The 72,089-nt window shown below is 40.9% G+C and overlaps 2 protein-coding genes across 2 annotated transcripts; one reads left to right on the top strand and one right to left on the bottom strand.

Annotated features, from left to right (window-relative positions):
• Positions 1–1,813: 1,813 nt before the first annotated feature.
• On the bottom strand, positions 1,814–17,141 carry DNASE2B (deoxyribonuclease 2 beta; the record flags this gene model as incomplete). Its single annotated transcript, XM_084242337.1, has 6 exons — positions 1,814–2,154; positions 4,793–4,990; positions 6,607–6,768; positions 9,068–9,149; positions 12,807–12,984; positions 16,918–17,141. The coding sequence occupies 6 exons, from the start codon at positions 17,139–17,141 to the stop codon at positions 1,814–1,816; spliced, it is 1,185 nt and encodes a 394-aa protein (XP_084098463.1).
• Positions 17,142–17,847: 706 nt separating this feature from the next.
• On the top strand, positions 17,848–48,355 carry LOC311177136 (uricase; the record flags this gene model as incomplete). Its single annotated transcript, XM_084242922.1, has 8 exons — positions 17,848–17,877; positions 28,543–28,761; positions 31,196–31,312; positions 31,411–31,489; positions 41,542–41,728; positions 43,923–44,046; positions 45,052–45,135; positions 48,281–48,355. The coding sequence occupies 8 exons, from the start codon at positions 17,848–17,850 to the stop codon at positions 48,353–48,355; spliced, it is 915 nt and encodes a 304-aa protein (XP_084099048.1).
• Between the last annotated feature and the right edge of the window lie 23,734 nt (positions 48,356–72,089).

Consider the following 72,089-nt stretch of genomic DNA (forward strand, 5'->3'; position numbering starts at 1 on the left):
GGATGCGAAGAAAACAAAATCTCTTTTGACTCTGACAAAAGAATGGTGGTTACCAGAGAGGACGAAGCAGGGAGGGGATTGGTAGAAGATGCCGATTGGTTGGTGGTGGGTGGTGAATGGATATTTGGTGGCAAAGATAGTAAGAAAATGTATTCTTGGAATCCATCCAAAGTTGTAAACAAATATTATTTCAATTAAAGAGAAAAGAAAATATCTAAGGCAGGTTGACACCTGAAATTAAGGCAGCAGTAAGGAAAGAACTAAGCAAATTTAAAAGCACAAAAATGGAAGTTCATGAAGATGGTTGAGAGTTTGCAGGTGTCATCATCCATAATGAGGTGGGAGATTCTTTGGAATAGAAGTTAAGAGCATACTCATAGAGGTTATATAAAACTCTGTGTTATTGGGAAAATTATGGGAAATCTGCTAGCTTCAGTTTCCTTATCAATAAAATGAGGACAGTAACAGTTGCTTCATAACAAAGACAACTCATTTTGTTATGAAGATTAAATACTACTGTGAAGATTAAAAAAGGAAATGTGGGGGCCTCCCTGGTGGCTTAGGGGTTAAGGACAGCGCTATCAAGCTATCGCCAGCCACAGCAGCATGAGTTCAATCCCTGGCCGGCCAGGGAGCAACCCACATGACATGGCAGACCTCTCTTGTCTCGCCCACTGCTCCCTTCAGCAGTGTATTTCAGTAGATGTGCCTGTTCTGCTCCCCACTCTGTTGGGTGAATCCTCTCACCACCCCCCACTCCACACCTCTGGCTTACACCCCAGTTCTTGTATGCATAAATAAATAAATCTTAAAAAAAAAAGGAAAATGCGTTGACTGTTTCCTGTGAAGTAAATACTCAATATAGGAGCTACTTCTAGTTACTGTCTGTTGTGATTACTTTTGTTAAATTGTAAACCTTTTGAAATTGGGAATCATACTTCAGACTTTGTTAAGCAATTAGTACTTAATACAGATTTGTTGTCATTCATTTGTATAATAGTTGTGCTTAGTGTTAGTGATAAGAACTCCAGAAAATGAAATAAACTGGAATTAATATGATTCAATTCAATTTGTTTTCTTTATATTGTACTTTTTTATTTCTTCCAAGTTAATGGACTAGTTTTTTTCCTTTCTCCTAAAATGACTCATATATATTTTTTAAAATATTACTTATTGGTAAACTTTCTTTTGTTTTATCACATGGGTAGAGGAATTCAGATTCAAATTCCACCAGTATTTTCATTGTTAATTCTGTGTCAGTTTCTGTTTCAGTACCTGCATTTCATAGGTTAAAAAACCAAGGCTCAGAGAGTTCAAGTGAATGGCCCAAGACAACACAATTTGTAAGTGGCAGCTGCATGAATACCAGGAGAAAAAACCAGTGGAAAAAACTTTAAGATGAAAATGATAAACTAGTATGAAGTAAAGGGACAGAGAACTGTTTTTTCTTTAAAAATATTATGTGGGGAGAAGAGTGAGGAAAGTCTTTATGAAGGAGATGAAATTGAATCTACAAGATGGTCAGTCAATCTATGAATAACAGAGAGTTGACTAATTTGGAACAAATATTTGTCCTTTTATTCCTTCGATTCTCATTTTAGTTATATGTAATAGTCAGTGTACATGACCTATAAATGCAAAGTAGACAAATTGCAAAAGTTGAAAGATGAAATAGTAAACATGGGAGAAAAGTGCTTTATCTGATATGTGGACTATAGGCAGTCACATTTTTTTAATATATAGAGAACAGATCTAATGGAAGAAGACCATTATCGGTGTTCAAAAGGACAGTGTGTATGTCCTTTCAATGACTTTAGTCACAGTTCTCATAATACAAAACTAATCCTTGAAATGCTTGGTAAATATGCTGATTCTGGGTACAGATGAACCCTCCACTTCTGAAGCCTTGGTATGGACTCCGATTTAGGTCTCCAATACATGTCCAGCGATTTTTGGCGCCCTTTTCGGAAACACACCATTTGGCATGATCCTGAGAAGACCTGAAATAAGATTGTCCTGATACCTTAATTGCTTTGACATTGTAGACATGGTAAGGAAGGGAGCAGTTTGAAGGAAGCTCTTGTCTCTTCCGCTGCCAGGTTTCTGTTAACAAGTGTGTCTTCAACCACTGAGCCATCCAGGCTGCAAAGATGTCTAGAGTTTATAAGAAGAAATATAGTAAGTTTAGTATTTATACTTAGATAAGTCTCTGAAAATATCCTCTGGAATGGAAATCATTAACTGCTGATATGTGAATGTCATGCACACATTAATAAGAACATAATTGAGATAGTGAATGGGAGAACATTTTGTAAACACTAAGGTGATATGCAAATAAAAGTTATTATCATCATTACTATGATGATATTAGTGTCTGAAATATCTTCTGTTCCACACAGACAATAAGAGCAAAAGACCTGAAAAGAACTTTGGAGAGAATTAAGTTTACAGATGTCATCAGGGGCTACCTCTTGGGGATCTTTGTAGACCATGCTAAATGTTTGGATTTTCCTAAAATCAAAGGGGATTTCTTTTTTTTAAAAGATTTTATTTATTTGTGTATACAAGAACTGGGGTACAGCTCAGCGGTGCGTGTGTGGGGAGAGGTTAGAGGATTCACCAGAGACAGAGTGGGGAGCAGAACATGCAGACTGACTGAAACACACTGCTGAGGAGAGCAGTGGGCAAGACAGGAGAGGTCTGCTGTGCCATATGGGTATCTCCCTGGCTGGCCGGGGATCGAACTCGTGCTGCAGAGTCTTTTGGACATCTTCACAGTGCTGTGCTTAACCCCCTGTGCCACCAAGGAAGCCCTCAGTGGGGAATTCTTTAAGGAGTTTTAGTGGGAAATTAATAGAAATTGGTTTGTAATCATACATATCAATTAAGAAGCACTGTGAAGGATGGATTTAAAAGGGTGTTGTAGTTAAGAGAGAGGGAAAACAGGTTTTTACAAAAACTAATGATAAACGCAGGTAAAAACTGGTGATGGCGAAAGTTTAGAGAAAATAAGACAAATGTGAGAGTTATTAAAGACCTAGGGCTGATTGAATGTGTTGATTTAATAGCGAGGTGAGAAAAAGGAGGGATGTAAAGTCTCTGGAGACTATGCAAAATATCAGAAAAAAGAGTACATTTGTGGGGGATTATGATGAGATGTGTTTGGCATGTTTGTTTTTTTGTTTTTTTTTTAAAGATTTATTTTTTTATTTTATACAAGAGCAGAGTACAGGCCAGATGCACAGGAGGGTGAGAGGATTCACCAGAGACAGCGGGGAACAGAACAGCAGACTGATAGACTGACGAAATACACTGCTGAGGGGACCAGTGGGTGAGACAGGAGAGGTCTGCTGCCCCATGTGGGACCCTCCCTGGCCGGCTGGGATCAAACTGGTGCTGCAGAGGCTGCGGACAGCTTCACAGCGCTGCGCTCAACTGCCTGCGCCACCAGGGGAGGCCCAATGTTTGGCATGTTGAATTTGGTGTGGCTGTACAACCTCCAACTAGAAATAGAGGACAGCACTGCAATTCAATTACCCAGGGAGTAGGCAGAGGAGGAGGATCTGGCAGAAGAGACTTAAAAGAGGTAGGAGGAAGACCAAGCTCTCTACATTCCCACAAAATAGTAACAGAGAATGTTTCAGGATGGAAAGTGTTTCAACAGTGCCAAATTCTGCAGATAATATTTCTGTCCTGTTAATTTCGGGATCCCTAGTGCCCTAACACAGGACATGGAAAGTTAGTAGGCAATCAGTACATTTTTTTCAGTCTATAAAGGATGGAAGGAAACAAGTAAGGAAGGAAGTCGTTGAGGTCAACTAAGACAGTCATTAGTAACTGGGGAGAGTTGACAGTGTCTGCAGACCGGTAAGACTACAGTGAGGAGCACAGAGCAAGTGGAATCCCTGAAGATTTTTTTTTAAAGATTTATTTATTTATGCATGCAAGAACTGGGGTACAGACCAGAGGTGTTGGAGGGGGGGTGAGAGGATTCGCCAGAGACAGAGTGGGAAACAGAACAGGCAGAGTGATTGAAATACACTGCTGAGGGGAGCAGCATGCTACGCCATGAAGATTATTTTAAAAGAAATTTAGAAGAAGGGAAAAACAAAGATATAGATGATTTGAGATTGAGGGAGGGCTCTTAGGCATGTGTAGTAAGGAGACAAAGCTTGTGGAGAGGGAGATGAAAGTAAGTAGAAGAGGGAGAACAGATCCATAAAGCAGATGACTCCAAGTATCCTGAGGGGTGAGATAAGCTTCAGGGCACAACCTATATCTAGAGGCAAGTCATTCTTCAGCTTCTGTTGGGAACTGAGGAAACTAGCAAAAAGGAATGGAAACAGTGAGATTGTTGCCAGAATGTGGTGCACTATCGAAGTGGCTTTTCCTTGGGGAATCACTGTTCTATCTATGAAGGAAAAAAGTGCAGTTGGCTCTGAGGAGGCAGGGTGATGCAAAGGACATGAGAGTAAGGAAGGCTTAAAGTAACTAATGGAATGGAAGAAAGGGAGACATCTGTGGCCCAAAGCCCAACAAAAGCTGAAGACTGATTTTACTAGGCCCTGGATGGATGGTTGTGAGAGGTCCTTGTTGGATTAGCACCTCTGTTCTTCATGTGGAGTAGGCAGATGTTTAGCTTCATCCCTGTCTTTCCTTCTCCTTTTCCTCCCCCTTTTCTCCCCCCTTTTTTATTCTTGCCTTGAATAATAAGAATATTTTCCCTAAGCAATCCAAAGTGAGTCAAACAGCAGAGTTATATAGCTTATTGTTTGGGGATGGTTTTGCATACCGTCACGATAAGAGGTAGGCTTTGCAAAATGGAGAAATTTTTGTCCCCTGGCTGACCAAAGTGTCACAAGGCTCCGGCCAGGGAAGGTTGGTGGGTGAGACCTGGCACACAGCTGGGGCATGTGGACAAGCTCCTGGTGGAAGGTGGCTGGGATGGAACAGCTATAAATACTTGGGTTGCAGACTAAGAGCTGTGAATCTGAATCAAGAGAATAAAAAGTTGGGAGTTAAGACAAAAATGGACATACTTATAAATGATACAGATATTGTAATTAATCAAAACAAACAAAATAAAAGCCAGTATTTTTTTTTTTAAGTCCATAGTCGACAAATAACTTTGTTTAAAACAGCTGACACCTATTGAGCACTTTCTGCTTCCCAGGCATTTTTCTGCAAGTTTATACTCACAATATAGTTTAATTTATAATAAGTTATAATTTAATTGCATAGCAACTATATAATTCTGTAAGTTCTTCTTTTATGAATTTCTTTACCTTACAGATGAATTAGTGGAGAATTTACATCACATGTCCAAGGTTGTAAAACTTGACATTCCAAATGACTTTGGAATGAGGTCATATTTTTTTTTCTCCCATACACACACATACAAAAGTAGAAAACTATCTGTGTCAATCATCCAGCTCCAAAAAATGATCAGCTCATCAGTTTGTCCATCAAATCTCTATGCTATTCATCCTTGTAATCACCACGTGAGCTCAGCTACTTAGACTATAGACTAGAGCTTATTTTTGGGCAGGAGGTTTGGTAATTCTTGACATAAGATGAAAGTTTGATGAAAACATTTTCTAAGCATCCTATATCTAGAGGCAAGTGATTCTTCACTTCTATTTAGCAGTCTCCTCAGTACAAAGTGATGGTAAAATAGTGTTGCTACCTCTCCTCCCTACTGTACTTTCCAAACCCGAGGGGATTTTTGGCCATTTGAGCTGAAGATTTTATTTTTTTTAAAGATTTATTTTTATTTATACATCCAAAAACTAGGATGTAGGCCAAAGGTGTGAGGGGTGAGAGGATTCACCAGAGACAGAGTGGGGAGCAGAACAGGCAGATCTACTGAAATACACTGCTGAGGGGAACAGCGGGCAAGGCAGGAGAGGTCTGCTGCTCCATGTGGGTCAGCTCCTTGGCCGGATAGAAGTCAGGCTGTGGAGGTGACAGCGCTGAGCCTAATCCCTGAGCCACCAGGGAGGTCCTTGAGTTGAAGATTTTAAAGGAAGATCACTTGGCTCAGAGGTGTCAGGTTGCGGCCTGCAGGCAACATGTGGTCTGCACAAATTTTTTTATAAATAGGATTAAGACCATATTTAAAAATCAGGATCTCTCTGTCTCCATCTGACTCTGTCTCTCTCTCACACACATACAACCCTACTAGGTTTCTGTTTTTTCTTAAACAATATGGAGATCTGTAATCTGCATTCCTGCAGAGCCACAGCATAATGGAGTTGAGGACTTTGAGGGAAGCAATGGTAGAGCCAGCACCCTACTTGTCACTCTTTCCACTGCCCACGACATGTCTGTCTAGCTGTGTCACTTATTTGTTACCGGCCTGGTCCCTGTAGACATTCAAAACTCCTGTCCCTAATTAAATTCAAGATTTCAGTGAAGGATCAGTAAATCAGGGTTTACTAAGTGGCCCAAGGTCTCACTATGGCACAGTCAGTATTATTTATCTAGGTATCAGAGGATCTAGGAACAGAAAAACAAACGAAATAAAGAATTTATTGATGTATTTCCAAATTCCTTTTTCAACATGGCTCTCTCTGTCTCTTTCTCTCTCATACATTTTAGTGTTACCTATTTTTTCATACTGATTGTACTTGAAAGTTACGCAGATGCCAGTTTGTCCATTTCGTCTCCCTGTGGGTGGATAATCATAGCCTTCTTCAAGAATTGGAGGAAACCCTGGAATAGAATGAATCAGCCAGAACCCCTGTACTCTGTTCCACAGCAGAAAACCTACAAAGATACAGTTAACATAGATAAATTAGAAAAACAAAGCTTTTTTTAAATACAAAACTTCTTGTATTTTTTTTAAATAAAAATACAAAGCTGCAACATTCAACCCATTTATACTTCAGGCTAATGTTTTATTAGGCTGGTAATCACAAGGGTCATGCTCACTCTTCAAAGATTTCAAAACCAAGTTGGGTACGCATCACAGTGCCCCATTACTGATAACAAGCCACCACAGAATGGGAGCCAGGGCAGCTACCCTGTGAAGAGTTAAAAGGAATTTCTTGTTGTAACTACATGGAAAATTTGTGTGGCAGATGCAAATTTGCTAAATTGGAATTTGACCTTGTTAAACTACATAGTTACCAGGCAAGCTTCAAATAATGTCTTCAGTGCTAAGCAGCTAAGCTATTTTCAAAAGCTGGCTGAAAAACAGAGTTGAAAGAGAAAATATCAAATGAAGACACATATTTGCAGTAAAGACTTGCAAAAAAAGACGCTCATTTATTTGTAGGAAAGTCACCCAATTCCACAAGTTCCTCAAAAAGAGGCAAAGAGAAAAAAAGGGAAGCCATTCTAAACCCCCCTGGTTGATTGTGTTCAGTAAAAATCTCTAGAATAAAATAACATGAAAGCCAGAAAGGAAGAAAACAGAAAGATTTTCATCATCTTTGACATGGCAAAAAGAACCCTAATACACATTTATGACTATTCCTATGTTTATAAATATATCAGGAGAGTTTTGGTATGTTAACTAGACTTTCCAGTTTGCTTTTGACTCTGCAAACATAAAACTCATCCATATTTGCCTTACTGATCAGGAGAAACCAAATGCCTGCCAGCTACTTCTCTTTCAAAGAACACACCTTAAGTAAGCACATGATTGTTCTCTCAATGGATATAGAATTAATGTCTGTAGGGGGAGGGAAAATGTTCAAAGTTCTATTGCCTAACAGAGATGAATGACCTTCAGGGCTCTCGTCTGCTCAGATGAATGTGCTATTTGTTTGAAATCTCAGCTTCCTGGTGTGAATGCCTTAGGATGTCAAGGGCACCGACTGGCAAAGAGAACTTCCCCACTAGACATCAAGTTCCACTCTTTCCAGTCTTTATTTCCCCTAAACCTTTGTAGCAACTAACAGGGTAGAGAGAGAGTGGTGGTGGAGGAGCTGGAGAATGTGCTGTTATAAAATATGTCAGATTCCATGTAAATAGGACCACCAAGCAGGCAACGGAGCTACATCAAAAGCTTTCAATGCTCATGACATTTGACAGTCATTACAAATAATTTTCTTAATCAGAGGTTGCAAACTGGCAATCCCAGGTCAAATCTAACCTGCAGAAACATATTACAAGGCTTGCATTTTTAAAGCTTTAAACTCACTGCCAACTTTCAAAAACTGGCAAGATTTCCCACAAATGCTCTTTTTCAACATCTGAAAAATCGCATCTGTATGAGGCAAGCTGAGTAGTAACTGCCCCTCCAGTAAGGCATGTGTTCTCCACCTCTCCAGGTAGCTGCTAATTCAGCCCATTTTGCCTGCTGGCATCACTTGCCTGGCCTTGAAAGTATTTTAATTTAGAAATTTCTGAAGAAAGTTGTTGCCATGGCCAGTCATAGTAGTCTTAAAAAAATGTTTTACAATATATAGTATAGGAAAGTAGAAAGGATTAAATGTGCCTATCTAATATGGATTGCAAATTTTTTTGCTTTCTGGCATTTTAAATTTTCCTATAACACATACACATTCATAGTTTACAAACAGAAAACTTAAAGTTACAGAACAAAAATCACTATAATATATAATAGCATTATATAACAAAATATGTAACTAAAATTTTATACCATACAAATATTTTAAAATACTTTTTCAAAAACATTTATTTCAGATGGAACTATATATGTAAATATATTTAAAAATATTTATATACATTTATATATATAAAGAGTGGATTTTTATATAAACTATACCTCAATAATTGTGACTAAAATATGTGTGTTTTCACACACACACAGATACACACAACTACACACTGGCTGATATTCCAGTAGTCAGTACATGGATTTTACTATAAAGCACGTACTAACCAATGTTAAGAAATAAAGTGGGATTTGTGAAAAGGAGATTGCCAGGTCAAATTGTATAATTATAATCTGAGGTAATAGAAATCATGCATTTTGATAACTAAAAATAAAGAGAAAAGCTATCTTTTTAGCATGAACTGTAAGAACATTTAGGATAGCATGTTTTAGAAAATGCTAATTTCCATAGGAAAGAGAAACGAAGAGCCTTTGTCATACCTTTGGTGTGTCCATATTTTGTACTGTAATTCACAGATTTAGGGACTCCATCATTGTATATTAGATAGGCAGTATTGTTATTCTGCAGGAACATATTAGGGTTATAAGGGCATAAATCATCTGCTCACAAATGCTCACAACATCTCTACCAGCTACCCAGTCCGCAATACAGAGCTTTCATTAACACACATGAGAAGCCATCCATTCCCCTAATAGTCAGCTTTCCCATCAATATGAATTCTGTGGCACGCAAGCCCTAGGACAGGAGGTCCAATCTCAATCATGCATGGTTTTGTCTTGTGTGACAGGAGCCCTGTGCATTATGATGTGTGTGTGAGGGGGATAAACTATCTCTCTTGGTTGTTTCATAGCCATGTTTCTGGCTTAGCGACCAGTGTATAATAAAGGAGTACTTAAATATTTGCTCAGGAAATGAAGGAACAGCCAGATACGACTGCACTTCCCCCCGCCCCCCACCATTGATAGTATAAGCACAGTGCAGACCCCGCTGTCAAACTGACTTCTCTGCCTACATGTGCTTCACAATGTGGTCAGAGAGCTGTGTTTAATCAGGATCCCTCATTTTCTGCTCCCCCTAGCTCCCTGATAGGGGAGGATTTTTCTTCAATCTATTTCTCCGTGTCACTTCACCTTTCTAACTTGATATTTTACTGCCTAGGACAAGTGGTGAAACCAAAGGTGTGATTTGGATTTCTTCTGCTGAGGCAAAATAGGAGTAAATTCTCCAAACAGTTGTTCAAATCTCTGAGTGAAAATGAAGTTCTTACAGTATCTCTGTGTCATGTTTTGGAAACTTGCTTATATTTGCTCTGTGTAATTTCATTTCCTTGGAGTCATGATACAGTGACTTTTATTGAATCCAGTAGTGTCGATACTTAGATCTCAGCGACATAATTAAAAGCAGGAAAGTTCCACCCATCTATTTTTAAAGGGTCCCTTTTTCTCAGAAAAAGAAGTCAATAACTGAGTTCTCTTACAGTACCTTAGTTATTTGAGCTAATATAAAAAAAAACTTTAAAAAGATGTACAACATAGTTTGTAAGGCATCTTTTACTACTATGCCTAGCAATATGCAAGAAAATAAGCTGTTTTCTTATTCTCATTTTCCATAATGGACCACAGCTACCATTGGCATTCATATCCTCTGGAGAACTCAGAAAGTTTTTCTATGAGCCTACCTTGAGGGTGGTAACGATGCCATTGTGTGCTTTTGGGGTGCATAGTGGAAGAACTCTGGGAAAATTCAGTAAGGAGCTTTATTCCTATAATTGATGACTAACCAGGGTTATAACAGCTAGCTAGAATTAAATAGGCTGCAACCTCAATGAAGTGAGGCTCTCTGATAAAAGGGAAAGATCACGGACTTAAAAATAGGTAAACCTATGTGCGTGCTCCTTGACAGCTCAATTCCCTTAACACATGTGTTTGGTATAGTTTGATTACTGCATATTGAACTAGAGAAGTCTTTACCTGGAGTCTAGCAGCAAAAATAGACAGACAAGGACAAATAACTGCAATATAATAGAAGTGCTAGTATGAAGGTAGAAGGAAGGTTCTTGTTTGCAAAGGCAAAGAAGGGAAATTACTCCAAATGTAACCCAGATAAATTGACCTAGGTCACCTTGACAATTGAGATTTAAAACCACTTGTTCTGATCTTGCATTTTATTCTGCGTTAGAAGTTCAACTCCAGGTCAGGAGATGGGGGAATTATGTTCTCACGGTCACTCCTGGCACCTAGTTCCAGCTTCCAAAGAACACTCAATCTCACCTGGATATCACCCACTATTGTTGCTCTTCTTTTTCTGGTTCCATGCCAATCAGACATGGAAACCAGCCCCTTTGCTGTTATTTTCTTCCCAGAATCCATCACTCAAGTCATTGTGTGTGAGCTGATTTTATGGAAGGTCTGAAACATTGACTGATTTTAAATCACCACACTGCCCTACCCCCAATCAACTTTCGTACACATTTTTATTCCTAGCTCCCAACTATCCCCTTTTATTTTGCAGAGCAGTTTACCTCTCCCTCTTTCCTAGGCTCCGGGGCTGATTTTGCAGTCATAAAGATCATTATTATATACTGCCAAACTAAACCATCTGCTCCAGCTGAGGTAAAGGACAGAGATTTTACAATACTGCTCTTTCCTTTTCCCTCCCCCACTTTCTCTGTGGTCCGGAAGGGAAAGATGTCAGTGTTTATTTTCCCACTGCTGGGTTTTTGCTCCTAGTCTCCCATCCCCAACTTTGGAAAGCAGAAGCAGCTGCAGGCACTTTCGATTTTACACAATAAATCTATTTATCCAAAACAGGGTGGTTACTGAGATTAAGTAATTTTTAAAAGCACCTGGAACAGTGCTTGGCCCATCACATGTACTCAGACAGCATACAAATAACTTTTGACTTTGTACATCAGCTCTGAAGTTTGGCTTTAATGGCTGGTGAATAAAGTGACTATTACCACACACAGTGACAACTTCCTACACATTTTGAGTAAATACTCAGATAAACATGTGCAGCAGAGCTAGAGCTTAATAAAGAATTGTTGTGGGCATGAGATTAGTTGACATATATAAAGGTCCAGTACAATGCAAGTGCTGAGTCCTTTTTATATATTTACTGTTCTGTAAGTTTATTGTTAGGAAATGCATACACGAGGATGTTAATTATTGTTCAATTTCACTTGTCTTCTTTGGTTGGAAAGCAGTAGTCACTGAACAGGTAGTGTTTGAAACACTGGAAGATAACCCACATTGCACCAGCAGGCATGTTTACCTGTGGCTCTTTGACTGGTTAGCTCACTGCCTGATGAAGTCCACGTAGCAGGTTACTCTCAGTCTAGGACCTTGAACTATACCCCTTAGCTCAGCCTACCATTCTGAAAGTGATTTATTGAGAGGAAGACTGGCTGGGATTCTTATTTATTTATTTATTTATTTATTTATTTATTTATTTATTTATTTAATGGAGGCATGTTTTTATTTATTTGTTTGTTTGTTTTGTTTATACATGCACTGGGTACTGTCAGAAGCGCGGGAGGGTGAGAGAATTCACCAGATCCAGAGATAGGAGCAGAGCAGGCAGAAGGACCGAAGTACACTGCTGAGGGGAGCAGCGGGCGGCAGGAGAGTTCTGCACGCCATGCGGGACCCTCCTCCGGTGGCCGGGGAGCAGCCAGGATCGAACTGGCGAACCGGCGCTGCAGAGGCCATGGGCAGCTTCGTAACCCAGCGCTCAACAGCTGCGCCACCTGGGAGGCCCTGGCTGGGATTCTTTTACTTGGGTCACCACTACTCATCATCACCATGGCACAAATAACACAGCTCCGGGCATAACAATTCTAGACCTATATTGCCTGTAACAGGAGAGGGGTCTTCTCCCCATTTCCATTAGAGGTATATGAAAGCAAGTACAAAATGATGGCAGAATTTGGCAGCTGGAAGACTTCAAGATATAATTAGTTCGTACTTGCTCAGAGATACCATTGGACACTCTGCCACAAGTACCAACAATTAGACATTGTTCCAGAATCTGATGACATTTTCCTTATGGTTTTGCTCACATTTATTCAGACTGTTGTTATGGGTTAATACGGAGCTAGTTTATTTCAAGTTGCTAGAACTGGAGGTTGGGTGAGTGAACATGTAAAATCCTTTTGCAAGTTTTTGATTCAGTTTCTTGCATATTACGTGATTAAATGAATGATTAAATATAACATACCTTGGAGGCATGTGCTTCATGCAGCTGTTGTAATGTCCTTCCCAAAACACTGCTGGAAGTATTGATTAGTTGCTTACTCTTCCTCCAACTTCTGGTTGTAGAATCTAGATAAAGGTACTCTAACCCAGTTTCTTTACTTTTCTTGTCTTGCCCTTTAGGTAACTTATAAAAGGCAAACCTAAAAAAGGAAATCATTATGAATTACTAAAATTTACTGCTTCCCTAGAGACAGCCACTGTGTTAAGCACTTTTACTATTCACTTACATTTCACAGAAGGCCTAAGGAAGGGGATTAGCTGAAACTCTCTATCTTCCCATTCTTACCTTTGCTCCTCCCAGAGAAGGAAATGTAAATCTCGCTGGACATGTGCCAAGACATTCTCTGGCTGGGGTGGGGTGCCTGCAGAGGGAGTCTAGGTACACTGAAAGTGGTTTCTCTGTGTTCCCACTGCCCATGTGGCTGCAGTGGGGAGAAGGCCAAGACCCAGGAAATGTACTTGGCTCATTTCTTTGCAGCTGGCTGGCTAGGTCTGAGATCTGGATTTGGGCTCCTGGGTAAGTGGAGGCTCCCTTGAGCCTCTGTCCTAAGCCACAATCTCCAGCTCAGTTTATCAAAATGTTCTACGTTGATGATGAAGGCCAAGAGCTGCTAATTAAATAGGCACTTTGCTTTCTTTCACCGCAGACTCCTGTTTGTTTATTTCTTTTGGGCATCTCACTGAGAAGACAGGCAGTTGGGCCCATGTAGCATTTGGGTGTTTTTGTATCATCTGTGCAACCCAGGGGTTCTCAATGTGCTCTATTCACATTTTGGAGCGCGTCATTATTTGTCGTGGGAGACTATTCTGTGCATAGCAGGATCCCTGGCCTCTACTTATTAGATACCAGCAGCATAGTAAGTTCTTAATGTCATCATTAATAAGGTTCTTGAAAACTGTGTCTTTTAAAAATGATATATAACAAAACTAATTTTACCATAGGCTAATTGATATAAACAAGATTTAAACTTTTATGCCATACATTCGCAGCAACATAGATGGAGCTGGTAGGGATTATGCTCGGTGAAATAACTCAGAGGGAAAAAGAAAAATATTGGATGGTTTCACTTATAGGAGCAATATAGGGAAACTGAACCAGGGGCCAGGAAAAAAAAAACTTGCAGGCAAATATAGAACTGAGACATATCACAAGGGAGGGGCAGGAAGAGGGGTCAAAAAAAAGGAGGGAAGAGCACAAGAGACTATGGTGAATGTTCACAGGTGATTTGGGGTGGGAATTTTATGGGGATTATACCTGAGGGGAGAAATCAAACATTATACAAAAATGAACAAAATGTAAAATAAAATTAAATATAAAAAATAAAATAAAAAAACTTTTATGGCATAGTGTTGGCCACAAAAATATGACCAAACTTTGTAATAAAGACCCAAAACACTTTTAATTAAATAGCACTAATATGATTAAACAATTTGTATTCATTCATTCGTTCATTCTCCAGTTCCAGATCGGGGTCTCAGGTTGATTAGAGCCTGTCTGGACAGCTCAGGGCACATGCAGACCCCACCATGGACAGGATACCCTTCTACTGCTGGGTGCGATCCCACCCACACGCACCCAGCCTGGGTCACTTCTCACATGCCAATGAACCTAACGTGCATATCCTTGGGATCTGGGAGGAAACCAGAGTCCCAGGAAAAATCCCACACAGACATAGAAGAACAGGCGGACTCTACACAGACCAAGGCTCTGGCTGGAAATGATTTTTTTTTTCTCATCAACATTATAACAGAACGATGTTATTCAAGGATCTGCTGTGTTCCCAAGTCATGATCATCCACATGTCTCCAAACATTATCAAAACCCTAGAAGGCAAAACTGGTCCAGCCAAATACTCTCCAGTAATGTGGGCCTCTCCAAATACCCACCATTAACACTTGAACTCTCACAGTGAACCAAATAACACACATTTACTATTAATACACGGTGGCGTCCCCGTAAAAGCACACTCTTCACCTGGTTCTTTTCTGTCTGATACTTCTACATACCTGCACTCTTTCCTGCCCCCTCCAAGCTTTCAGGGAGGGCAAGTTTCTCACATGTGGCAGGAAATGGGAAATTATTCTTCGGTGCTGATGATGGTCTTTGCCCTTTGACTCTCACTGTTACTCAGCTGCAGCAGCTTGAGACTGTGTCTTCCTATCTGCTCAACTCATCCTTCTGATTGACATTGCTAAGTCAGATGTCCATTTGGTTGTGCAAAAAAAAAAATAAATAATGTGTATCAACTGCAATCTGGCAGCCTTCCAAGGGTATGTGAACTCTCAGTATGCTGTGGCAGAAAGTAGAGTTTTTAAACATTTTTCCTGTATGATCATCTCCAATTATGTGCTGAATATCCACTTCTAGCCCAGACTGCTGAGCTAAGGTGAGGGAACCCCAAATGCAAAGATGTTCCAGAGACCTTCACCTTCCTATTTTTGAACCCAAGTTGATAATATTTTGCTCCAAATCTACTTGTTCCCTGCTATATAGGGCACACACCTACACAGTCAGAAAACCAACAACCCAAACGCCTCTGATTTCTTCCTCTCTCCTAGGTCCTCAGCCCATGCATTGTCAAGGCTGCTCGGAGGGTTCCTTCCTTTCTGCTTCTACTACCGCTGCTTTAACTCAGGCCCACACCTCTCCTTATCCGTGATGCTGCAAGCCTCTTAGTCTCAGGACTCTAGGCTCATCCCTCCACAGGGCTGCCAGAGGGTTAAATCAGCTCAGCGCACTAAGGCTTATGTGCCCTATGTCTCTACGTCTCTGCTCACCAACCTGCTACTTCCTCACATTTTCCTGAAACACCAGCAATACTGAACTGCTTCCAAACTCCCCCCATGGCTTTCTGCCTCTGGACCTCCTCATTGCTCCTTCACTGGCCTGAGAGGCCCTTTCATCTTCCTTCTTTATCTAATGCTTATAATTGTTCTTAAAACTTAATTCAAAGCTACTTCCTCAGAGAAACCGTTTGGGTTCTATGCTCTCCAATACCCCCTCTATGCTTTTAATACCTCCCTGCGAGCTTCGTGGCAAGAACTATCATTTGTTCATATTGTATTTTCAAAACTCTGCACAGGGCCTGTGGTCAGTAGCTGTTTGCTAAATGACTGATTGAGAGCATCTGTGGCCGCCAGACTGACGTTTACACTGAGCTTATGTCAACTCTAATGGCAAACCCAAACACCCTAATTAAAGCGTGAGAAAATGATCAAAGCTTTAGGAGCATCCAAGACTATTACGCAGCCCGGTATTTAGACTGACACTGCTTAGATGTTGGTTACCTACCACACACTCCAACAGCTGCCTGTGTTGCCTAATATATGGATTAATGAAACAGCGGTGTGTACCATCAAACGCTTTCTTGTTTTCTTAAGAAAGTGCAAGCTCCAGTGTCAAATGAAAAGAAATATTCCTTCTGCCCCTTGTCAATATCCATAGGAATATCGGAAGCATTCGTTAGAAAAGCCTCAACACAATGAAAGGAAACTGCCAAGTGAGAGAAGTTGCCAGCTCTACCCCACGTTGTGGCCCTGACCCTCCCCTACACCCTCACCAAAAAGCAGTGCATCAGGCCCAGGGATGGGGGGATAATGCTCAGCTCCTTCTCAGAGGGAAACCACCTCCCTCAGAAGTTTACCCCCATCTGGATATTCGGTCCATTCATGCACTAACTTCTTTCTCTTTAAAGGGGAGAGAAAGGGTCCCCCTGGGGGCGCAAGGGGTTAAGCACCATACTATGAAGCAATCCACAGCCTCTGCAGCACGAGTTCGATTCCCGGCCAGCCAGGGAGAAACCCACATGGCACAGCAGACCTCTCCTGTCTTACCCACTGCTCCCCTCAACAGTGTATTACAGTCAATCTGCCTGTTTTGTTTCCCACTCTGTCTCTGTCCTCTCTCACACACACACACCATCCCCAGCACCTCTGGGCCTGTACCCCAGCTCTTGCATGCATAAATAAATCTTTAAAAAAAATAAAGGGGAGAGGCAGTGGGGGATCCTTCTTAGGAACTTCACAGTGACTTTCTATTTGCATGCACCTACCCTTTCATTTCATTTACCTACCAATCCACAGCTTCACCGTCTTCATTTCTGCATGATATTGTTGTGGTCTCCAGGACCCCAAAGAAGCCAAGGAAGAGCAAAGCAAGGGTGTTTCTCAGAAGCCATGAGGGCGCTTTTTGTCGGTAGCCTCTCTCCCCTGCCACAGCAGAGAACTTCCCCATAGGTGAAGGAATCCGAGTTTCAGGTCTCTCTTGGGCCGTGTCGGCTCTGATTTCTGATTCCATTTACCTCTTCTGTTCACTATCTGGGCATTTTCAGAATGCGATGAGTCCCATGCAATTGTGTGATTCTGTCACAACATGCCAACGTGACTCCAGCTGCCTTTGTGCTGAATTGTTTTCTGGTTTGCAGAGTCATCTAAAAGTTCTGGGGAGAAAAAAAGGATATATATAGAGAGAGACTTCACTCTTTGGCATGAACGTCATATAGTAGGAAGTTCAGTGGACAGAGGAACTCGTGTTAATAAGTAGAGGTGCAATTAAATATACTTTGTAGTTTTTCACCCTCATGATTGTCTCTCTCTGAGGATGACAAATACTTGTGGGTCACACATTAAACAGAAATGACCCTTGTCTGTTAGTAATAATTAAAACCCTATCCATTAGTAATAATTAGAATCTATCACTTGTAATACTCTCAATACTAAGGAAATAGTTCCTGAAGGGTACTTCAAAAAGGTCAAAGAGCAAATTCAGTTGTATCTTACGAAAGATGTTTACATACCCTCTCCACCTCCTGGTTTTAGCCACTCAAGGTGGTGGTGCTTTACTTTTTAAAGAGACCTTGGTGTCCAATTGGCTGTAATGTAATCAGGTAAACATATTGATCACATGCTCTTCCGGTGAAATAAAAAATGTTACAATCATCTGTTTAGCCCAAACTATTCTTTCTCATTCTTAAAACTGAATCTGACATTGACGTTAAGAGAAAATGGCCTATTACTATAATGATTATAAAAAGGTGAGATCATTCTCTTTTGGAAGGTGGGGAGGGGTCAATAAGCATATGAAAAGAATGTCTATATGTGTGTGATGCTTTTGAATGCTGACATAGTTAATAGCAGTTTATCTGATGTCTGGTAAACATTATGACTGATCTGTTTTCTCATCAGGGATCCAGATCAGAGTCTCTTTGGGATCTAGACAAAATAGGGGGCAATTTGCAAAAGGGATCACTTCTTTGGCTGGGCTGGAACTATTCAGGATTCTCAAGGTTTATAGGAAAAGTGGGGCTTGGAACTTTGTTTCTCTTAAGAAACAAAGAAACATTTTCCTGTGGTGTCCATAAAAGTGACGGAATTCTTAGCCTCATGCAAACCTTCCAGTTGGGTTCATGAATCTCCATCTTTTACAAGCTTTTCTTGGTGATGCTCGTGCACCCTAAATATTGGGACTAATTGACCTGAGGCCAAGACTGTGTTGTATATGGTAGATTCACAGTCCATCAAATCGATAAATCAAGGAATATTTTTTCTGACATTCTGTGGGTAGCGTACTGTTTTATATATGTTTTCACTGCATTTGGAAAAAGGATTTCAACTGCAACCTTTTCATCAATATTTTAAAGGTTCCATGGCATGTTCACTTTCCTAAGTTAACATGAAATAAAATATTTTTATTTATTTTATAATACCTTTTGGTAGTAAATGGAAATAGCTGCATACACCAGGCTTTGGATTCACTGATGCCTTTCAGTTATGTAAGCTAAAGATCTTTTGTTGAATAGGATATAAAATAATTCCTGTTTTCTCCTCGTTATATGCTTACACAGTGCCAGGTAAAATAGCAAATGATCCACAAAATGTTAGCTAAGAATATTTTAACTACAATTGATCCCTTTCTGTGGTTGGACTAGCAGACATCTTCTGTATTAGGATGGTCCCTAAATCTAATTTTACTAAATCAATTTTATTTTAAGGTTTGCAAAAACACTGTTAGGCTGTTTGCTTTCAGATGCTGCATTCAATAGTGTTCTTATCTCCACTGTTGCTGCTGGTGGTGCTGATTGTGAGTTAATAAAGTCTCTTACGAAATCACTAGGTGTTGAACATTATACCAGAATTTTGAGGGACTCCAGGGATTTCAACATTACCGTCCAGCCTAGATTCCAGTGTGTCCCTATTTTTCTAAAAACAACAAAATACTGTGGAAAGAAACAGTGAACTTATTAGATGAAGACAAAGCAAACTGGACAAAGTGTTTTCACCCACTTCTGAAGCTTCAATACAATATTATGAAAATATCATGTCTCCTTCTCAACATAATTAACTCCAAAAATAGTAGAAAATTCCTTCATTGTAACTTGGCCAAGTATAGTGAACAAGGAGAAGTTCTTCACTTGGTAATGGGTTTTCTTATTTTATGATTGAAAGTTTACATTTATTCATTTAAAAGTTTCAATCTTTATTCTTTTTTGCTTTAGTGCTTCCCTCTTATTTAATTAGCATAATATAATTTTAAAAATTGAGATATAATTGACATATAACATTAGATTAATTTGAGGTATACAACATGATTTGATAGTTGTGTTTCAAAATCATTACCACAGTTAGTTAACATCCATACCCTCTACATAGTCACAAAGGTATTTTTTCTTATGATGATTAGTTTTGAGACTGCTTTCTTAACAACTTCAAATAAGCCAGAGAGTATTATTAACTATATTCACCAGGCTTTACATGACATTCTCATGATTTATTTTATTTTGTAACTGGAAGTTTGTAAATTTTGACTCTCTTTACCCACCTCTTTATTTCTTGCCTCTATTCTATGTATCTATGAACTCAGTCTTTGTTTTGTTGGTTTAGATGCTACATATACAAGTGATAACACAATATTTTATCTTTCTCTATTTGACTTCACTTTGCACAATGTACTCAAGGTCCATCCATGTTGTCACAAATGGTAGGGTTTCCTTCTTTTTCATGATTGAATAATATTCCGTGTGTGTGTGTGTGTGTGTGTGTGTGTGTTTACCACATTGGAAAATCTCAGTCTTGATTTCTTTAAATTGTGCCTTCTCCACATTTTCTCTATCATATCCTCCTTTTAAATTTTATATCTCTTTCACATATTCTATATTCTATATGGCATTAATCCCTGACTCTTTACATAAATTTATCTTTCAGTTCTCTAATTCTCTCACTGGCAACATTAATCTATTACTTAATCTGTCTCTTCCAAATAATTAATTCTTTCTGTGTTTAATTTGTTTTGCAAGCACTTGTTACTGCATTTCTAGTTCTGTTGTATTCTTTTTCAAATTTACTTGACTTCTTGTTTCTTGCTCAAGAGAAGATATACTCTATGTTGAGAAGATGTGCTCAATTTTGTCTTTTATTTCTGTAAAAATGTTAATTTTCAGATTTTTGTACATGATAATCCCAATATTTGAAGTTGCTGCAATCACACTTTTCTATAGATTGTTTCAAAAACTCTCTCTCACTGTACCTTGCTACGGTCAATATTTTGGATTGGAGGCTTTGAGTTATCTGTGAGAACATTTTGAGATAGAAATAAAGTCTCAAAATCTGTGCTGTATTCATGAAAATTCAGTCATCCTGTGAGAACTCCCAGGAGTCAGCCCGCTAGCTTCATTTGTTTTCAATAGTTTTTTGAGTTATGGTTTATATTCCATAAAATGTCTCTGTTTAAGTTCGAACTTTTATAAGACTGTTGATGAATGGAGTACTGAGTGAAATGTACAATGTAACAGAGAAGGAAAAGGTTGATGTACTTGCTATGGGAGGAAGGAGAGGGGACTTGGAGTATTTTGATGAAAGGGATGAAACAAGTGAGTGTGCTCACCAACTTCTCTTCTGAAGGTGGAGTTCCTGATCTCTACCTTCAAAGAGTGCGTTCTGATGTTCTGTATATATAAGCTCAGGCATTTATCTGGTGCTGCTTAAATGATAGTTCCTTCCATCCTTGTTTGCTTTTCTTCCATGACACAGATATTTCCTTGTCCTTGCAGATGTACTAAAAACAATCTTTTGATGATATGGTTCTGATGACCACAAATAAGCCCATATCACTAATGTTTTCAATGGTCTTTATCCAGATAAAGGTCAATGTTCAATTTAAATGTAGTTTCCTGTTGTTGAAGGCATGAAATGGAGCTTTCATCCTGCCTAAAGGGCAATCACCCTTGATTCTCCCCCTTCTTTGTAGTGTAATCATGCTGGCTATAAACGCGACACCAATAAGAATTAGAAAACTATAAATGATTGACATGCTATAAAAAGTGATGGTTTGGACAAGGGGGCATCTCTTGGTGTGTGGTAAGTTCTGTCTACAGGATTGTATACTTAAGAACTCTACAATCTCAGAAAACCCTGTCAGTCAGCCTTGTGAATTTGGGCAACTCACTTAACATCTCTGCGGTAGCTTATTTTAAAATTGGATTTTGTTTTGCCAAATTTTAGGGGGAGTTGTGAGAAATAGAAAAGGTAATGTAGGTTCCAATGGGTGGTGAATTTAGAAATGGTATAGAAATAAATTTCTATAATAGCATGACCATTCCCCTCCTGTTGGGATCAGGATGAATCTTCTCTATCATCAAAGAGTGGCAGGAGGAGCTGGCCATCCTTGGGGAATAAGGACCCTGATGTAGTGGGAAAGAGCATCTCATTAGGGGGCATATGGTTTGGATTCTCTTCCGGACTCTGTAACCACTTAACTGTGTGACCTTGACAGGTTACCTAATCCCACTGTCTCCCTTTGTCAAACTTCAATAATAATACCTACTTCATAGGGTTCTTGTAAAGGATTAGAGGAGATAAGATATGCAAATTTCTGGAAACATCATAACCTCACTAAATGGTTGCTACTATAAATTTTTATTTTCAAGATTTACACCACAAGAGACATCTTTCAATGTATGTTTTTTTCCATAAAATTATCTTCAAACCACATTTTTGGAGGCCTTCATCAATTCTTTATGGGCTTCTTGGTCACAAACCTAGAAGCACTTGAGGGCCTTATTTGGTTCCCTTTTGTAAAGAAACTGGCAAGAAAATTAGTATTTCCCTTTGGCAATAGGCTGAGGTTTGAAAGTAACTGAGAACCTGTAAATGGAGTCCTCACTAGGTAACAGGTCACCCTTTCTTTCTACCATAATTATGCATATGAATTGTTATACTGTTCTTGAAACACCTACTTGACAAATCCCTTTAGAGTCACACTTTGAACACCTCAGGGCATAACCCCCCTTGGTAGCAAAAATAAACTACAGCCTAAAGCAACATGACATTTTCTACTAGATATCAACATTTTTCCATCTGACATTTAGTAGATCCTAGGCAGCCAAAAAAAATAATACCAGCTGCCTCTAAGGTTATTATTCATCATTATTGTTCTATCATTATGTATTGTTAAGATCCATCAAAGTGATATTAAGATTGTTCATATGAGTGCTTCTTTTTCTCGTATTACCATTTTTCTCTGAAGTCTTTTTGCTAACAAATGCCCAAGAAATTAGTCAGGCAAAGGAAAAAACTAAGCAGAGAAATAGAAGAACTGCTTTGGTCCATTCCAAAGACACATATAGAGAGAAAGACAATCCCCTAACCCAGGCCTTTCATCTAATGCAGCACACTGAAATGGAATTGGTATTATACAGGTGTAATGGGCCCTACATACTTATAGTAGTTTTTAAGTCAGAAAGAAAAAGAAACATATGAGATGGTTTCACTTGGAGGAGGAATGTAGAGGAAACAAATAAGGGATTGGGGCAGGGGGAATCATAAAAAATTAAAAAAACAAAATCAACAGGCAACTATAAATCAGAGACATTCTGTAGGAAGGAGGAGAGTGAAGGATCAAAACAGGGTTGGGAAGAGCACAAGGGACTATGGTGATGGTGTTATAGAGCAACCCCCATATTAAACGGGTTCCTGGCTGTGGGTCCTCACCCGCGCGCTTTAAAGGGACTTATGAATACACTACTACAGACACACGCAAAAGGGTTAATAAAAGGTTTATTTACAAGAGAAAAAGAAATAAGGAAAATGTACAACTCAGGGAGAAACTAGGGAAATAAAGTCTTTAATGCGTCCTACCCGATCCGACGACCTGGAAACCCAAAGTCACTCTCAGAGCTGGCCGAGAGCCAAAAATGGGGGATCCCCAAAGCCCACGTGTCTGCCTTTTGTATCCACCTGGCTGCTTAACCCCACCCTTCGGTCCCAGCCACCTTCCCTTTGGTGGTGATGGGATTTGGAGTTCCCAGTGTCTTTGGCTTTGACCTGGGGTGGGGGTGGAGTCCACAAAGCCTGTATGGAATTTGCTTTGGGACATCCTTTTCCCCCTAACAATGGGAATGGGGGAAATGGTGGTGGGAATTCCATGGGGACAACACCTGAGAGGAGAAAGCATACATGTACAAGAACGATCTAAAATATATATATATAATAAAATAAGTAATTAATTTAAAAAGTTTTTCTAAGACTTAAGAGAAAACGGTAGTAATTTAAATATTTAAGCTTATCAATTTTTTTCCTTATTTTTCTTAGTAATTTTTCCTCCTTAAGTCCACCTCCTGGGCCTTCTAGAAGTTAACAGACTTCAGGCTAAGTACCCATAGACTTATAGTGAAAACCTACGTCACTTTTAATATGGCCTGGAAATAAGAAAACACTCACTATGTCATTGTAGATACAAAAATTCCAAAGATTCATTTAAAATCTCTGAGTCCTCGCCAACATTACTTGTAAGCAAATAATCTTCTTCACCCCTTTATATGTCAAGATACGTCTAAGAATGGAGAATTGACTTTTTTTTTAATTGAAGTAACTGTATTAAATATTATGTAAGTTTTAGGTGTGCATCATTGAAAATCAACAAGTCCAGATACTGTATCAAGTTCACCGTTGAGAAAAAGGGGATTTTTCTTTGTGTAGAGCCAGGTCAAGATTTATTCTTATTGATATTTTGTCCAGTGTGTTACTCACTTGAGGAAGTTGATGAACTTGTGAATTGATGACTCAAGGAAATTTGTGACTTTGTTTCCTCAAGCCACTCAAGTCTGAGGAAGGTCAAGCACAGATGAATGCAGGAGATGGCTGTGTCTCTGTGTCAGTCTTTGATTTTAGCCTTCCCAGTTCTGCATTGGTGTGTAGCCTGGGTATTTATTCTTAATGGTACCTGGAAGTAACTGTGATGTAAAATATCTATCAAAGATAATTATAACATTTATTGAACACATACTATTTGCCAGCAACTTCTTTTTGAGTGTGTAGAAGAACTGGGGTGTAGACTGGAGGTATGGGGCTCAGAGGATTCACCAGAGACACAGCGGGGAGAAGAGCAGGTGAATTTACTGAAATACACTGCCAACGGGAGCAGTGGACAAGACAGGAGATTGAACTCAGGCTTAGCAATGCTAGTACAGTGACTTAACCTCTAGGCCAGCAGGAAGGCCCCCGGCACTTTTTTTAAAGTTTAAAGGCACTTAATGTTTTTTCTCATGTAATCCTCACCACAATCCTGAGGGGTGGACAATGGTATTATCCTTATTTTATAGATGGAGAAATTTGCCTCCATTCATAGAATAGGTGTCAGAACAAAGATTCACATTTGGCTGCTTGCCTCCAGAGCCCACAGCCCACCCTCTCAGCACCTGCCCACCCTCCAGAAGAGAGCAAACTTCACATTTCACTGTTCTGTTACCTTGGACATGACCCCCGCACCACACTCAGCATTAGACACACTAAGAATCTGGCATCTGCTTCTGATTTTTCTGAAGAATTATGGGACTGGGGAGGCCTTATTGAGGAACAGTTGCAGTTGTGGTCTGGACCATTATTCCATCAGGTCCTGCTGAGAGACTCTTGGGCACCTCACACTGTTCTTGCTCTATCCTGCTCTAGTCTCTAGTGGTTAGTCCTTTTAATTCCTGCTCATTGCTATGTAAACTTGGTAACTCAAGTTGTGTTAGAGTGTCACCGCCTGGGCAGGAATTGGCTAAGGAGCGCTAACCTTTCCCCTGTGTGCTGTGCATGAACTCTGGGGTGGCTGTGCTGGGGTTCTCTGTCTTAGCCTCATGAACATGCCATGTGGCACTGAGTCTGTCTACACTCAATCCTGCCCTTCCTGGGTAGCTCTGTCCTCTGGGTAGCTGTGCCTATAATCTCTAAGGGTGTGGTGACCCCAGGGCAAAAGGTATCTTCCCCCATTTTCTCAGGAAGAGGAACCTTTTGAAATAGGGTCTGGGCTGATTTAATACCAAAATCTTTGGGTATTTTAACTAACTCTTCCGTGTCCACTCTCAAGCAGTGGAGGTGGTGGTACTTCATTCATTGACGACAAATTCATCAAGCACCTATTTATGTTCCAGGCACTGTGCACTGGGGTTCCTATGATGGCTAGGATGGAAATTTTTCCTGCTTTCATACTTTGCCAGTTTGGAATGAATAAGACTCATGAAGAGGAGATTAGAATTCAATTTAATATAGACTCTGATAAGGCGTAATGGAGAATTTTGAGCACCTACTACTCCAGGCTTGACTGGCTAGGACAGGTTACCCAGTGGACGTGACATCTGTGACTCGAAGGATGACTAGACGTTAGGAAGGTGAAGAGGGTGACAGTCTGGTAGAGAGGAAGGAAAGAGTTTCAAGAAAGAAGGAATAACAAATTTAACAGCCTGCAGGTAGAGAAAGCGTGCGAGGTTGGACAGACCTAGTGAGCTTAGGTTAGCTGAAGCAGAGTTTGAAATAGGGAGGGGTGAGCAGGTGTGGGGTTGTGAAGGGTGGCCACCATTAATTTTTCTGTGTCAGGTACGGACCACTTCTGTTCATGGATTAATCACCGTCACTTGGGTATCTGGTGGCAGTGTACTGAAGAGTCACATTTGTGGAGTTGTGTATGCTGGGAATGATGGATGATCTCAGAGACCTTTGGTCCCTGTTCTAGCCTGCACCATCCAAGGGCCCCAAGTCAGTCATTCTTCTCCCTTCCCCAGGTGGAATCCCTGTTGCCCAAGACACACATAATTTTCCTGCTGCTGCCAGCAGTGTTCTCCACTCCAAAATTTAGAGTCTTTACTCAAGGTCCCCAATGATGCCTCTTTCCCTATCAGCCCTATTGTTTTTGAAATAATATTGGTTTGCAACACTTTATATGATTTAGGAATAGGTTCACACCTATTCCTCAGATGTTTGTCACCGTATCACATCCACCACAGTCCTCCACCCACCATAGGCCACTAGGCCTCTTCCTCATTTTATTTCTGCCCCTTCCTTCTTTACCCCTCTGGTAGCCTCAATTCTATAGTCAGACCTTTAGGGTTTATTTTGGTTAAGTTTTGTTTGTTGTATTATTTCTCCATATTCCACATATGAATGAAATAATCTTGTATTGTCTTTCTCTATCTGACTTATTTCACATAGCATGATCCCCTCCTGTTCCATCTATGTTACTGCAAATGGCAAGAGTTTGCCTCTTTTTTTTTTTTTAACAATTGAGTAATATTCTGTTGTGCATCTATATCTCATCTTAATCTACTCCTGTTTCCTGGGGTGCTAAGGTTGTTTCCATCACTTGGCTATTAAAAATACTATAAATAGTATTGCAATGAACTTGGGAGAGCATATATCTCTTCAAATTAGTGTTTTTCATTCTTTGGGTAGATATCTAGGGGTGGAATTGCTTATTAGGCTTTCTTTTTTTTTTTTTTTTTTAAGATTTATTTATGCAGGGCCTCCCCGGTGGCGCAGCGGTTGAGCGCTGGGTTGCGAAGCTGCCCGCGGCCTCTGCGGCGCCAGTTCGATCCCCGGCTGCTCCCCCACCACTGGAGGAGGGTCCCACATGGTGCGCAGACCTCTCCTGCCTCCTGCTGCTCCCCTCAGCAGTGTACTTCGGTCCTTCTGCCTGCTCTGCTCCCCGCTCTGGCTCTGGTGAATTCTCTCACCCTCCTGTGCTTCTGACTGTACCCAGTGCATGTATAAACAAACAAACAAACAAACAAATAAATAAATAAACATGCCTCAAAAAAAAAAAAAAAGATTTATTTATGCATACAAGAACTAGGGTAAAAGTGAGAGGTGTGGGGGGTGAGAGGATTCACCAGAGACAGAGTGGGGAACAGAACAGGCAGATTGACTGGAATACACTGCTGAGGGGAGCAGCGGGTGAGTCAGGAGAGGACTGCTGCGCCATGTGGGTAGCTCCCTGGCGGGGGATCAAACTTATGATGCAGTGGCTGCGGAGCGCTTCATAGATTGCGTCTTAACCCCTTGCGCCACCAGGGAGGCACTTATTAGGCTTTCTTAAGTCTTCTTTTTTGGTTTTCTAATTGACACTTATCTGAAGATGCATCAAGACCTAAAGATTGGGTCACAGGCTTTTGTGGAGCCTTTCCAAGAGTTGCCCTTTAAAGGTGTCCCTCCCATATTGGAATGACTGAATTCAGACACTGCAAACCTCCAGAATATATTCAACCACCAACAGAAGCATGCACCACCAGGTTCTCTCACCAGTGGCTGACAGCCTCCCTCCCCCACTTTGATTAAGAACAAAACAATAACTTCTGATGTCGGTTAGTATTTTAAAATTCCTTCCAGAGGACCTGGTGATTTTTTTTACCAAAACACTGTTAGGCAGCCTTTGGCCTCTCTGCTTATTACCTAAGTCTGTCACACTCCCAGACTCTCCCTGCATGTTGTTTTTGATTTGCTTTTACTTTTGTCACCTTTTTCCATTACCATTTTAATGTTCAATTTCCATGCTAAGTAAAATAGGTTTTCTGTCCCTGTTTCCTCCTACCTCTCCTCTCAAACACCAATAAAGCCCAGGGGCCGTTCTCACAGATCCTAGTTGCAGGGAGGACATTTTCACTAGTGAAGGCTCTAGCTTCAGACAAGGGCACTAATGAATCAATCATCAGGCTTTTATTAAGTGTCTCTTTGCTAAAAGCATAGCTTTCTCGGCAGCCAGATGGCCCTAGCTCTGCACTCCTGAAGGTAATCTGGACCCAGTCACTAATTACTCTTCTTCCCAGCAGCAGAGAGAAACAGCAATTTTTAAATTGTTTCTATTGATCACAGGACCTTTTCTCCAGAATATCACTCTCTATAAAAAAGGGAATATAATCATTTCTAGTTAACATAGTTTAAAAAAAGTTATAGAAGAAAGGCAGTTTATATAGTGAGTAGGAATACACAATTTGCAGTAAGCAGACCAGGGTGTGAATCTGGGCTTCATCCTGTACTAGCTATGAGAAGAAAGGGAAGTCATTTTGCACCTCAGTTTCTCTTTCTGCAAAATGGAAATCATATTTCACAGATCTATCTATTTCACAGATCTATCTATTTAATCATATTTCACAGATCTATTTCACAGATCTGTTTCACAGATCTATTTGACAGAGGAGGTACTGTTGCTTTTGTTATTAAGAAAGTCATCTGTCTGTCTGATTTTAGACCAATCTGATATATTTTCATCTTTTTGGGGGGTTTCTCCTTTCTCCATACAAGTCCCCATTTTTCTTCAAAGGTGGGGCATGATCTTGCTGTCACTAATACTCTGTCTAACTTTTTATAATTACAGAGAAAATTAAGGTTTAAAGAAGCTGACGTTTTTCTTTCATTTCTCTTTCCTCAATGAGATGACTATGTTTTCTTTATAGAATGATGAGGTGGAGTTTGTTCGAACTGGCTACGGGAAGGACATGGTAAAAGTTCTCCACATTCGACGAGATGGAAAATATCACACCGTTAAAGAGGTGGCAACTTCAGTGCAACTCACACTGGCCTCCAAAAAAGATTACCTGCATGGAGATAATTCAGATATCATCCCGACAGACACCATCAAGAACACAGTACATGTTTTGGCAAAATTAAAAGGGGTATGTGCTTCCTTTTCCTAAGATGCTGCCAGTCTTGATGAAGAATTCACTGTACATGTGGATATTATTTTTTCATTTCAAGTTCCCTTAATTTTTTAAAAAGATTTATTTATTTATTTATACAAGAACAGGGGTACAGGCCAGATGCGTGGGAGGGTGAGAGGCTGCACCAGAGACAGAGCAGGGAATAGAACAGGCAGACTGACGAAATACACTGCTGAGGGCAGCAGCGGATGTGGCAGGAGAGGTCTGTTGTGCCATGTGGGTAACTGGCCTGGAATCAAACTCGGGCTGCAGAGGCTGCAGACAGCTTCACAGCGCTGTGCTCAACTACCTGCACCACCAGGGGAGGCCCAGTTCCCTTAACTTTAAAACCCACTTTTACACTTAAGTCATTAAAAAATTCTTTTTCTATTCAAACATTTGCAACCTCACAGAAAAACTTATGTTAAAAGAAAACATTTCTTTGTTTTCTTTTCTTCATTCTCAACTGACTGCAACATCTTTTAGGCAAAGAAACCTATTCAACAGCTATACATCCCGTTTCTTAATTATCATCACTGGCAAATCAAGACCCTGACAGGATTTCAGGAAACAATATAATACATTTTTGTCATGTATTTCTTGAAGTCATAATTTTTTTCTTTTAGAATGGTGAGCATATGTAGAAGAAAATACTTTTTATTTTCCTGTTGTTATTACAGAAGAAATTTTTAGTATAAGATACATTTTGAAATCTATTAGCCCAACTTTTAATGCCTTCTTGATTTTCTCAACTCCATAACCACTTACTATCTGCGTGTGGTGGTAATTGTACTCTTCAAAGGGGTCTCATAGCTGATAGAATCTCTTTTTTAGCACTTGAGCCTCAGGTTTCTTTATGTGTAAGTGAAGTGTTGTTGGATCACCAGCAGATAATTTTATTTGTGAAAGAAGCCTAAAAAGACAAGAAATGTATACTGGATATCTTCTTTTCTCGTATTTTTGTATGAGCTCTGCATTCAGTGCATGAAATGAATAAGGTAATTGAAATATAATTTCTGCAGGACCTGTCTCCAACCTGAACCTTTCTCTTGCTTAACCAGCATTGCCCAGCAAGCATAGATAGGCCTATGGAAATAGGCATCACTTAAAAAAAAATAAACTGAAAATTGCTTCTGTATTGCCTTGTCAAAAACAGCCTGGTAACAGGTCTGCACTCTGTAAAAGAGCAATAAGGAAAGGACCTGGATATTATAAACAACTTAAATTCATTCTTTGTAGAGAGAGTGACCATATAATTTTTTTATCCAAACCAGGACACTTTTGAGAGTGAGATCAGATCTATTAATAATTATTCTGGAGCAACAGGTATAAACAGATCTGTCCCAGGGAAGCCTGTCCAATGGCCCACCATAATTATCAGCAAAAGCATAAATCGTAACCTATGCTAGGGCCATATAAACATGACCTCGAGATTCATATGAGGAATTTATATGGAAATGAAAAATTGCTTTGTGAGATGGAGAGGTAGGGATGGTCAATAGAATGCCAGTATACAAGACAAGGAAACTTCAGGACCCTTAATTTACACTTTTCCTTAAGAAACTATGATGCCTGTTTGCTGACTTGATAAAGAGACCCTAGAATTGTGGAGTATATTATAATACTGTCTTGGTATTGGTGATGTCTAGCTTGCTGGGAGGAGAATCTGAATGTTAAGTTACTTTTTAGTTCATCCATTGATGAACACATCCTCTTTGCAAAACGGGCTTCTTTGAAAATCAGGATAGAGCCTAGCCTGGTGATGGTGATCTATTTACTACACTTAGAAACTCTGATGAAAAACTGGCATAAGGGTAAGAATGGGGCATTTGCAATTGTATGGGGGAATATAAAAATAAAATTTATTATTTAAAAAAAAAACAAAAAAACTGGCATAAGGACCAATACATTCCTCTCTCAAGATTCTTTCTATGTTTCTCTGATTCTAAAAAGCACTTGATCGAGAAAGAGAGTTCCATGGGTATTTAAATTTTATTTTTATTATTTATTTATTTATTATTTTTAAATAGCTTTATTAAGATACTTCACAAACCATGAAATTCACCCACTTAAAGTATATAATTCGGTGGGTTTTGGTATATTACATAATTAATTTTAATAAGCTGTGGCAAAACATATATCACATGAAATTTACCATTTTAGCCATGGTTACATGTACCGTTCAGTGGCCTTAATTACTTTCACTATGTTGTGTAACTCATCACCACCATCTATTTATAAAACATTTTCGTCACTCCAACAGGTATTCTGTAACCATTAAGCAAAAACTGCTCATTCCTCTCCCCCACTTCCCCCCAGTTCCAGGCAACCTCTAATCTACTCTATTTTTAAATTTTATTTTTAAATGGAGCAAGTTTTTTTGCTCACTAGTGTTTTCTTTTTTTTCTAGATCAAAAGCATAGAAGTCTTTGCTATGAATATCTGTGAGCATTTCCTTTCTTCTTTTAACCATGTCACCCGAGCTCAAGTCTACGTGGAAGAAGTCCCTTGGAAACGTTTTGAAAAGGTTACCCCACTTATTTGTGCTCTAAGTTTAATGAACAAAATTGGCTTTATGACATATGCTGAGAGTTTACTGGAAATGATTTTTTTCCTGATTTTCAGAATGGGGTTAAACACGTGCATGCATTTATTCACACTGCCACTGGAACACACTTCTGTGAGGTTGAGCAGATGAGGAGTGGTAAGAAAATATTTTTCATTTCTCTGACTTTTTCTTCTCAACAACTCTGTTTATTAACACTGAGAGAAACCATAGCGAATTTTGAGGCCTTTTCAATCTGAGGTGGCAGTGAACGTTGTACCTTTAGGTTACATTGAAAAATGACTTATTTTTTATCTTAAAAATATAAAAATAAAACAATATGATACCTTTTACAACAAATTTGAGGGTTGAATGAAGCAGATAATTTTTATTACCTGATTTTGAGGTGAAGGAAAAAAAAGGTTGATAAGAACCCAAATCTCTGAATTTTCTGACCAGTGCTTTTTACATATAATTATAATTATAATAATTTTTATAAAAATATCTAGTAAACAACAATCAAGTTCTGAAATTTTATTTGCATAATAATAAAACCACCTTTATAATTACAATTATTAGGAACTGAGCCTCATTTAAAAGAGCAATAACAATTATATCATTCTTTCTATTTACCATGAAATTTAAAAATTAACTGTGGGTCATATATAAAATATAGACCTTACTAACACTGATTGAAATTTAAAAATTCCTAAGGCTGTCTTCCATTGATTTGTTGAGTTTGCCAGATCAGAGTTCAGTAATAGACTGAGTGAGACCAGGGAGCTCTAAGAAACATGGAACTAAACATGGTAGAAATGTTTCTATTTTAATACAAAATAAACTTTAATGATCATTATAAATTGAGAGTATGAACTCTGAACTCTTTTCTTTTCCTCTCTTCTTCTCTTTCCTGGCTATTCCTTTCTGTTCATTTCCTTTTCTTTCTGTATCTCCTTCTCTTTCTTCCCTACTTCTCTTCAGTCTGAAATTATAGTGACACTTCATAAAAATCAGAAATATTATAAAGGTAATAAAATATAAGTCCCCTCTCATTCTAATTTCTGTTGGATGATGCCTTCCCTTAGAAAGTTCTAATCTAGCTATCATTTAAACTTTGTCACTGTATTAAATTGTAAACACAGCCAAGGCCTTTTCAGTGATTAAAAGTAATGACAGGAGAGGAAATATTCCAATTGATTTTTTCACATCAAGGTCTAATTAACCAAATGACTTTAGAAAAATTGTTCAGAATGTGCTGGACATTGGAGAAAGAAAATTGCAGGCAGAGGAAACAGAATGTATGTGGGTAGGAGGCATAGAGGGGTAGAAGAGGGAAATTAAAAGAATTTGAGTACCAGTCTTATGCTAATTACCATACTGGGCAAATAATTTTATTGTAGAAATGTCAAAGAATTTGAGGAATGGGAGCAAGTCCAAAGGGTCTAGTTAGTAGAATGTAAGAGGCAGGAATGAACATGAAGAGGTTGATTTGGGCTGAATTTTTAAGGGCCTGGTGTACCATACTAACAAGATTGATGTAATTTTGAAGGCAGTTTTGAACAGTGGTGGAGCTGGTAGATCTTGGAATCACTCTACACTGAATTTGAATCTGAGTTCTGCCACTTAATAACTTGATGCCTATGAGCAAGTTATTTACACTACCTCACCACCAATGGTTTTTCATTGGTAAGGTGAGGATAACAGTGTCTTCTGTCAATGATTGTCAAGAGAATTAAAGGAGACAAATGTCAATTTAGCAGAGTACTTGGTACATAGGAAGCACTCCTTAAATGACAGTTATCATTATTATTACTATAGTTATTATTACTGACAAGGAAAATTGAGATCCAGGGAAGATGTGTGTGTGTGTTGGGGAATGCACCAATCCAGAAAGTTATTCAAGAGCCCAGTTTGATTCGACCATTAATTTTTTTAATTTGATAATGAATATTTAGCTATTTTTATTGCAATAACATTGGTTTCCTGACAACGTATTTGATTTAGGGGAATAGGTTCACGCCTCCTTTGATATATGTCACCACACCACACCCCCTCCAAATCACCCATAGTTCTTTACCATATAGATCATTGCACTCCCTCCCCACTTTGTTTTCTACACCCTCCCTCCCCCTCTAGTAATCTCAGTTATGCAATAATATTTCTAGGGTTTATTTTAATTTTGTTTTATCTTTTGCAATGTTTTGTTTCTCTATATTCCACATATGAATGAAATTATGCAGTATTTGTCTTTTTCCTCTTGACTTATTTCACTTAACATAATCCCCTCCAGTTCCATCCATGTTGTCACAAAGAGCGAGTTTGTCTTTTTTGTAGTTGAGTAGTATCCCATCATGTATATATATCACATCTTAATCCACTAATCTGTCATTTGGGTACTTAAGTTGTTTCCATAACGTGGCTGTTGTAAAGAATTAAAACAGTGCTGCAGGGCCTCCCCGGTGGCGCAGCGGTTGAGCGCTGGGTTGCGAAACTGCGCGCGGCCTCTGCGGCGCCGGTTCGATCCCCGGCTGCTCCCCGGCCACCAGAGGAGGGTCCCACATGGCGTGCAGACCTCTCCTGCCGCCCGCTGCTCCCCTCAGCAGTGTACTTCGGTCCTTCTGCCTGCTCTGCTCCCCGCTCTGGCTCTGGTGAATTCTCTCACCCTCCCGCGCTTCTGACTGTACCCAGTGCATGTATAAACAAAACAAACAAACCAGCAAACAAATAAATAAAGCATGCCTCTATAAAAAAAAAAAAATAAAATAAAATAAAACAGTGCTGCAATGAGCATAGGAACGCATGTATTTCTGGTATTATTTTTTTCATCCTTCAGGTAAATTTCCACAAAAATAGAGATGATTGGTGACTTCCACAAGAATATTCTAGCAGAGTATGAGGTGGACATAAGAAATCAGGCTGTTCTTCACACCCTTGTTCTTTCCAGGAATTGCCACAAGTTGTCAATCTGAATTCTAGACAACTGGCTGCTACAGTGTGGAAAACTAGTCACCATATTTAGCCTAAGGCTTTTGCTTTCTGCAGGAGGTTACAGTGCCTCAGGGTATTGCCATCTTTGTGGCTGTGTTCCCAAAGTTCCAGGTTGATGCATCCAGAGTCCAGCCACACACAAATATCAAGTGAAGCTGGCAGGAATCAGAGTAGGGAGCGAAGCATAGGAGCCCTTATATATATGCAGTGTGTGCTTGTGCACAGAGATTGTATGAATGTGTGTTTCTTTCAGTGTTACAAATGTGAAGATAATACTTGTATTCTCCTTTGGAGTGTAGGCTCTATGTTCTTTTGGTAGCAATGTTTGGTTCATCATTTGATTATTATACACGAGCTAAATTTGCAGATATTTTGAGATCAGTCAATGTGTGATCACTGTCATAAAAATTGCCTTTGCATAGCCTTAACTGAATAAAATAACCATCCACATTCTCTCTCTCTTTCTCTCTCCTCCCCCCTTCTCATGCACACACATGCACGCACACACCAATTCACATGGTGAATGCTGTTGCTATAAAGCTCTAAGTAAGGCTTTCGGTGAGGAACTTAGTAGGATGGGGAGAGTTCTGCCCCCTTGAATACATGTACTTACATTCAGCCATGCAGCTCCCCAAATAGACTTTCCCCAACGGGATATGTAAATAGGTTTCTCCTGGTGAATTGGATTCATTCTTATCAATTCAACATTTATAGAGATCCTACCAAATCCTAACCACGAGAACTGCTGTAAAATTAATATTACACTATTTTTTTCTTGTGGATATTTTAGTTACATCAGTAAATATACTTATAGATATTTCAAAGTCTGCTACTTCCATGGGAGAATATTGAGAGAGACAAATAAATTTTGTCACCCAAAAGAATGAGGGCTGGTGTTATGTTTGTGACTTCCTAAGCTGTGCAAAGAGAAGTTAAGTCCTGCATGTGTGGTAGAGACTCATGGTTTAGGTGTTATATGGATCCTCAGTTTTTTCTTCTCATGAGTCTCTGTGAACTACAAGCTTAGTCAAGTCTTGATGTCATCAGAAGGGTTGAATCACTAATTTGAACTAACTTGACTCTCAAACCTCTGTGTTATTTGAATTATAATGCACAATGATTTAAACATCACATTTCTCCCAATCTGATACTAAATATAAAAATTCAGCCAAAGCATAGCTAAGTGGAGAAATGAAAGATGGAGAAGAGATGCCAAATAAGAAATCCTGCCTTTTAGTAGTGAAACAAAGATCCATTGACATGGACAATAGATTAAGAGGTGTCATGCTGAGCAGATGGAAGAAGAGAAATGTGGAAAATAGAAGACCTAGGACAGAAGTGACCACTGCCAAGAAGGCTGTTTGTGTTCTTCTAATATCAAGACTCAGTGCTCCTCAGTTCCTCCAAAAAGAAATGTTCTTGGCAAACACAAGGTCTTTTAAAATCATCTTAATCATTTAACTCATTTTACAAAGCCCAGTTAACTTCCTTCCATCCGGATGATGTCACCTCTCCCCCCTCAGAGCTGCAGGGAAGAAGTTTTCACTCACCCTGTGTGAGCTAAATGGACTCTCAAAGGCAAATGATATTTAATTGATCTTCACTTTTTCTAGCACTTTTTACAAGTTTGAGGTTTTCTACTAGAATGATTTAATATAATTTTAAAATATCCTCCTTTTAGCTATTTATGTCCTTTCTGGGGGTGTTAAATGCGGAAGCAATTATCCTCTTCATGACAGGATTTTTTTCTTGGCTCAGGAGAGCTTTGTGCTTTGTGACACCTGATGCGTAGGTAAGGAGTTGGGCTTGTTTTCTATTAATTCCCAGTGAGCTTCTTTCCCTTAGAGAGCTAAAGGGTAGGATGTATGCTTCTCTGAGAGATAAATCACAATCTGTTAAGTGTGTAGGAGGACACTAAAAGCTAGAAAAGATTATGTTCTAGCAAAGTAAAATGTAAAAATCTTTATTTTGCATTACTCTATAACCATGGCAGAAAAGGGGTGGGGGACGCTGATTAAGTAGTTTCATGGGAAGGAACGTAGAAAAGGACACTCTTTTTGGTTGAATTACTTCTTTTTGGTCTAAATTGGAATCTTTTTTAGACTGTGTGAAGCATCATATTTTTAGTTGATGGGTCCATGAATTTGAAAGGCTCAGGTTCTTAAGTGTTCAGGAAGCTGGGGCCCAGCCAATAGAGAGATAAAATAAGCTCTCTGATTTCATCCAGTATCTAATGTGTGCCAAGGAAGTATTTTTTCACATTCACAGGGAGAGTTATCTGTTGTTGTTTTTCATAGAACAATGAGCGCACCAGAGTAGATGGTTTGTGTTCTGCTAGAACGGTGGCAATAGTTAATTGTCTTTGGGAATGTGAGACATCTTATTCTGTGTGAAATTGAGGTTAAAACACATTAGAAAACACAACTGCTTTCTCCAGTTTCAGATTCCAGCAAGAAAGTAGATCTTTTCAAAGTTGCCTAGTAAGACTGACACGACCCTAAAATAAATATATCTCATCTTAGCATTGGGGATGGAAAGGGATGGTACATCTGAAGTACTTTTCAGAATTCAGTGAGCCTTTGGGAAACATGGGGAATATTTAGAGGTGGTTGAAATTGGTAAGAAAAAGTCGATTATGGCAAAATCATCATAAAAGCCTTAGATGGAGCATTCTACTAAGTTCTTTCTGTGTATTTTCTCAGACATCTATCACTCACTAGGCATGAGGATCACCTCCATTTAACAGATAAGAAAATCAAGGTAGAGGGGGTTAAGTAATTTTTTGAAGGGAAAAGTGCTTGTAAAGAGGAGAGAGGCATGGAGGGCACTGGGTTTGAATCAGTCCCAAGGCTATGGACAAACCACTGTGCAACACTGCATCCCGGAATCCTTGAGAAACTAAGACCATTGGAGAAACAGAAGTCTCATTGACTTACCGGAATGCTAGTGATCAAGGTCAGCTGTCTAGGAAAAGATGAACTGGGGAAAGATTGCCTTTGGTTTTCCATCACTTCTTCTAATCCCCTTTCAAGGGTTGTCACTACTTGTTCTAGCCCGACTCCTGATTGCAAGCCTATGCTTCATTTCTACAGGGTTTTTTTTTTTTTTCCCCCAGGAGTAAATTATAATTTTAATTTCTAAAGACTTAAGGAGTCACACCTTTCGTGAGTCTTTCTATTTCAATAGTGAATTTTTAAGGAATAAAAAGTTTTCAAGGAAAGTAGGAGCCATTTCTAAAAATAATGCTTCAATTTCCATTTCAGATCCATGGAGATGGTACTTTCAGGTTGGAGGTGTCTGAGGCCCCCACAGCACACTGGAAGGGGAGGTGGCAACCTTCTTGACTCCTGGAAAGGAATCAAAGGAAGGAGAAAACATTGTGTGGAGGGGGAGTGATCCAAAAAGGAGGTGGTAAAGCTTGGAATCTCATAATAGGTGCTGTGTTTAAACTCCACCTCTGCCAGTTTTTCAATGCAATGATGGACACATAATTAAAAGTCACCTGTATAAAGAAAATTAACATAATGGAGTTGTGAGGATGAAGTAAGATAAAGACTGAAAAAAAGCAGCAACCAATTGGCATGCTAACAGTCAAATCTTCTTAGTTAAAGCGGACCCCTGACCCCCTCCTATCCCAGGGGAGGGGCTTTGAGAATTGAGTGGTTGGAGGGGTGCAATCATCAAGAAGGGAAGCAGAAAAGATTGGTGAAGACTTGTTTGGAAGGGAAATAGACTAAGTTGTGAGATACTTATTTCATGAAGTGAATCAGTCCTGTTGCACTCACTTGTTCATTCAACCAGCAGATACTTGTTGATGCTTCCGCAGTGCTTTTGCATTTGAAATTTAGACGCACTTGGATCAGCTCTATACTGCATTTAGAAATGCTGATCTTGGAGAACTATGTCTGCATACATTTATAATTTGATAAAACCAGCCAGCTTAAGTCATTGCTGGTATCTTTCTCTTGAATCTTCTTCAGATTTAACTTCCAGAGAGAACTTCAGAATGTGAGACAAAGATTGTTTTATATCTTACTATTTTATCCTGGAACATCTGGCCAGAATCCCTTATTTAATTAGTACCAGTTTAGTAAGAAGATCTAGCACTAGTTACTGGTCATTTCTCTCTGCTATGTGAACATATGTGACTGGGAAATCATCAAACTATTGCATTATGTACCTGTTTCTGAAACTCCACAGCCACTGAGTTAACCACAACCACATTGAAACCACCCAGGTGCTAGAAACCATTGGATTATTAAGATCTCCTCTGGATTTTTTTTAAAAAGATTTATTTATTTATTTATACAAGCACTGGGTACAGTCAGAAGCGCGGGAGGGTGGGAGAATTCACCAGAGCCAGAGCAGGGAACAGAACAGGCAGACTAATGAAACACACTGCTGAGGGGAGCAGTGGGCACAGCAGGAGAGGTCTGTGTCGCACCATGTGGGACCCTCGCCTGTGGCCGGGGATTGAACCGGCACTGCAGAGGCTACAGGCAGCTTCGCAGCCCAGAGCTCAACCGCTGCGCCACTGGGGGAGGCCCTCTTCTCTGGATTTTAATTAAGGATCATGAGTTTCATTTTTGTCCTTAAACTAAGACCATGCACATTATAGTGATGCCTGACATCTACAGCCCCTGACTGAAGATTAAATAAGTCAGGAAATATAGGAATTAGTCTAGACTCACTATGAAACTAAAAAGAGGTGACTTTAGTCATTCTGCTATAACACTGTACTTTGGAGGTTTTGTACCCAATTGTCCCTGAATGTCCTAGCCTCACCAGCCTGTGCATATCTATAAGACCATCGTGATGTTGCCATGGTGATGTTAATTCCTGAAATTTCCTGGTCTTGTAGCTCTATCATTAAAAAACTGCTGGACCTTGCTGGCCAAACTCTTTCCTTCTGATGGCCTGAAGAACGGTCTCACACGTGCTCAGGGAGAAGTTTGCACCCGCCGGCTATAGCTGTAACCCCGGCTCTACTCAGCTTCTGCTGAACCAGTTGCCTGTGCTCTTTGGGAAGAATATTGCTCTCCACAGAGCATCATCCCCTGGGGCTTCCCAGTGAGTCAACTGGCATCATGTTCTCTTCAGGCTTCACTGAACTCTGGAACTACACTATGTCCCACATGGAAAAAAAAGAATCTTCCTTTCCTAACTCTGTACCCCACCTGTCACTTGGGCCTGCTGCTGGAAATGTTCAACACAATCAACAGATTCTTCAGAAAGGGAACTGTTTATTACCCCATTACTTCTCCCATTCATCTCATGAGGTGATCTGAAGAGCTGTAGGCGATACCTACCACCTCCTTCATTGTTTTCAGTTCTGCCCCCTGCCCCCAGGTTCACATGAACCAACTTGTCCTTTTCCATTCAGTCAGTTCCAAAAGCCTTTGCAGCTATCTACTTAGGCAGATCTATACCTTGTGGGTGATAATCTCATCTTCCTATTCTGGTAGGTTCAGCCAGACCCACCCTATTTCCCCGTTCATGAAGTTGTATTGGTTCACTGAGCTCATAACCACAAGATAACTGAGAGCCCATCCGAGTCTGGTGGTGGTAGGAGCCATCAGTCAGTGTAGACAATCACTTGAGGACTACTCTCCACCCCACTCTATCTCCCCCACCCCAAAGAAAAAAGGGAATCATAGTGGCAGACAGAGGAACTGTTCAGGAGGAACTTTTTTTTTTTAAATAAATTTTATTTTTATATTCCCCATACAATTGCAATCCCCTTATTTTGACCCCCATCCCTTCCCTCCCCGCCCCCCACCATCCATAGAGTGTCTCTGGTTCAGAGTTGTTTGATGATTTTGATTTTCACTTTCTTATAGTTATTCATTTTCCTGGTCCCTTATTTAAGTTTTCTAGATTCCTGCTATGAGTGAGACCATCCAGTAATTTTCTTTTTCTTTCTGGCTTATTTCGCTGAGCATGATCCCTTCCAGCGCCATCCATGTTGCTGCAAATTGCATGTGTTGTCTTTTTTGAATGCTGAGTAATATTCCATGGCATATATGTACCACATCGTCTTGATCCAGTCATCTATTTTTGGGCATTTGGGTTGTTTCCAAAGCTTAGCTATTGTAAATAATGCTGATATAAACATAGGGGTGCAGGTGCTCTTTGGAATTGATGTTTCTGTGTCCTTTGGGTAAATACCTAGGAGTGGAATTGCTGGATCATATGGAAGCTCTATGTTTAGTAGGTCCAGAAATCTCCACACAGCTCTCAGGAGGAACTTGTTAACTCATTTCAGTAGGATTGTTTGTTGAGTGAGCTGGAGTTCAAAGTGCAGAAGGTAAATTGGCTTGGGACACACCTGCATGTAGCTGAGAGGAGGACATTCATTTCCTTGGACTTCAATACAACATGGAGGCAAATTCTCTGATTTTCAGTTATCCTAGGGGAGGAGAGGGCAAGGAGTCGAGGTGTATAGACCGAGGAAATGTTACAGGGCAGGGAGAGGGGCACCCCAGAACCCCCAAACCTGCCTGCTCTAAATACGTTCTACCATCTGCCGCATCAAGACAAAACATATAGACTTTTAATGGAAAGGAACTTTAATACAATTAGTGTGTAATACAGAAAAGACAAAATATAGTTTGCAAATCAAACACCCAATGTTACCCATCCCCTCATGGGTAAATGTCTGGCCAAACAGGATTGACCCAAAGCAAGGCCCGGAAGCCAGCCACCAGTCTAAAGTATCTTCTGGCAGGGAACCATGGAAAAGGGTCAGAAACAGCCAGACAAGTCTGGGAGGAAAAGAGCAAAATCAAAATCAAGAGAAAAATTGCCATTGTCAACCTCCCCATGGGTCTCTCACCCACGTCTGTTTCACCCAGTCCAGGACCAAGAAGCAAGCCCATGCGCCTCCTCCAGGTCTCCTTCTGGCTCTCCATCCTGCTTCCTTCCTTCTTCAGTCTCCTCCCCAGCTACCTCATCTCCTTGCTCAGCTCCACCCCCCTTTGGTGGGGCAGGGAACCTGGAACCTCCCCTTTTCCTGGGGACCACCCTGTTACAGAAACAGCAACCCATCCTCATCACTTCGACTTCAGAAGAGACAGGGAGACAGAAAACATGGGCCAGGATGCAGTTTTTGTACAAATATAACATGTCATGTTCTAATGCCCTGGATCCTCAGGACCAGGTAGCAGTAAAAAGGAATTGTTTTGCTTATGACCTCATCCCCTCTTACATTTTTACTTAAATAGGAACTCCTGTCATTCATTCTGGAATCAAAGACCTTAAGGTCCTGAAAACAACCCAGTCTGGATTTGAAGGATTTATCAAGGACCAGTTCACCACCCTCCCTGAGGTGAAGGACCGCTGCTTTGCCACCCAAGTGTACTGCAAGTGGCGCTACCAGCAGAGCAGAGACGTGGACTTTGAGACCACCTGGTATGAGGGTGTGCTGGGGTCTGGTGCTGGCGCAGGTGGTGAGATGGTGTCTGCCCTCTTCCCAAGCCCGGGAATGCATGGAGTCTTTGCTCTGACAGGGAAATTTAGAGGCCATTTGTAGTGGCAGAAAGGCACAGAGCAGAATCTCTATGATCCGAGCAGATGGGTAAAGGAGAATCCTGGAGCCCTGGTGGTGGATTTTTCAGGCTTTAATTGAGTTTTTACAAGGCTGGGGGGCCAGGGGGCCAGGAGGCTGGCAGGCCTCCCACCCCCTGGCGAATCTTCACTCTTTCTGGGCTCTCTTACCTTCTCTTGTAGCCTCTGCTTCTACTTTGCTGCTCTGCTAGTTCTTCTTCTCTTTCTTGTTATCTCTTCTGTTGATTTCTTTGGTGTCCCCGTGATGCCGCCCTTATAAGCCCAGTCTCCCAGCCCAGGTGTGTCCACCTATGCTTGCCCACAGCCTACTCCAGGTGTCCACCATCAGGCATGCATGTAGGAATGCAAGGATCATTCATTAATGTTAATAGTGGGAGGGTGGAAAAGCCTGACAATTTTTTACTTGGCCCACACCATTCAACATCCCCATTGCTCAAAATCCCCCTTTTCTTTTTTTTTTTTTTTTTGGATTTGGAATACCAAAGACACTGGTCTTTGAATTAATAAATCTTCACTTGAATCTTAGATGCTGTTAGCTACAAAACCTTGGAACAGCTAATTTCTGTTTTTAAAATACTTAAATCAGTAGTTCTCAAACATTACTACATATCAGAATCACCTGGAGAGCTTGTTAAAATGCAAATCTCTGGGCCTAGCCTGAGCGATTCTGATTCTGTATGTCTGAGAACTTGCATTTGTTTAACAAACTCCCAGGTGACACCAAAGCTGTTGGACCAGGGGCCATACTTTAAGAAACATGGTCTCAAGTGAGGATAATGATGTTTGGCCTTACTACCTCGTAGTGGATGCTGAGAGGGCTAAACTAGGATAACTAACTTATCTCAGTTTGCCAAGAACTTTCTAAATTTAACACTGAAATTCCCATGTTCCAGGAAACTGCTTGATCCCAGACAAAGTGGGGCAATTGGTCAACCTTGGCTAAACTCAAAATGAGATGGTCATATTCACAGAAGCAATGAATACATGATAAATACCTCAATTGTGTTAAGGCTATGGCTACTGGTTATTGCAAGGGTATGGTACAGTATCCTTGACAAACTGTAATTAGGCCTCTAAAATCCCAGAGTTTGCATTTTGATCAGGTATCTCGTCATCTCATTCCTTAGCTGAAATTCTCTTTGTTAGCAGCTTGTACCCTGCGAAGAACTGGAATCTGCTCTCCACCCCCCCAACTCCCTCCACTGGTATAGTTTTGTTCTGCTCCTTTAATTTTTTGATAAGGGTGAAAACGCTCTAAGAAAATCTTACCTTGATCTTTTTTCCTTTTTAGTTTATAAGCATTCCACATGAGTAGAAAAGAGCCTCGCGGTACTATTAGGACCTCCCACTGAAGAGAGGGAGTTAGTGTGGATACTTGACGTTTAGTATATGAGCTGCTGAAGCCAATGCAGATCCCTTAACTTTGAAGTTCAGATTCCTTATCTATAAGTTGGGGATAATAGTAGCACCTGCCTCCGGCACAGTGAGAGAATTTGATGAAGTAGTCTCATAAAATACTTAGCATAGAGTTTAGTATGTAAGAAAAGCCCTAAATATGTACCAATTCCAGGAACTAGTCAAGCCCATCCCCAAGAGGGTTAGAATTCTTAAGAGTTCACTTCATTGGTTCTTCAAACATAAAGAGAGATATACTAGACACTGGTGCCATGTTATGAAGATCACCTACTGATGCTCAGTACCCTGTGGAATTGTGGTAGTGGGTGGGGGGGAGGGAGGGAGAGAGAGAAAGAAAAATAGAGAGAAGGGAGGAAGGGAAGGGGAGAGGAGAGAGAGAGAGCATGCTCGCACATGGGTAAGGGAATGTGGAATGTGATTTTTTTTGCATTACATACATTATATTAATCTCTTGAATTAATGATATTACATGATATTACCTGTATCTTGAATTACATGATATTAATCAGCAATAAAATTGTTTTCTCGGGGGAAAAGGTTACAGCTTCTTAGTTCACAGTGAATAATTTCTGAAAGATCGTTGTGTGAGAGTCCTCTGTTCTCTTTCTTTTATGTGTTTTAGGGACACTGTTCGGGAAATTGTCCTTGCAAAATTTGCTGGCCCCTATGACAAAGGCGAGTACTCACCCTCTGTCCAGAAGACCCTCTATGACATCCAGGTGCTCTGCCTGAGCCACGTTCCTGAGGTATGCTTTGTCATTTGCCTTTCTGAGAACTGAGAGAACTCATTGTGTCTCCCATCAGGTCTGAGAAAGAGTTGAGGATTAAAATAAGAAAGTGGAAGACACAAGAAATCTGACATCTGTTGTTGTTCAAAAGCTTGATATAGCAAGTGAGAAGAGAGCAAAAAATGGAAAAATCTGTCCAACCTGAAAACACAGACCATTGCTGTAGTTCTTTAGTTTTGTTGAAAATTCTTTGAATCTCTTGAAGCTGCTACACTTGAAGCCTTATATTCAGGAATCTGGAGGAGGGGCAATTAGACCAAGGATCTATATTTCAGGGGGTGCAGCAGATGAAAGCTAGAGAGAGATTTCATCCATTCACCTATTCATCTATCCATCCATCCATTTGATATTATTGAATGATTATCAGGTCTCCATCAGAGTGGGCTAAGGGGCAGAGGATTTAGAGTTGTGAGAGAGAAATTGGCCTGAGCCAGGAGCTGGGCACTGGCACTTCACACACCACCATGTCCTCCGTGGCACTCCAAGGAGTCAGGAAATTTTAAATTAGTAGCTGACTTTCCAGGTTGTTATGAAGGTATATTTGTCAAGTTAGAAGGATAGAACATACTTCACTTAAGATCTTAGCTTGATTTGTAACTTTTACATCTTTAGACATCTGGTATGTGGGCCTCTAATTATATACTCTTACCCCAGGGCCTGCAATGGTAGGGATAGGCCTGGTAAGGAGGGAATGCAACGAAGAGGACTTTAGGAGTTTGAGTGGCCGCAACCAGGAGACAGGTTGAGCGCTGAAGAAGTCTCTAGGTTTCTGAGAAGCTGGTTTCGTATATAGAGGGGAGAAGGGTGGACTGGCAGAAGAGAACAGTGGCAGCAATAGAGGAGCGCAAGAGGCTATCTCAGGGACAGAGGTGGTGCCTGAGTGATAGGCAGTGGGGGAGGTGGGGAGTGACAGCAGCGAGTTAGACTCACAGTCACCCATCTTACACATATTGTGGATTCCAGATAGAAGATATGGAAATCAGCCTGCCGAATATTCACTACTTTAACATAGACATGTCCAAAATGGGACTGATCAACAAGGAAGAGGTAAGATATTTAAAAATATTTAAAGCACAGCTTCCTTCCTCTTGCTCCTCCCTTACCCCTCTTTATAAACTTGGGACTTAACAGCCATTGCTTCTGGAAAATTTATAGTTGCCTCTGATTAGAGCCCTCTTAGACTCCAGGCCTTTTAATACCTGAAGGTGGAGTACTCTAGAAGTGAATGAATGATTACAGAGGAGGGTTAGAAGCCGCAGCCAAATGGAAGACAAAGAAAGAACAGACTGTGCCCGAGGAAACAGCTCTGAGATCTACTTCTCGGAAAAATGCCACACAAGGTCACATTATTCTCCCATCGTGAGGTGACGGGAAGAGGAGAGCAGCTCTCTTTTCATTTTGTCCATCACCTTTAACTTTCAATCAAGTAGTTAATGCACACAACAGGCACAGAAAAGATGAAAAAGTATTTGTGTTTCTAATTGTAGCTTTAAAAAGCAGATGAGGAAGTTCAGTTTTTTGAAAGAAAAACCTAATTGGAAAATGTGTTCACCCTGTCGTATTCTCAGCGGGCTGAGCCAGCGTTAACTGACTAGTTTGACTGATCTCCCGAGAGAAAACCTGTAGTGACCATCCTGAGAAATCAGAATGTCCCTCCCCCCCGAAACCTCTTGCAGAATGGCAAGATTTTTCTATTTGATCCATTCCCGTACAGGCTTCTATAATTTTGGCAGCTTCTTTTAGTGTGTGTAGAGGGAGTGAAATAGGGACATACCATTAATTGAAATGGCTCTGCTACCCTTAAATCATAGCCTTTGGTGAACAAAGGCCAGTGTCCAGAATGTCCTGCATTCTGGGGCTGTGGCCCAGCAGTCACAGCAGCCTTAGTGGTCACATCCCTCTGGCCAGTCCCCTTGTTTCTGTCCTGCTTGTGGCTCCATCATATTCAGTGTCACCACAGATGTAGGTGGAGGCTGCAGAGAGGAGCTGGAATTTAAAGGTTGTGCTTTGATGCCTGGTCTGGCTGAAATAGAATGCTAAGTTGCAAAGGAGAACAAGCTTGATTTACATGCTGTGAGAAGAGAGAAAAAAAAAAAAAAAGGAAAAATCTGTCCATCCTGAAAACACAGGCCATGACTATAGTTCTTTAGTTTTGTTGCAAATTCTGAGTCTCTTGAACCTGCTACACTTTAAGCCTCATATTCAGGAAACTGGAGGAGGGGCAATTAGATCAAGGGTCTATGTTTCAGGGGGTGCAGAGGATGAAAGATACAGAGAAATTTCATCCATTCATCCATCCATCCATCCATCCATTTGATATTATTGAGTGGTTATCATGCCTCCATCAGAGTGGGCAAAGGGCAATTGAAAAAGGACTGTTAACTTCAGAGGAAGGAAAGGATATTGATCATAAGGCCATTAATGAGAATGTCAAGCCTTTTTTAAAAGATTAGTTTCTAAAAGATTACTGGCAAAGTTAAGAGAAAGCTGGCTTTGAGACTGTGATAGCCCCATCACCAGTAGGAGTTCCCTCTTGGCTGAAGAATTCCTTAAGTCACTTGTGATGCTGGAAATGTAGTAATGAAATGAAAGTAATACTGGTCATGGCCATCATTGGTGAAACAAATGCACCCCATACAGGAAAAGGGTCAACTGTCATGACTAGAGCAGTACTTAGATGAGGACTCCTCCAGAGAGAGGGGGTGCTCAGGGATGCTTCTGAGGCCCTCCTGACATTTTGGGCCTGCACTGAACCCAGTTCTAAGGCTGGCTGATGGGCTGCGGCCTTACTGTAAGTCAGCTCCCTCCTACAGCCCAGCCAGGGACCCAGAGGCAGGAGGCCTGGGTTCCTTTGGGTCAGGCTCTGCAAAAAGGCACCAGGGAGACTGAACAAGCTGTCCTGTGTCTGTGTCTGCACTTTGGGGATGCTTTGGAGCCACTCTCAGGCCCTCCTAAAGCATGGAGTAAAGGCAACACATGAGAAGCACGGAGTCAGGACAAACTGACAAGAGAAGGGAAGTGATAAATGACAGGGCAGGAAGACAGGAGGATTCTAAGTATCTGCAGCCATTTAGCATCAGACTAGCAGTCCTGAGGGCCTCAGCTGCTCCTGAGGGCACAGCGCTATTATAGCCTTGGACAGTGATTGATGTTCAAAGTGAGTCATCAAAAAAAAAGGTCAAATTATCATCACTACACATAATTTAAAAAGCAGGGATATGTAATAAACTTGAGAAACATTTGTATCTCAATGATCAAAAATTTCATAAACAAATTATCTGGAAAATCAAGTCATTTCTCAACTATTACCAGAAAAAAATGTATTACCATACTTTAAGTATGTTAGCAGGAAACATGCATTTTCATGTTTAGTTGTGTTTGTTGATTTAATATTGATTCACAGAAAAAAAAAAGGAGAGACCTACTTTATTTATTTCATATATTTTTTACATCATTTTTCATTTTTGTGCAATATATGAATTTTCACCTCAGTTATAGTTCCCATGAAATTCCCACCACCCATTCACCCATGATCTATCACCATGGTCCCTTGTGCTCTTCCCACCCTTGTTATGATCCTACTCCCTTCTCCCCCCTGCAGAATGTCTCTGGTTTATAATCGTTTGTTGATTTTGATTTTTACTTCATTATAGTTACTTTTTTTATTATAGTTACTTTATTATATTTACTTTGTTTTTCCTGATCCCTTATTTGGATCCTCTACATTCCTCCTATAAATAAGACCATCCAATATTTTTCTTTTTCTTTCTGGCTTATTTCACTGACCATGATCCCTTCCACTTCCATCCATGTTGCTGCAAATTGCATAAGTTTATCTTTTTTCATTGCACATCTTCTTGATCCAGTCATCTATTTTTGGGCATTTGGGTTGTTTCCATAGCTTACCTATTGTAAATAGTGTTGGAGAGGATGTGGAGAAAAACGAACTCTTCGCACTACTGGTGGGAGTGCAAACTGGTGCAACCACTATGGAAAGCTGTGTGGAGGTTCCTCAACCTACTAAAAATGGAGCTTCCATATGATCCAGCAATTCCACTCTAGGTATCTACCCAAAGGACACAAAGACATTAATCCAAAAGGACACCTGCACCCCTATGTTTATTGCAGCACTATTTACAATAGGAGAGACCTATTTTAATGCCTCTGAAGTTGCCATGTGGTTTTTCTGCAGGTCTTGCTGCCATTAGACAATCCGTTTGGCAGGATTACTGGTACAGTTAAGAGGAAGCTGACTTCAAGGCTGTGACATCGCCATCACCAGTAGGAGTTCCCTTTGGGCTGAAGAATTCCCGAAGCTACTTATGAGGCTGGAAATGTAGCATGCAGATTATCAGCCGAGTATGTTGATTTAGAGTGCTCATTTCCCTCCTAGATAAAAGAATTCCTCTCTTCTACTCAGCAAGGTGTTTTGTGATTAGTAATTATAACATGCTTTGTGGATAGTTTACTTCCCAAATGCTAAGCAATATTTGAACAATCATAATTAACATTTTTTCTTAATAATCTTGTGCCTACCTATCTTAGAGAAGCTTTAGAATCAACAAAGAAAATAGTCATGAATTAACGGAGGTGTCTTACCACAAGTTTCAGAAGCAAGTATTGTTTTCAAACTGATGTTAGAACTTTGCTTCTGAAACTTTGCTTCTGAAATACAGAAAATGTAATGATAAAATCATATTTTGAAAAATATCATTAGGTTGAATATTTGGATTTTTAAGAATGCTCTAGCATATGTATCATTGGGAGTCTATTAATGTATTGGCTTTGTAATTTTTACAACATTTAGAGAATATTCAGTGCACATTGGGGCACTGGAAAAACATGAAAATTTTAATTTGAATAATGCATCACTTGGTACAAAGAGTCACATTTAATAAATGCCAGGTTAATACATAGATGGATGAATATACATATTAGAAAAAAGACTAGAGGCTATATATGAAAATATCAGCAATAATGATTTCTGGGTGGTGGGATTATGAGTGAATTTTATTTTTTTGCCATGTGATTTTCTGAATCCTCCAAATTGAACATTTATTACTTTTATAATCAGAGAAATAAATATAATAGATGATTTTAAAATGCATCTAGATTTGAGTGATGATTGCCTTTGTATCAACTAGCGCTACAAATGTATATGTCATAAAGCTTCATAAACTATAAATTTTAGGAACCCATGGTGAAGACCTGTTCACCTGAACATTCTAGATGACCTTCCGCCACTTTTTTTTTTAAAGATTTATTTATTTATACAAGTACTGGGTACAGTTAGAAACGTGGGAGGGTAAGAGAATTCACCAGAGCCAGAGCAGGGAGCAGAACAGGCAGACTGAAGAAGTACACTGCTGAGGGGAGCATCAGGTGCGGCAGGAGAGGTCTGCGCGCCATGTGGGACCCTCCCCAGTGGCTGGGGATCGAACAGGTGCTGCAGAGGTTGCGGGCAGCTTCACAGCCCAGCGCTCAACCACTGTGCCACGGGGGAGGCCCACCTTCCTCCACTTTTAAAATCTCCATTTATCTAAAAAAATTTAAGTCTCCCATTAAAAGATGCTTATATAAGAGCACTTGGAATTATTTGATAGCTCTTCTTCATTCACCTTAAATAGTACTATTTAAGGAAGTTTGGTGTATCTTTAATTGCACAGATTCATTTAAATCCTAGCTGCCCCTAGGGTTTACAGAAGATGACAAGTTTCATCTTCTGTAAAATGGAGGTGAAATGCATCCCACCTCATAAGTTTTGAAGATTAAATAGGTTAATCTTTCTCAAATGTTAGGTAGTATTAATACCTGGTACTTAGAAATTCCTATATATGTTTATTAAATGAAATAGCCTGCATATTTTTCACTTGTTATTATACCCAGGTAGAAAGTTATTACTGGGCTGTGTGGATGAGATGAGAATTGGGATGTCTGAGAGCAGCAAACCCTAGAAAATGCTGGAGGCCATTCACAAGCTAGTGCCTGCTTGAAAAGGACATGAAATAAATATAAAATCACTATGTGCCATATTGAATACTCATGTTACAAAACAGGTTCCTTCATCATGTTATTTACATGGTCACATGGCTAGTACATTTTATTCCTTTACTTATTTGACAATTCTGTTCAAAAAGGAATTTAGAGCCTAACATGATTTTTCCTAAAAAAAGAATAACTAAGTGAAACACTTCTTCCTTCATATTTCCTTGGTCATGTAAATTTTAGAAACATGGTTTGCTGTAAAAAAGAAAACTGTTAGAGCAGAATTCTTAGAAATTGTGGCCTGTTTTATACTTATATTTTTGCTTCTCCGGGCTTATAAAATGTTTATTGTTAAGGGTTGCAAATGAACTATTGGATGATATATCCCAGATTTGTGGCAGGAAAACCTGTAGAATATATTTCAAGGACTAGGGTTCTGTCTTATGGAGGATGTCTTCTTGCAGTTTGGATAGTAAAGCTGACAACCAGGCTCTGAGTTCTACCCGCGAGGCAATTTGTTTTAAAACACCTGGTAATTTTGTTATGGAAGGCTCCATGGACCCTACTCCAGTTTTTTGGGAAACAAAGTTGTTCTCACAACACTCTTCCCTGCCCTGTCTCCATTCTTACTTCTACTCCACCTCAAGTATTGGGTTGTTGGAAAAGTCATGACGCATTTTTGCTTAAAAAACATAGAAAAAGTACATTATGATTTTTTCCAGCAACCCAATACTTTCATGGGGAAATAGTGTAGGGGATCCCAGCACATTTACTGCCTGGGTGGTTGTTTGTTTGTCCTCAATGGGGCTTGATGTTTTGACAGCCAAGATTCTGGCTAAGACTTGTTCCAAATCATCTAAATCTCGTCTCATAACTTTTCATTGAGACAGACTCAGAAAATGTGTCTTGTTCCTTTTTCTTTTCAGGATGAGACTTAAGTTCATTTCATTCTCTAACCTGTATTTTCTCCCCAATATAATAGAAAAAAAAATCTGTTAAGACAGCATTTTACTTATTTGTCACTGAGACAGAATGTACCTTTTCAATCACCTGCAAGATTCAACTACAGAAATCTGAACTTCTGTCTAACCTCCTAACCCTCCTTTCAGAAAAAAACATTTTCTTTCCTTCAGACTCAGGGCTGAACGAACTTGGTCTTTTGTAATCTGCTTTGCAAAACCTTTGTGTAACTTCAGCTTCTTGACCTGCATTTATGAAGAATCCAAAGTTTCTTTCTAAAGACATGGATTTTAAGTCTCCTAACCAGACACACCAGCTTCTACTTGCTTTCAAATACTGGAAATATAATCGCTTTGTGTTTTTCATCATCTTTGTTTTCATTTCTTTCAGAGCTCAGCTACTTCTCAGTCTCCTATTTGCCCATACTCTTTCTCAGAAATTCCTAGGTTTTTTTGATCCTTAGGACATCCTATTGAAAATATAATGGCTCTAACCCTTCTTCCCAGGAAAGTGCTCATTCCTGTCTCTACAGGTGCCTCAGCATCTACTGAGGAAGTATTTTAAGCTCTCTCCTTTATATGGGGACTTTAATGGTTATCTTGATAAGGAATACCCATAAAAATTTACCACCTAAGGAATATATTCAACCAAATTAGAAGATACATGATCACCTTTACCCAAGAAAGGGAAATAAAGAGTATTTAGAATGAAAGAGAAGGATCCGAAGTGTGTTAGTTTCTTGAAGCTGCTATAACAAATTAACACAATCTTGGTGATTCATAACCTTATTCCCAAATTGTTCTGCAAACCAGAAGTCCAAAATCAAGAGGTTAGCAGGCTTCCCAGACTCTAAAGGAGAGTCTATTCTTGTTCTTTCAGCTTCTGGAATCTTCAGCACTTCTTTTCTGCTAGTCTCCCATGTGTAACTCTTAGAAGAGCAGTTGTCATTGAATTTAGGACCCTCCCAGTTAACCCAAAGTGATCTCTTCATCTTTAAGATCTGTAACTTAATGATGTCTACAAATAATTTTTTTCACATAAGGTCACATTTACAAGATTACAATTTGGATGTAAATGTAGGATTTGGGGTTTACCACTCAATCCACTTTACCAAGTCAAGGGACGGCAAGCTTCTCGAGGACACCTCTTATGGTACATAGTGGATCTTTAGCTACACACAGGCTACCATTCCCTTCAGATAGGGGAGATCTCAGGAACCATTTGACAACTCAGGGATAGCATTAGGGACTCAGGTTCATTACATCCTTTGTTCTGCCATCCTCACTTGTGGTAATGTTTCCCCTATGGCCCCAAGTGGGTAATAAATCTCCTGTTAATAATGTTGTGTTGTGGGGCCTCCCTGGTGGCACAAGGGGTTAAGTGTCAGCACTATGAAGCTATCCGCAGCTACTGCAACACGAGTTCCATCCCCAGCCATGGAGTCAACCCACTTGGTGCAGCAGACCTCGCCTGTCTCACCTGCTGCTCCCCTCAGCAGTGTATTTCAGTCAGTCTGCCTGTTCTGTTTCCCACTCTGTCTCTGGTAAATCCTCTCACGCCCCCATACCACTGGCCTGTACCCCAGTTCTTTTTTTTAACATTTGATTAATATATTTTAGTATCACAAAACACACACAGAGGGGAAATTTAAAAGGATGAGATAAAATGAAAATACTTAGGAAGGAATGGATCATTTTGAGCAGATGGAGAAGTGGGCATTCTCCACAGTGTACCCCAGTTCTTGTATGCGTAAATAAATCTTTTTAAAAAATAATGTTATGTTGCATCATCCAGATTTCCCTTGGGACCAAAGCCCTAAGATGCCAGAAGTGTTGGTCTCTATGGCTTATCATTGGGTCTCTCTGCAGGAATTGCTGTTGCTGAAGGAAGCTGTCTAACCCTAGTTTACACCTGCTCACTGGGAGCCTTCCATATTCAGTGCTAATCAATGTGGGAAATACAAAATCCTGATCCTTTTGCTTTAAATAGAACAACGCAGGGCCATTCCAGCTCCAGGGTTCCTGATAGGCTGAGGCCACTGTTATAACTGTTATAATTTAACTTCTTCCTCTGTCTGTTAGTGCTTCTCATACTCCTTATAGGCACCAGTTCAGAGAGCACGCTTCAAAAAAACCCCTGCATGAAAATCTCAGGGCCTCAATGTATGTTTCTTGAGGTGTGGTTCTAAAAAAGAGGCTTTAAAATGGGGTGTTTGGAGATGATCACCCACATCCAGTTAGAAACGATCAACTTGAATGTTGTAGTTATGCAACAGTTAACCTTTCCCGAGAAATGAATTGAGATGTATAATGGAAGATGGGAATGTACTGGCCAGGGACATATCTCAAATGCTTAAGATATTCGGAAGAAGTAATTACTATGAAGACTGTGAAATTTGGATGGGTGTCAGTGGGGACCATTAATGCATTAAGAAAGACAATGGAAACCTGGGGATGATTAATAGCCACTGTAAGGAAGAGTGTGAAAGCTTCCTTGGCAGTATATAAAAAGACTACAGCCAGATGACAAAAAATGTTTAAGGTTGGACCCAGGATGTCGTTATAAGAATAACAGAGCTCTGAGGAAGACTGCATTCTCAATCCTGACAAATCTGCCACACAAAGGTCAGGGTCCTGATAGATGCACCTAAAATACTGAATTTTCAGATTTCCCTGGGTCTACAAGTAGAATATGTTTTCCTGTTTAAATCTACTAACCACTCTCTTGCTTGATGCCATTGCAGAGGCTTATGCCTAACAAGAAAAAAGTGCCTCTTAGCATCTATTCCCTACCCCACTCCTGGCTATCAGACTTCAAATTGGACCAAATCATATCAAAAATGAGTCAGAGACTGGTCAAGACTGCTAAGGGAGGAAAGGGCCAAAAGAGTGAAATGACTCAGTCAATATACAGGAGTGAAAGAATGTGTAATACTTTAATACACATACATGTGTGTATATATATATATATATATATATAATAGAATATAACAAAAGTATAAATACACATAACACTGGGTCTTAAGGATGCTAGTTAAATCCTATCAGATGTTCAACTCAAGGGCCTCTATGGTGGCGCAAGGGGTTAAGCACAGAACTGTGAAGCTGTCCACAGCCTCTGCAGCACCAGTTCAATCCCCAGCCAGCCAGGGAGCTACCCACATGGCACAACAGACCTCTCCTGACTCGCCCGCAGCTCCCCTCAGCAGTGTATTTCGGTCAGTCTGTCTGTTCTGTTCCCCACTCTGTCTCTGATGAATCCTCTCTCTCTCTCTCTCTCTCTCTCTCTCTCTCACATACACACACATACACACACACACACACACACACACACACACACCCCTCTGGCCTGTGCCCCAGTTCTTGTATGCATAAATAAATAGATCTTTAAAAAAATGATTTTCAAATCAACAAGGAACAGAAACATTTTCTACTCACATGGAATGGAATTTTGTATGCTTTTAGGGTCTACATTAACTCTCTTGCACTTTGTTTACGGGACCTGGACCATCTGGATAGTCCATAGAACATCATATTGTTTCATTGGTCCATGATATCATGATAATTGGACTAGATGAATAAGAAGTGACTCTGGAGAAGGGTAGAGAAACCCATTAGAGGCCACCTTATTAGTTTAGTTTTTAGGACTCCAGTGGTCCGGGCAGGAATTGGTAAAATCTGCTCCACCACCTTTTTCTATAAGTAAATTTTTGTTGGAACATGGTCACGACAATTTGTTTATGTGTTGTCTATGGTTGCTTTCATGCTGAAATGATAGAGTTGAATAGTTGCAACAGAGACTAATTGGCCCACAAAGCCCAAAATATTTACTCCCTGGCCCTTGACAGAAAAAGTTTGATGACTCCTGTCTAGAGCCTCCCTTTGAATATAAAAAACACATCACTCTATCTCAAACTTTTTACCTTTAAGAAATATGGACACAAACTATATCCATAAAAATAAACTCCAAATAGATTAAAGATTTAAATATAAGACCTGCAATGGTAAAATACATAGAAGAAAACATTGCTAATACATTTCATGATATCAAAAATAAAGCTATTATTGGTGACTCAACCCCTAGGGCAAGGCAATTAAAAACAAAAATAAACAACTGGATTACCTCAAGTTAAAAAGTTTCTATACAGTAAAAGAAAATACATGATTAACTAGACACCCCGATTAAATAGAAGAAAATATTTGTATAATATATAACTAATAAGGTATTAATATCAAAGGAATATAAAAACTCAGTCAACAATAAAAAAAAACAATAACCCAATTAATAATTGGACAGCCGACTTGGCCAATTCACCCAAGAGGACATCCAAAAGACCAAAAGATATATGAAAAAATGTTCATTGCCACTTCTAATAAGAGAGATGCAAATTAAAACTATAGTGAGTTACTATCTTAAGCCAGTAAGAACAGCACATTAAAAACACCTCCAGGGCCTCCCTGGGTTAAGTCTCAGCACTATCGGCAGCCACTGAAGCACGAATTCAATGCCTAGCCAGGGAGCTAATCCACAAGGTGCAGCAGACCTCTCCTGTCTCACCCACTGCTCCCCTCAGCAGTGTATTTCAGTCAGTCTGCCTGTTCTGCTCCCCACTCTGTCTCTGGTGAATCCTCTCACCATCCCCACCCCCTCACCCCAGCACCTCTGGCCTATACCCCAGCTCTGGTATGCATAAATAAATAAATCTTAAAAAAAAAAACACAATATGCCCAACATGTTTGGAGATGATGTGGAAAAAAGGAACCTTATTACACTGTTGGTGGGAAGGTAAACTGGTATAACCACTATGGAAAGCCTCCTGGACTTACCTTAAAAAAATGGAAATCCTGTGTGACCCAGCAGTCTTGAACTATTCGCAGACTATGAAACCATCAACACAAACACCGCTGATATTCCACAATGTTCATGGCAGCATTATTTGCGAGAGCTAGGAGATAGAAGCAGCATAAATGATCATGTTTCTCTTGTTCGAAGTTAACTCAGGGCCAGAAACCATTCAACTAAAGGTAAATCTTGAGTACCAAAGAATGAAGGAATTAGTCAAATCAGCCAATACTAAACTGTTTACTCTGCACTGTCTTATCTTTCCCATGGAAACCCCAAAAATGACTCAGGCCTAGGTTGCCTCTTATTTACACTTCTAACTGCTGACCAGATCTGATGCTTGTCCTGTAGTTCTATAGCTTTCCTATAGAAAGGAGATTGTGCTCCTTTCTTCAGAAAATATAAGTGATAAATTCTTTCAAATAATTACCTCTTCATGTTGTTACTTAGTCATCTTTATAAATTAAGCCTAAGCATAAGTAACTGTGGGAGTGGACTTTAAATGTGAAGATCTTTGCATCATATAATGTTTATCAAAGGATATCAACCATAGGAAAAGCATTGATCAACCAAGTAGACAGAATGACTTGGCCAGAGGGTGCCAGTCAACTTTTGTCACTGGCAACACCAGTGTTGGCATGATGAGCTCATTAACAGAGTAGCCATGCCAACAGAGATGGAGGCCATACCTGGCCCCCCAGGCATGGGATACTACTTTGTATTACTGACCATAACTGTTGCTAACAAATATCCAACTTTCTAGCAGTAGAGACTAATATCAGGTGAGATCTTGCTAAAGCACCAATTCTTGAGAAGACTAACCATCACTTGGCAGCAAGTTGAATGTGTTGCACCCCTGCCGCTCTGAAAGGGCTGGTCCCTCATCTGAACTAGAATTGTTATATGTATGGTCCTGGGGAAGGCAGTCAAAAGTATCTGACTACCTGCCGACCTATGAGCTGGATCAGGGTAATTGATGGTATCTCATCCCCTCCCTTTGGAATGTGAGTTACAGTCTTGCTGTTGATTTTTAATTTAATCTTACGGTGGTTGTGGAACATGCTTTGTTTGATTTTAATCCTTTCCAATTAAATTCAATGATTTATGTCTTTGTGTATGATCTATTCTGGACAACATTTTATGTGCCCTTGAAAGCTGTGTATTTGGTTTTGAGGTCATACAGGAACATTCTGTTCATACATAGAAGTCTTTGCTAAATTAACATAGCAAGGTTTAAATGATAGCCAACTAAGCTTGTCCTTACTAAACACTGAAATGTCTCTAATGAGAAAAGCTGTTCTCCAAAATATGCTGGTCTGGGACATTATTCCTGCCATTACTCCTGCAAGAAGGCATCTGTACCATTATCCAAACAGAATGCTGGATATTCATACCAGATGAATCAGCTAATGTATCATCTTCATCAAATCACATGAGAACACAAGTGAATGCCCTGAGTGATCGAACATCCAGCCTAGGGAAACGAGTAAATAGTGGTTTGGATGATGGGGCTCTTGGTGGAAAAAGTTGTCACTGATTTGGAAATCAGTCATAACCAGTGTTTTTCACCTTGCATATGAATATGTTGCTGTGATCTGCACCACCTATGTAGCCAGAGAGATGCCAAAAGAGCTCCTTCCAAAAGCTCTTGTTCAGTTGCATTATGGATGGTAGGGGGTGGGGCACATAAGATTGTATGAGCTAGTCAGGAGTGTTGGGCAAAGCAGTCAAAAAATGGGACCATCTATTTGACCCAAGAGCTAGACTCTGGTGATTGGAAAGTCAACCAGTGAAATAAAATAATGGGCCCTGCAAAAGAAGCATCAGCAGAGAAAACACCATGCGGGCCATCAGACTCTGTGGGTAACGCGGCCCTTATTTCTTATGCTTGTGTGAGTATGGGAACACCAGGGATAGAGTGGCTCCTTTAATATGTCCTTTCTTTTTTTAAGATTTATTTATCTATGTATACAAGAGCTGGGGTACAGGCCAGAGGTGGGGGAGCAGTGAGAGGATTCACCAGAGGCAGAGTGGGGAACAAAACAGGTAGATTGAAGTACACTGCTGAGGGGAGCAGCGGGCAAGCTAGGGAGGTCTGCTGCACCATGTGGGTAGCTCCCTGGCCGGCCGGGGGGCTCAAACTTGTGCCACAGTGGCTGCGGACAGCTTCATAGGTTGTGTCTTAACCCCTTGCACCACCAGGAAGGCTCCTAATATGTCCTTGTTGAGAAACTGCATAGCACACCGTAGCAGGGAGTGGGGTGAATGGCGCCTCAGTGGGCTGGCCTCGCCTGTGGGCTGTTTGACTGACCACAGTTGCTGGTGGTTTGACTGACCACAGTTGCTGGAGGCTGAGGCTCAGGTTAAAATGTTGGATTAAGAGCTAATATTAAAGAAGCATACCCTAGGTTCTTAAGGGAAAGTTGGTATCTTCTCTGTCCCTTGAACATGTAAGTGTAATCAATCTTGGAAATGTAAACATTTCAGGAGATAACCAATACAGTCTGCCAATCACTGATGATAACAAGGGTGAAGACAGAGGGTTTTTAAAATACAGAATGCTAAAGAAGCTCCCTTGCCATTCTAGTTTTCATTAGGAATTGAAGATTCCAAATGGTGAAAGAAAATGAACAATAAGGTAAAGTAGGTAAGGAGAAGAGAATTTTGGGGGAAGGTAAGGAAGGAAATAAAGGACATGGGTTCTGTCTGATAAAGGAAGTGGGGGAAGAAATTTGGGGAAAGTTGCAGAAGTTTTGTGGAAAAGGATTCTCAAAAGGAATTTATGTGGTCAACATGACGAAGATTGGAATAGATTAACTAAATTTAAAAAAGGAGGACCTCCCCTGGTGGCGCAGGTGTTTGAGCACCACGCTATGAAGCTGTCCGCAGCCTTTGCAGTGCTGGTTCCATCCCAGCCGGCCGGCGAGGGTCCCACATGGCGCAGCAGACCTCTCCTGTCTCGCCCGCTGCTCCCCTCAGCAGTGTATTTCGTCAGTCTGCCTGTTCTGTTCTGTGTCTCTGGTGGATCCTCTCACACTCCTGTGCATCTGGCCTGTACCCGGTTCTTGTATAAAATAAATAAATAAATCTTTAAAAAATAAATTATTTAATTAAAAAGGAAAAAATGCATGTCACAGAAATAACCAAATTTCCTTGTCAATTGCTTTATAATGATCTTTCATCAGGTCTTTAACCATGGGCATTTAAAAAGTCTTTATATTTACAGTTGATAACTGAGATCAATTTGCCTTTACTTGTGAGGCATAACAGTGAACATTTCCAGTGCTTTCCCCAAGCTTTTGCACAGTCCCACAATAAGTCATGGGCTGGAACTGGAGACCTGTCCCTGTTCTCCTTCCCACATCAATGAAATAGGCCCATTACGGAGACAAGAAAATGTTAGCACGTGAAGACTTGCCTCTGCTGCAGGACACTGCAGGCTTAGCTAGAACATCTACACAGGTGAAGATAGGTAGTGAATTTGAAAGAGTGAGGTAGAGGGGCAGTGCCCAATAAAAAGGTCACTGCCTGTGGTTTCTTCACCTGTGTGCACAATTGTAAGACCACTCAGGCTCAGGGAACAATGATGGGGCTTATTTATAAGCAGGGACTACAACGAGTTCCTAAGGCCACAAGTGACTGGCTGTCTCACCTCAGATAGTGTCCAGTGTCCAGAAGTCCCAAACAAAAGGCCGCTTATCCAACATGGCACGATCCTCTCCATGAGAGCCTAGAGCTCGTGGCACCAGCAAGCAGCAGGCCAAGATCCAACTCACTAGAGCTGAAGCTGCTCACAGCAGGGCCGCTGAGTAGACACCGTAGCAACAGTCTGAAGGTCAGGATGGGATACTGGACCAGACAACAATGGTGCTCGATGACCAGGATTGGTTAACAGCTGTCAGAGGTGACCTGGACACAGACTGCTAGTCTAGTCACACATCAGCAGTGCAGCGCAGCACTGGCCAGTAGTGCTGGTCACCAGAGGTAGCATTAGAAACACCAGCTCTTTTGTGAGTTTTTGGCCCATACCAATGACAAACAGTTGAGGCACCAGGCTAGGGGGACTTTTATACTCCTTCCAGGTCATGTCAGAGGAAGGCTGGGGCAGGTGTGGCCAGCCCAGCCTCTGCAAAGCTCTTTGGCTTCTCTGAGAAGCTTCCCAGTTTCTCTTTGTTTGGAGGTTGGCTACTGGATGCTTCTTTTTTTCTTCTTCAGAGGGCAGGAAGAGCGTCTCCCTCAGGAACAGAGAGCACAAGAGGGAGAGTGAAAGCTTGAGTGCCGAGCTGGTGACTGCCCTGCCTTTATCCTCTCTAAGGGTGCCGCCCCAGCCCTTTCCCCCCACCTAAAATTCTGATTGGACCATTTTTAATCCTATAGCTAATTGGATCATTTACCAATGAGCTCATAGCTCACACCTGATGGGTCCATTCTACAATCCAGGCACCAAATCCACAGGCCTCTCTGCTGCCTCCAGCTGGAGGGAGTCACAGTGCTGGAGTTGGCACAATGGGGCACCCTGCAGCCTGACCCAGGAGCTGCATGTCCTAGGGCAGCATGTTAGGAGACCACTTCTGTCCGCCATCACTGCTGGCCTCTGCCTGTTGCCTGAGCCCCAGTGGAGCAACTGTGGCGTGCGATAAAATGCTGTAATGGGAGCAGGCAGCAGGGCAAAGCGGGTAAAGGAGAGTCCTGGAGCCCTAGGTGGCTTTTTCAGGTATTTAATTATCTTTCCACACCATGTGTAGTGAGGTAACCAGGTTGGGGGTTGCTCTCTGGGATCCAGGCCTCTCTGGGATTCTCTGCCACTCTCCACTGCACTCTGTTGTACTGACCTCTGCAGCCCCTATATGCTCAGCCTCCAGGCTCAGTTGTGCCCAGTTATGCACACCCACACCATACCCCAGGTGTTCACCATCAGGCATGTGTGCCCTGAGCCCATGCTCCCAAGCACCTCCTGCATTCAAGGCCATAGGTGATAGCCACAGAGGCCAACAGTGCCAAAGTCTGAGCAATCTTCATTTACCCTACAAATGCCTACCACCTGCTGTTGCTTGCATTGCCTGCAGTTATTTTCTGGGGCTGAGCACTGGGACCCTGAAAAGGGAGGGTCTTCAGTTTCAAATTCACAGAAAATTCAAGACACTGCCACTGCCATAAATGTTCAGAGAGTTTGGTTGTGTCAGACACGTGGTCCAGAAGCCGTGATTGCTAAGAGACTAGTTTATCCAGCCGCTGAGACTGTGAAAGAGGCACAAGCCTTTGTAGGGATTTGGCACGTGGGAGATTTGTTGCCACATGATGCTTTCTGTCCTTATTCTTTTTTTTTTTTAAAGATTTATTTATTTTTATACAAGAACCGGGGTATAGGCCAGATGTGCGGAAGGGTGAGAGGATTCACCTGAAACAGAGTGGGGAACAGAGCAGGCAGAAGGACCGAAATACACTGCTGAGAGGAGCAGCGGGCGAGACAGGAGAGGTCTGCCCTGCCATGTGGGTATCTCCATGGCCGGCAGGAATCGAACCGGCGCTGTAGAGGCTGTGGACAGCTTCGTAGCGCTCAACCACCTGCACCACCAGGGAGGCCCTTCCTCTCCTTATTCATCCTGTAAATAAAGGGCATGTGTTGAGCTGGGAATCAGAGCAGAAAAACTGCCTTCCAGAAAGCAAAATGCCTAGTGGAACAGATTAAAGCTCTGGGCATCTCCCAAGTGGGACTACGATTTGAGTTAGATATGCCTGTGAGTTAGGAGTCAGACACGTGGCATAGATGCTAGAAGGGACGTGTACTCCTAGGGTTTGCATGGCATGGATGGTGGGAAGCTGAGGGCTGAATGATCAAGAGCAGGCCTTTGTGGAGGCAGGATATGTGTGAGGATATTTGGATTCACCTGCAGAGACCTGAGGCAGTCCTCACTTTTTTCCACATCCTGGCTCAGGGGGCATGGACACCTCTGGCAATCAGGAAGCTGATGCCCTCTTTAAAATACTTGCCATAGAAAATGACCCTTCAGAAGATACAGCAGATCAGACTCATAGAAGGGACCACAGAGAATGACGCATTGCCAAGTTGTCCTTGTCATACAGTAACTTAATGCAGTAAGAGCTTGACCTGTGTATTGTAAACAATAACAACACCCAAAGCCAAAGGAGGTTGGATCTATCCACTGTAGTTCTCAAGTTAAGGAGTGGTAGGCAAATTGATCATACTGGCCCCCTCACTCGAAGTGATGTTTTGTATGGACACTGCATCTGGCCTAACCTGCAAATATAGAAGGGTTGATAGAAAGAAAAATGAAATAGCCAAGCAGCAGACTACATTAGTAACAGATAAAACCACTTTGGCTGGGTCGACTAAAGTATGGTCCGTCTTTAACATTTAAATGATCAACCAGTGGGGCCTCTTGCCTAAATGCCAGATTGAGAGCCGTGGTGAGGTCCTTGAAGATACCTCAGTGATATGAAACACACAGGAAGCACGCAATGCCCCGACTCTTCACAGTGGAACAAAGTGTGAAGTTGATGACCACCCAAGCCCCACTGCACCTGGGGTAGGAACCATATACTGGAATTTGCAATGAGAGCTATCCCACCAGAATAGGTCAGTTTCTTGGCACCTCTAGGTGAAAGGGAACTGCCCATTGTCCACTGGGATCCTATTGTCCTGGTGCAAGCTGGTTGTGTTGAAATGCACAATGTCTTTTTTTGTTGTTTTTAAAAATTTATGCATACAAGAACTGAGGTACAGGCGCCAGAGGAATATCCGCCAGAGACAGAGGGAACAGAACAGGCAGACTGACTGTAGCACACTGCTGAGGGGAGCAGCGGGCAGGCCAGGAGAGGTCTGCTGCACCATGTGGGTAGCTCCCTGGCCAGAGCTCAAACTCGTGCTACAGTGGCTGCAGACAGCTTCATAGGCTGTGTCCCAACCCCCTGTGCCACCAGGGAGGCCCGAAATGCACTATGTCTAGAATGGAACGTGCACCATTGAATGAGGGGAGAAAGTGGAGTTCCTGGTCTGGCATATCCACCTCCCAGCCCATCTCCCCACACCTGACAGTGTTCCCTCCCCTGGTCAATGTGTTTGGCATGCACAACCAGGTCAAGTTCCTAAAGCTGCCAACCTCCCCCTCTTCAAGGCCAGGGAGGCACATTCTGTTCACACATAAAAGCCCTTAGTGAATTCATCCAGCAAATCTTAAATGATAGCCAACAAAGCCTTTCCTTACTGAACACTGAAGTGTCTCTAATGAGAAAAGCTGTCTGCTGTCCTCCAAAATAGAAGGGCCTTGGCCTTTATTATTGCTTCGCATTGAGGCATCTGTGTCATTATCCAAACAGAACACTATGTATCCACACCTGATGAATCAATGAATGTGTCATCTTTATTAAATCACATGAAGGCATCAGAGAATGCCCTGAATGATCCAACCTTCAACCTAGGGGAATTAGGATGTGGTTCAAATATGGGACTCTTGGTGGGAAAATTGTCACTGATTTTGGGGAATCATTATCTTAACATGTGTTTTTTCCCTTCATGTGCGCACATTGTTGCCGTGGCATCTGCCTCCAATGTAGCCAGACAGTTATCAACTGAGCCACCTCCAAGCTAATCAAACCTCTTGCTGACTACCCAGGGCGCATCAGAAGGTGGGGCAGGGGATGGCAGGTGAGATTGTAAGAGTTGGCCAGGACGAGCGGAGTGTTGGGAAGGCACTAACAAGAATGTGATCACCCATTGACTCAAGAATTGGATGTGGGCCATGAGAAGCTTCTTGTCTCCTCGCATTGGAAGGTGGGTTATAGCCCTTTAGAATGTGTGCTCCCAGATACCACTCCAAGGATACCGCCTGAGAATAGTGTTGTACTGTGTAGGTTCTCTTGCTCATTGAAACTGCCACTGTAGGGTAAATGGTTTTTCAGGCTATTCTGCTCTCTCACATTAGGATTGCCCTGCCAGATGGGGTACCTGCAGTGGTTACATTTTTGCAAGCTATCTTATTTACTTCTGTGGGCTGTGGGAGGATTATTGAGGATTATTGAGATAGTCACTGAGAGAACCAGAAGCAGAGGAGGCAGGAGAGAGAAGGGCAGAAAGAAGACTTGAGAAGCCCAGAGTAAAGACTTGCTGGGGGCTTGGCCTCATGGCCCCCAGGCACCCCTGCCTGCCATGTAAATGGTTGCTGAACTACATGTAAAGCTCAATAAAAGCCTGAGAAAGCCACCGAGGGCTGCAGGACTCCTCCTTTACCTGTCTGCTCAGATCATAGAAAACCTGCTCTGTGACCATCTTGCCCCTACCAGTCTGGAGCAATTTGCCTTTTCCTTTTGTCTCGCTCTGCCATCTATTTATGGGACTGATTTCTGCTGACACTTGGGATGCTCTGGAGGTTGCAATCTAACGTATGGGTATGGATTTGCCTTTCTGGCCCACAGGGACTCAGATAACAGCACCCTCTAAGGGATTATACAATTCTGCATAACATTACTCAGACCAAAGGACCAAAGCTCTACCAAAGATAAAAGAGATGCAGCAATCTGTAAATGATCATATGACCCACTTGGTCTTATCACATCTTATTATCAGAAGCTGGTGGCTGATAAAGTGCTGCAATGATTTTTTTTAAAGATTTATTTATTTATGCATACAAGAATTTATTTATTTATGCATACAAGAACCTCAACCAGAGGTGAGGGGGTAAGAGGATTCACCAGAGAGATTGGGGAACAGAACAGGTAGATCTACTGAAATACACTGCTGGGGGGAGCAGTGGGCAAGCCAGGAGAGGTCTGCTGCACCATGTGGGTTGCTTCTGGCCTGTGGGGGATGGAAATTGTGCTGCAGTGTCTGGCGAAAACGTGATAGTGCTGACTGTAAGCCCTGCGCCACCAGGGAGGCCCTGGAATGATCTTTTAAAGGTGTTAGCTTGGACATGATAGCATATGTGCACGGGATACCATTCTCCAGGATGCAGTGTATTCCCTAATACTCTTACTTGGTGCTATGTCTCTTAAAGATGGAGCACTTGGGCCTGTTAACCAAAGGATCAAAATGGGAATGACCCCATCCTTCCCAGTGACTCACTTGGAAAACTGGAGCTTATCCATCCCCTCAACACTAGACTCTGATTAGGTAGTAGTCCTAGTTCTAGAAAAGGGAGACAACTTCCAACAGGGGACACAGAGTGATTTAAATTTGAGGCTGTAAAGTTGTACAATCAGCAAACTTGACAATATATAAGAAAAAACAGCTGTTGCCAGCCTCCTACACAGCCAAGAAGGAATCATAATCAGACCAAAATCTGAGAACATTTATGCAGGGGAAACGACATTGTAGAACATAATAATGCTATGAGTTTTAATTGAATGGTGGAGTAGATCCGTGTCACAAATAACTCAAGTTGGGTTCTTAGAAAATTAAAGAAATTGAATGCTTAAATTTCTAGTTGGATTGATTTATTTTGCATGGGAGGCAGCTGAAGCAAGATTTTACAGATAAGTCAGGAGTGGATCTGGGGCCAGAACCCAGGTCTCCTGACCCCTGTTGTAGTGCCAGGAATGGCCAGAGCAGGTTTTCTACAATTCCAGCAGACCAGACGGGTAAAGGAGTGTTCTGGAGCCCTCGGTGGCTTTCTCAGGCTTTTATTGAGCTTTAGCATGTAGTACAGCAACCAGGTACACGGCAGGCAGGGGTGACAGGGGGCCAGCTCCCAGCAAGTTTCCTTCTCGGCTTCTCTGGCTTCTTTGGCTTCTTTCTCCCCTTCTCTCTCCTGCCTCTGCTTCTCTTGGTGGATATCTCAATACTGCTCACATGGCCCACAGAAGTAAACAACACAACTTACAACAATGTAACAACTGCAGGTGCCCCATCAGGCTAGGGCAATCCTAATGGGGGGAGGGCAGAAAAGCCTGAAAACCATTTACCTTACACCTGTCCGGAGTTCCTTTCCCCCTCCACTCTGGATCCGTAGTTCTCGGTTTCCTTTTTAACTAAGTGTGGGTTAAGCCACCAGTAAGTTACTCTGCATTCTGTGTGTGCATCCTACAAAAGGCTGATGAATACAGACATTCTGGTGGCTGGGAGAAGTTACCTTAGCATTAAAAATTTATTAGGAAATCTTCCCAAATAGACAATTGAACAGACTGATGTCAAACTAATTGACTCAAAATAATGATGCAGATCTATTGATATTTAAATTTTTATTGCTTAGAAGTTTCCTGTTTATTTTTGACCCACACTTTTTTTTTTTTTTAAAGATTTATTTATTTATGCATACAAGAACTGGGTGTGAGGGGTGAGAGGATTCACCAGAGACAGTGGGGAGCAGAACAGGATCTACTGAAATAAACTGCTGAGGGGAGCAGCAGGAGAGACAGGAGAGAGATCTGCTGTGCCATGTGGGTCACCTCCCTAGCCAGGGATGAACTTGTGCTGCAGTGGCTACTGATAGCTACTGTGTTAACCACTTGTGCCAGCAGGGATGCCCAGACCCATGCATGTCTTTATTAAAATTACAAAGGTAGAAGAGGTGTCCCTTTCATTCTTCTCGCAAGACCATTCTGAAAGTCATTGAATGTTCATCTTGGACTAGGGACAGGATGGATAGAGAATGCACCAAATGCCTCAAACTAACTTCTCTAGCTCTTTGGGGACCAATAAAAACTAATAAGCATTTTGCTCAGCACATTTCCCTTAACTCAGCATACCAATTTTTCATGGAGCTTAAATAATGTAAGTTTTTCCTCTTTTATGTGCCCTCAAGAAGATAAAGCATCTCCAAATCACTCAGTCTTCAAGGACCTAAGAAAGCAATGCTTTTCTCTTTTAGCAATTATTAGGATGTACCAAATGAGCAATAATTTTGGCTCAGTATGTTTGCTAATTCTGTGACTTGGTTGGACCTGAAATGGAATGATATCATAGTAATTAAACCATATTTTAATGCGGTTTTCATGTACTACCAACCACTGTGCAATGTACTCTCATTCAATCCCCAGCAACCCTATGAGACTGGTATTTTGGAAGGATTGCTAGCTTCTCCACAGCTCCACCATCCTGTCCTTGTTTAGCTGAATAATTGGCTGCCTGAAATAAAGACTACAGTTTCCAACCTCTGTTGCCACTGGTATGACCAAACAATTAAGTTCTGTTAAAGGGATCTAAGTGGAAGTGCTATTTGCAACTTCTCAAAGCAGATTCCCCTCTTTACTTCTTTTTCCCTTGATTGGAATACAGTTGTGATTACTGAACATAAGCAGCCATCTTAGACACAGGAAGCTATGAGATGGTGATGGTGGTTCACCCGTGCACCATCACCATAGTCCCTTGTGTAAGAACACATTCCTTCCCCTGTTTTCACCCCCTCCTACCCCTCCCTTGCAGAGTGTCTCTGATTAATAGTTGCCTGTTAATTTTGTTTTTTAATTTATTACAATTATTTTTTTCCTGGCCCCTTATTTGGTTCCTCTACCTATAAGTGAGACCATTCTTATTTTTCTTTTTCCTTCTGGCTTATTTCACTGAGCATGATCCCTTCCAGTTCCATCCATGTTGCTGCAAATGGCATAAATTTATCTTTTTTGATTGCTGAGTAATATTCCATTGTGTATATGCACCACAGCTTCTTGATACAATCATCTATTTTTGGGCATTTGGGTTGCTTCCATGTCTTACCTATTGTAAATAGTGCTGCAGTAAATATAGGGGTGCAGGCTTCCTTTTGAATTAGTGTTTTTGGGTAGATTCCTGGGAGTTGAATTGCTGGGTCATATGAAACTTCACACAGCTTTGCATAGTAGTTGGACCAGTTTGCACTACCACCAGCAGTGTAGGAGAGTTTCTTTTTCTCCACATTCTCACCAACATTTGTTGTTTCCTGTTCTTTTAATATGTGCCATTCTTGCTGGTGTAAGGTGGTATCTCATTGTGGTTTTGATTTGCATTTCCCTGATTACAAGCCAAGACTAATTCTTAAAGGCAGGAGCTCCTGGTTGCTTAGAGTTTTACAAGTTTTACAAGAGTTTTACAAGTTTTTCCCCAAAATATGCTTATAATATCATGAGTTTAGTGGTATTATTTTCAAATTGCATATTTCTTAGAATGTAAAAATAAGATAATTCATTGAAAGAAAATGAAGTACTACTTACTGAGTGATTCTGCTACCTTCAATTCGGAAAGAAGATGTTTAACTTGAAATTTTTTGCCTTGGGAACATCCACAGGTGACAGAGCTGGAAGCTTTGGTGGCTGATCTTTCCTTGGTTGCTTTACCTGATGTTTCCAGAAGCTTAAGGCCTCTAAGCTGTGTGACCTAAACTGCCCCTTTGGAGGTGCCCACATGACACCATGAGCTATCTTGTGACACATTTTCTTACCTTGTTGCTTGTAAGTCTGTGTTGGGAGCCTGCTGCCCTAAAGGGAGGTGGAGTTTTGGGAAAATAGCTGTTTACTCTGCATACAGAATTCCAGGACATTAGCAGTTCTGCAAACAGAACTTCTTCCCAGAATCCACTCCTGTTCTCTGAGGAAGTGCTGGCTTGTGTGCATGTTTCCTACTAACTAGAAAAGCTTGTTTTCAGCAGTAACTTATTAATCTGTATAAGCAAAAATACAATTGTGTGCTATTTTCTTGTTCCTTTGTTCATATCTTTAGTAGAAGCTTGGGCTGGGAGAGTGAAAGGCAGAGCTGCTTTTGATGGCACTCTCCCCAACCTCACCCCACTGCAAATTCATTTAGACTCTGAGTCTTCATTAATGGCGGAGAACTTCATCGGCTGTCCTGTCTGCAGCAGGTCTGGTTGCCTGGCCAGGGCCTGCTCCACAGGTAATATGTTCAGTACTACTTACACCTTTACTCACTAATCTCTTCCCCACCTGTGCTTTGATAAAGGTGATAATCCTGCCCTGTGGAAGAGGAGTCACATTTTCTATTTGCAATTGTCTGGTTTCATGATTACTCTCTAAAGACAACTGTAGGCAGGATCCCCCTGCCTAACTGAGGTAAAGCAACATCATCTTCACTGCCCACTTGTGAGCAGCAAACACTTCTCTTACTTTTCTCACAGGGTTCGCCATTATTCTGTCTTCTGGCTAGATCAGACATAGGTCCTCGAGGTTTATAAAAGCATAAAATAGCCACAGTTAGAAAATGATTGTTTGACTCTCTTTCCCCTTGTGAGGTACTACCACCACAGGCTGAAAATGGTGCTCAGACCACAGTTACGTGTGGAGCTGCAGTGTGGAGCTAATGAACAGCTATCGGATGTTCCCATTGCTTTCACTCCTTCCTGTGACTTTTGTTCTTGGTTTAGAAACAGAAATAACAAGTTTTCTCCTAAAAGGCATGTCTATCCTGCAGCAGTCAGCTCTTTGAACATTTAACTTCATCCTCCAAAGCATTGCAGAAAACACTTAATGGCTCTGTGCCCGGACCTGACCCCAGCAGATCCCGTTGGCAGTGACCGTCAAGTGCAGATGGATCACCACCAGCAAGTACTTTTTGCATTTGACTTCCAAATATGGGAGTGGTTGGGCAACTGTGAGTCATTAGATCTTTTCAAATTAAATTCCTTCCAAGATGTATTTCACTAATGCAATGGAAGGACAATGTGTGTCCCTGACAGTGGGACAAAATTTATGCTCATATAAGATTTTCATCGAGGAGGATGGAATAACAAGACAGGCACCAAGTGGCCTCTTTTTCTTCCTATTCATCATGTCCAATTTGTATCAAAAATGATGCTCAAATTTGCTGCACATTTCAATGCAACATGCCAGCGTCTTTTCAACGAAATTGACATGCAACCTCCAGCTCCTGAATCAGACTTACCCTAAAGAGGCTCTCTTTGTGTTCTTTGCTTTAGATCAAGATCCTAACAGTTAATACAAAAATGTGAGGTTGTCCATTGCATGATATTAGGGAATGAAAGAGACTGTAATAAATCGGAGCAAATATTAGTTATAAAAGAATGCAAATATTATAGTTATAAAATAACACACATACTGCTCTGGCCACAGGAAATCATGTCAGCTTAGATCCCACTGAAAAGCAACCAGTTTGTGACCTTGCCTTTAAATCAAATCATTAAATCTCCTTTGCAGAGTCTGAATAAGAGATTCAAAGGTGGGGTGGGAGGGGAGATGGAGGGGTGATTCCTTTTTTAGATCCCTTGTGATTCTGTTATCCTGCTTGCCTTTCTGGTTCAGAATAATCAAATTCCACAGTAAACAACACTCACATAAATGTGTTGGCGTCAGGGTGTGCTCATCCCCACTTACATTCATGAAGTGGTTTCCTACCTGGCAGTGTAATCGCTAAGAAGTGCAGACCCAGGCACATTGATAGAAATCCAGTGTGATCTGCAAAGGAATCAGACGTCTCTGGTTTCGCAGCTGTCTGGAGACAAAGCCTGCCTACCTGCTGAATTTCAAGTACTTCCAGCCTCCCTCTATGTCCTATTTTGATCACACTGCTTTCCCCCTGGGCTGGAGGAGGGAGGCAAGAGAATGCCTTCGGCACTTGCCAAAGCACACATGCCCCGCCTGTCTTAAGCTTTTATTCTGGTTTAGGAAAGGCAGACTATCTTTAATTTGCTAATTTTGCCTGAAGGCTGTCAACAGAGGCCGAGGAATGATTTGATTCTTTTGGGTTTGTTTTTTAATTAGCATATTTTCCTTTCCTCCCCCCGCCACTCTCTGGCAAGCATTTATAGAGCAATCCAGGCTTGAAACTTAGTTAAGCAGTGTTTGTGACTAAAGCTTCCAATAGTTGTGGGAGGTGACTGTGATAAAAACATCCAGAGACTAAAAGGAGTGTGAGCCCCAGTTCAAATCTAGAGAAAAATACAACTTAAGACAGATACACTTCGGTGTTTTTTACTCTAAGCGAATTGTCCCCCAATCCCTTCTCCCTTAGTTACAGAATAATGGGGCTTTTGAATTTTAGTTGGCCCTGTGGTCTCAAAGAAAAAGAAGAAATATTTCAGGCTTTCCTAGCTTCTCAGTTAGGTGTAGAATTGTGAATTCTGGATGGCAAGCTATATGAGGCAGCAACACGTGTAATTTCCTCAAAGTGTCCTTACAGGATAAATTCTTCTTTCCTTCTCCAACATCTACTAAGTTTTATATGTAGAAAGATGGGTTTTTATCTGGAGGGAAGGGCCATAGCTTTCTCCAGAATTTAAAAAACAAAACCAAGGAAATTGTGTACAAGGAAATAAAAATGTCTGTGGCTAAAATGACACCTAACATTGGTTGTTGGGTGGGGGTAAGAGAAGGTATAAGGCCTACTTGGACAATTCAGCTATAGATTTATCTACATAGATTTATCACATATAGATTTATATATTATTTTTAAATTTAAAGGTTTTATTTTTTAAGGCTTCACTTTCTCTCTGTGGTTTCAAGGAAAGCCCTTAATCCTTAATTCCAACAGAAGAAGCAACCAAACAGATCAAATATCAAATATGTTTGAATAAACATAAATAAACTGAAGCAATGCTTTATTGTGAACACAAAGCACCAATTCAACAAGGCATTGACACACAGAGATTGAACAAATGTCTCTTTGAACAGAGATGTAATGAGCCCACTTTTTCAAGTTCTTAAAAACAAGTACTCAAACCAGAATCGAACAAAGCAATTGGAGCAATTAAAAAAATATTACACCATCATGAAGGAATATATATATAAAAATATTCTGTACTAGTAACAAGGTTTTTGATTTATAATTCTTGGCAAATTTCTTCAGAAGCAAATTATTTTAAATACAAACTATAAGGTAAAGAAATGCTTTCTTCAGAAACAAAAAACCAATTATAAAGCAAATCTTTGCAGAAAATACCATTACCCTTGTGTGAAAGCTAGCAGAACGTGGATGGATATCCCCAGTACACAACAGTTTCTCTTTTGAGAGCTACCTTTCTGCTCCTGAAGGGGCACGATGGACGTTCATTTCAAACATTGCAGCATATCCCAGTGAAACCTTAATAAGGTCAAGTGGAGGACCCTCTATAAAAAAGGGTGTCGGCAATTCCATCCAAATATAAGCACTAAGGAGCAGAGGATTCAAGGGAGACAGCAATCCCTTTCTTTCTTCCCCTCCCCATGTTTTCCTGTTTTACATTTTCCTATGTCCTATAACCAAAAGATGTTTCGTTTCATCTGATTCTTTTTTAAGGATTTTGGGCAATCTATGAAGACATGAAGCAAATCCTCAT

This window comes from Talpa europaea, assembly GCF_964194135.1.
Source record: "Talpa europaea genome assembly, chromosome: 9".
Classification (NCBI taxonomy): Eukaryota; Metazoa; Chordata; class Mammalia; order Eulipotyphla; family Talpidae; genus Talpa; species Talpa europaea.